Source organism: Lytechinus pictus, chromosome 5, assembly GCF_037042905.1.
Source record: "Lytechinus pictus isolate F3 Inbred chromosome 5, Lp3.0, whole genome shotgun sequence".
In the NCBI taxonomy this organism is placed as follows: Eukaryota; Metazoa; Echinodermata; class Echinoidea; order Temnopleuroida; family Toxopneustidae; genus Lytechinus; species Lytechinus pictus.
The window spans coordinates 54298415-54359362 of NC_087249.1; the positions used below are offsets into that span (position 1 = coordinate 54298415).

Below are 60948 nucleotides of genomic sequence, written 5' to 3' on the forward strand. Positions count from 1 at the left end.
AGAATCATTTCACTTGTTACATTTTAATTTTGAGAGAAAACAAATCCTTTCACTTTTGTTGTATTACACATGTGGCTCCCGTATTAGACCGTGCGTAAAATCCATCTATCTATCTATCTATCTACCTACATGATTATATCTATCTATCTACCTATCTCTCTGCCTATTAGATAGATAGATAGATAGAGAGACATACAGACAGACAGATAGATTCGTAGATAGATAGACATATTTAAACAGATAATTATTAGACAGATAGATAGAAATATAAATAGTTCGAGAGATAGATAGATAAATAGACAGACAGATAGATGGATAGATAGATAGAAAGATCGACATATTTAAACAGATAGATATATTATCTTTTAAATATGTCGATCTTAATCTGCCTAATATATATCTATCTGTTTAAATATGTCTATCTTTCTATCCATCTATCTGTCTGTCTATTTATCTGTTTATCTCTCGAACTATTTATTTTTCTATCTATCTGTCTTATAATTATCTGTCTATCTTTCCATCTATCTAATGATTTATCTGGCTGTTTCAATGTCTGTATATCTATCTTTCTATCTATCTGCCTATTTATCTTTATCTATCTATCTCTCTGTCTAATATATATCTATCTGTTTAAATATGTCTATATTTCTACCTATCTATCTATCCATCTATCTGTCTGTCTCTTTATCTATCTATCTATCTAATATCTATTTATTTCTTTTAATATGTCTGTATATCTGCTTATTCATCAATCAATCTATATATCTATCTATCTAATGATTTATCCGGCTGTTTAAATGTCTGTATATCTGTATTTCTATCTATCTGCCTATTTATCTTTATCTATCTATCTATCTATCTATCTATCTATCTATCTATCTATCTTATATGTCTATCTGTTCAAATATGTAAGTCTATCTGTATGTCTACCTTTTATCTTTCAATCTAATATCTATTGATCTGTTTAAATAATCATTTCTGTTTATCTATTTAATATGTATCTATTAAATCTGTTTAATATGTTATGTTATCTATCAATAAATATATCGATCTATTTTCTCTCTATCTATATATCTATCCATCTATTTATCTATCTGCGTATGTACCTATGTATCTATCTGTCTCTGAATCTATGTGTATATCATATCATAATCACCGTTATCATCATCATATTTGCCATCAATCATTATCAGCATCATCCTTCTCATCATCGTATTTTTTGTCGTCAATCAATATGTGGTGACCCGACAATTGCTCCGCCGACATCTGCTCCGCCGACAATTGCTACGCAAAATAAGACAGTTGCTCCGCCGACAATTGCTCCGGACAATTGCTCCGCCGACAGTTGCTCCGTCGACACTTGCTCCGCCGATATGTGCTCCGTCGACACTTGCTCCGCCGATATTTGCTCCGCCGATATGTGCTCCGCCGACATGTGCTCCGCCGACATCTGCTCCGCCGAAAATTGCTCCGCCGACAATTGCTCCGCCGATAATTGCTCCACCGACATCTGCTCCGATTATACGACAATTGCTCCGCGACAATTGCTCCGCCGATATTTGCTCCGCCGAAAATTGCCCCGATTATACGACAATTGCTCCGCGACAATTGCTCCGCCGATATTTGCTCCGCCGACATCTGCTCCGATTATACGACAATTGCATGAACATCTTATTTCTCCAAGTTGGTCTATGTTAAATGATAAGAAATTCATCCTGATACAAATTGTTTTGTCGTTGTTTTGTTCTTGTTATTCGTTAATGTTTTATTTATTTTATTCTCCCCCTATCATCACAGCTTTCTGCTTAAAAAACAAAACAAATTGTTCTCCCTGCCGCTGCCACTTGACAAATTGTAACGGAGAAGGGGAATGACACACTCCCCATTGAAATTGTGAATCTGGATTTTTGTTCATATATTATTATCATTAGTTTCACTCCGGTCTTGAGCGGGGAGAGAATTTGGGGGGGGGGGTGCTGGACACAATATCTCTTCTGCATGCTTTCCAGCAACTTATACAACATACATTCGCGCGGGCTCTCTCTCTCTCTCTTTCTCGTTTTGTTCTTTCACGTTGTTTATTTTTATTGGTGACCGCTTGATTTATTGTATATTTATCAGTATTATAATTATTAATATTTGTATCAATAATTTTTATTTACGTCTTCGGCCTTATCTACCCTTGCACTTTTTTCCCTTCAATTTGTTTCTAACGAAAGTATGATCATCACTGGCGTACAGATGGGGGAGGGGCGTGCTAGGGGTCACAGATCCCCCATTCTCCCTACCAATGAAAAAAAAAAAGAATAAAGGAAAGGAAAATAAATGTCATCCTTGTCTCGCCCCCTCCATTTTTTGTTGTTGGCTCATTACGCTACTGGTGAGTTACTATAAAACTAGACTTCGGTTGTATTTTTGTTCTATTCTGTGCAAAGCGACAATATAAATATATTATAATAAATGAATATATGTATGTATCTCTCTCATTACGTCTAAACAAATAATGTTATTTTTAAAAGACAATAATATATATACCAGCAATAATATAGTTACAAATTCATGAAACCCAATACGCATCTCACTGAATTTATAATGCGAGCACAAAGCACGAGCTGTTATTGACATGGAAAGGGGACATTTATACGCCTTTTTTAAATTGTAAACATGAAGCATATCTCGGGGGGGGGGGGGTATCTCGTAAAAGAAATGAGAGCACGATGCGTTAATTTAATATTTTGGATATATTTACCAGAGTTACAATTCTATATATTTCTTTTTCTTTGTGTTATTTCTTTCGACAAACTGTAATTGAAGTATTGAAGAGTATATAGGCTGTTATGCCTGCTGATCATGATAGAATGTGGATTATTTTGCTGATTCATTAGATCTTAACATGTGTTCTTTAAATTGGGTAATTTGGGTACATGTTAGAAACACAGGCATTGTGCATTCAGATGCACATTGTGGAAATGAGATTCAGTATTTCTTGCAGCTAAGAAAGGGTTTGAAAATGACACTACTCTCAATTACATGTATACTGTGTCCATAGTTGGGAGTGTGTGAAAATGAAGGTGTTTGCAGTCATTAAAGTGTAGTTTTGGTTGGAAAACGTTAATAAAACTGTCGAGAACGTACAGTCTTCATGTTTTCATTTATCTCATGTTCTGATCAGTAAATCAAATAAAAAATTATAATGACAAGAACTTGTTAAGTTTATCCTTCTATTTCAATCCCATGAATAAACAGAAATCGCGATATTCAGAAATAATAAGTCATACACCTCCTTTTTTCCTCAAGCTCTCATTCACTCCCCCTCTTTCTCCGTCTCTCTCTCTCTTTCCCTCCATAACCCTTTTCACAATCATTTTTGTTTGATTTCCGCATAAGCAAAACGACGACGACAATGATAATGATGGTGATGATGAAGATGCTGATAATGATGCTGATGATGATAATGGTGGTACAATAATAATGATAATAAGTACATGAACACACGTTTTCTTCTCATATAGTTCATTCTTGGAAAATACATAGGCGGTCATATACACATGAAGGTATATCATTTATAGAAGAAAATCTTGTTTGATTGATTTATTTTTATTTTTTGAAACTACGTGTAAAATTATATCCCCCATCAACAACAAATTGTTAGTTACATTATAACATCATAATGAATATAATTCGACTATTGGCGGACCATATTTAGATTTAGATTAAGATTTATTCATTTTCCGTTCACAAAGCACAACAAAATCAAAGTAACAATATATAGTCAAATTTAAAGTACAATATCACTCGGTATAATGCATAAGAATTAGAACGTATAAACTATGAGAACTAATGCGAACTAAAGTAACCTTGACTAATAACTAAACATGTATAAAACAGAACATATGGATTTTATTTTTGGATTATTAAAAAAAATTTAATTATCCTTTTTCTATCAGTGAAGAAAACAATCATGATCAACATAAAACAAAAAAGCAACTCACTATTATATACAGTATTATCATAATCTAAAAACCTACGGTGTGTATGACATGATGTGGATGTGGAGACCAAACTGAGAGCACTGTGTGTACGAGAGGATATGGAAACCAGAGTGGAGGGGTGTGCCGAGAAGGTGACACGACATGTAGCCTTTCACAAGTTGGTATTTTCTTGAATATTAATTTTTACTTACTGAATGTCTTGGTCATGTTTGTATGGCACAAAATTTGCCGACAGTAAACATTTTGCGTGACTACAGTACAGGTTTTCGACAAAATAAGGTGGGGTATACCGTTGAATTTCACCTGGAGCAAATGTCTCCACTTCGGAGCATATTTCGCCAGTCTGAGCGATTTTGAGTCTAAGAATGGGGTATGTCTAATTTGTTTCTACTGTTATAACATGGAGCTATATGGTTATAATAATTAATTTCATTTTAATCGCCAGGCACGTAATAAAACTTACACAAATGCTCCCCTCCCCACCTATCCCTCCTTTGTGCTTACCCCTTTTTTTCTATTTCTTTCTATATGCATGTATCAGGGCCCACGGAGCCGGGGGGCTTTAGCCCCCCAATTTTCCAAAGCCGTGTACAAAAAACGTAAGAATGACCATATGTTTGTGATTTTTAGCATGGACAGCCCCCACTTTTGACTCAGCCCTCACTTTGAAAACCGTTCCGCGGCCCCTGTGTATGACATTTAATATATCATGCAAGCATAGTTTAAGTTAACTTTGTAAAATCATGGAGCTATGCTCCATGGTAAATTGACGCCTTCAGCCTGTGCTAAAATTGTTATGCGTATGAAAGTACGAATAAAAAAATAAATAAATAATTGTCGCATTATCGGAGCAATTTACGGCGGAGCAGATGTCGGCGGAGCAATTATCGGCGGAGCAATTGTCGTATAATCGGAGCAGATGTCGGCGGAGCAAATATCGGCGGAGCAATTGTCGCGGAGCAATTGTCGTATAATCGGAGCAATTTTCGGCGGAGCAATTGTCGTATAATCGGAGCAGATGTCGGCGGAGCAATTATCGGCGGAGCAATTGTCCGCGGAGCAATTTTCGGCGGAGCAGATGTCGGCGGAGCAAATATCGGCGGAGCAAATATCGGCGGAGCAAGTGTCGACGGAGCACATATCGGCGGAGCAAGTGTCGACGGAGCAACTGTCGGCGGAGCAACTGTCCGGAGCAATTGTCGGCGGAGCAGTTGTCGTATTTTGCGTAGCAATTGTCGGCGGAGCAATTGTCATGGAACCCAATATCTATCTAATGTATATCTATCTAATATCTATTTATCTGTATCTATCTATCTTTTAATATATATCTATCTATCTTCTATTAATCTATCCACCTATCATTTATCTCTCCTTCCATCTATCAATATATTTATCTATCTTTCTAATATTTATCTGTTTAAATATGTATGTCTATCTGTCTGTCTATTTATCTTTCATACTTATTAATCCACTCATTTGTTTAAATAATTATGTCTGTTTATCTATTTATTTACGACAGACCACCTAATTCGTCCGCACGACGAATTAAAATCTAGTTTCACTTGTTACATTTTAAATCTGAGAGAAAACAAATCCTTTCACTTTTGTTGGATAACATATACGACGGCTGCCGTATTAGACCGTACGTAAAGTTCATTCCTCACGTAAAATCCATTCCTCTCGCTACGAAAAACATTTCACTCTTGTTGCAAAATTCATTTCACTCAATTGCAAAAAAATACGTTCCTCTTTTTTCTCGGCCTGTAGGCGGCGCACATCATTGTTGGCAGGACGAGGTAACAGAGATGGTTGCAAAATACGATGATGAGGAGGAGGATGCTGATAATGATTGATGGCAAATATGATGATTATGAAAACGGTGATTATGATATATTTGATATAAACACAGATTCAGAGACAGATAGATACATAGGTACATACACAGATAGATAAATAGATGGATAGATGTATAGATAGAGAGAAAATAGATCGATATATTTATTGATAGATAGACAGATAGAATAACATTAAACATATTTAATAGATATATATTAAATAGATAAACAGTCAAATAAACAGACATGATTATTTGAACAGATCAATAGATATTGGATTGAAAGATGAAAGGTAGACATACAGATAGACATACATATTTTGAACAGATAGACATAAGATAGAAAAATAAAGATAAATAGGCAGATAGATAAAAAGACAGATAAATCATAAGATAGATAGATAGATAGATTGACTGATTGATAAATAAACAGATGCAGACATATTAAAAAATATTAGATAGATATATAGATAAAGAGACAGACAGACAGATAGATAGATTCGTAGATAGATAGACAGACATATTTAATCAGATAATTATTAGACAGATAGATAGAAAAATAAATAGTTTGAGAGATAGATAGATAAACAGACAGGCAGATAGATGGATAGATAGACATATTTAAACAGATAGATATATATTAGGCATAGTGATAGATAGATAGATAGATATATCATGTAGGTAGATAGATGAATTCTACGTACGGTCGAATACGGCAGCCGCATGTGTTATCCAACAAAAGTGAAAGGATTTGTTTTCTCTCAAAATTAAAAAAAAAATTGTTGAAAAGTGAAATATATTTTTTTCAAAAGTGAAATATATTTTTTTTTGAAAAGTGAAATATATTTTTTTTGAAAAGTGAAATATATTTTTAGGAAAATTGAAATATATTTTTTTTGAAAAGTGAAATATATTTTTTTGGAAAGTGAAATATATTTTTTTGAAAGAGTGAAATATATATATTTTTTTAAGTGAAATATCTTTTTTTTGAAAAGTGAAATATATATTTTTTAAAAGTGAAACATATTTTTTTTTTAAATGAAATATATTTTTTTTTTAAGTGAAATATATTTTTTTGAAAGAGTGAAATATATATATTTTTTAAAGTGAAATATCTTTTTTTTGAAAAGTGAAATATATATTTTTTAAAAGTGAAACATATTTTTTTTTTAAATGAAATATATTTTTTTTTTAAGTGAAATATATTTTTTTTGAAAAGTGAAATATATTTTTTTTGAAAAGTGAAATATATTTTTTTTGAAAAGTGAAATATAAATTTCTTTGAGTGAAATGGTTTAGTGGAAGAGAAACATATTTTTTTCAAGTGAAATAAATATATAATTGTTTCCCTATGGGCGTGCCATACTTGATTGCTAAACCAAAATAAATAACCGCTGTGAAGTTACATGTTTCAAAGTGAAAACACTCAGTTTACTTCTGGTTGGTTAGTCTACTAACTATTGCTCTCCTATAGACCTCCCAGACATGCCGGCGTCTATTACATAACACACCCAGGCATGCAGCGGAGTGAAAGACTTGAATCCCTTCTCTGTTGAGATAAGCCTTGATTTCCCCATGATTTGTCAATGAAAGGTCGCTTTAAAGGGGAATCCAGCCTTGGCCATAAAAAGTTGTGTTGGGAAGGAGAAAAATAAATTGAAGAGAATGGTTAAGTTTGAAAGAAATCGGACAAGCAATAAGAAAGTTATAGCTGCTTTAAAATTGAGATCACTAATACTATGTAGATTTCAAATTGGCAACTGTGTAAGTAAATTATGACAAGGGGCAAGGACAACTTTCCCATAGGCCATGTACTTATCAGGGATTTGTGGTTTTCCAATTCCCCCGGGGTAGTAATCTAAATATCACCCAGGTAGTATATTTTTTTTATGTCCTCATGAAAGAAAAATATAATTTGCAATAAAACTTTTGGGAAAAATGACATTTTAGCCATAATATGTATTGGAGTACATGGAAGAGTAGTCCTTGCCTTACATCACTATCCCATATGCGGCCAATTTGAAGTCTCCATGGGTAAAGTGATTACCAATATTTACAACTTTTAAAAATTCATATCTCTCTTGTTGTTTGTCCAATATTTTCAAACTTTCTCTTATCAACTTGTCTGATTTTTCTTTTCCTTATAAAAACAAGTTTTTATTTGGGTTGGATTCCCCTTTAAGAGATGAGCAGTTCTATTGTAAACAATGATGCAGTGAGAGCGAGGGGATCGGTGTCTACTGGTGTGCATCCTGTTCTGGGGGACTGCACCTGCTGCTTCAAGCATGAAGCTCTTCCATTTGAATCTGAAAGAACGTTTTTCTATATTTGGCACGATACTTGACTGTCCGTTCATTCATCGATTGTCCTTCAAAACTATCGTGCTACTGTTTGAGGTGGTTTAAAACTGGGTGTGTGCATTTTGTGGGCTGCATCTGTATTGAATTGAACATCTGTGGGCTTGCTTTGTCATAGTCCTTTTAAATAAGAGTTGTTAATAAACCACTTTTCTCGATTCACTCTGCTGCTGAATATAAGTGCTTGATTTTTTCAAAGGTAAGTATGTTCATTTTATGCATAATTGTGTTCTAGGTCCTTCTACGTTTAAGACGGACAAATTGATTGTTTTTATGCATATCGAAAACTTGCATCCCTTGCATACAGTGTACCGGACATGTAAAAACATAGCAGACGACGTTTGCAGACCTCGCGATCATCGTATGACTAGTGGTGCAGAATGTTCCATTGCGGCTTTTTGGGGGAAATGGCATTACAGAGGGATAAAATGTATACACAAATAATGTTTCAGCGTAATTTTTTGTGTCAATTTCATATATTATCGTTGTTTGAGCATTTAAAACGTCATTATAAAGTGAAAGGAATAAGCTAAACTTAATTTTCAGACTTACCAATGCAGTGGTAAGCTAGGATGCACCCCTCGTATACATAATGGACCCGTCACAATATCCAGAGACATATCCAACTTTCACAGAATAAAATTTATTTTTGTTGGCAAAAATAATGGTATCTGATATATTTATATCCATAGTTCGGACTGACAAGGTATATTTATTTATATATTCCTAATAAAATGTTCAGCACTGCAATGGAAAGAGCTAGAAAACCGCTGTGACTCGAACAACACACCGACGTACACAAAAGCTCTGTCCAGCCCTATATGTTGAATGCACGTCGAGTGTAGGCTTAGGACATCACTATCACAAAGAAAATCTCCTCTGATTTGATGATAAAAGTGCCCTATTTCCTTATTAACCAATCTCCATGGTTCTTTCATGAGTATTTGTCTTACAATGTGCCCTTTATTATAATCTGGGCGGAAATTCTTGATATCATCACTCAACGATGTGACGACGGATGTAATCCACCCGGGTACTATAAAAATGTCCCCCTAACCCATTATCCCAATACATATTCCTGACTATGGATGGTTTTGAGTGATTTTAATGTAATAAAGTGCCATATTTCCCACCAACTGAATGTAAAAAAAAATTATGGTCATCTGATAGAAGAACTTGTTAACATTCATTTCAGGGGGGCGGAAAATTCTATCTGAATCAAAGCTTGATACACATTTGTTTGTGAAAAAGGGGTAAGATGCAAGGAAATTCTGCGTGTTATAAGGGTGCGCGCGTGCAGCGAGGACCTTCTGTCCGCTAGTTTCCCATATGAGGTCACTACTGACCACAAATGCAATTAAAATCCTTGTTCTTTTGGCATTGATTTAATTAGATTGTACTAGAAATCAAGAATTTCTCCCCCAATCGTTTTTCTACTTGCCATGCATTGTTATACTTGACTGGACCGACTGCAATTTTTGTGCTGTAGAAATTGGAAGTTATTACTGATTATTTGCACCGCTTTTTTTAACCATTTGTTGTGGATTGTTCTCTACTTGCTTCTTCATTCGTTATTGGTATTTTCTTTGGATACAAACATGCCCAAACTTAAAGAAAAAGCAAGTAAAGAAACTCGCCCAAAGCAGAAGCGAAAGAAGGAGATGCCGATCGAAGTTCTCGAGAAGGACATCCCCGGGAGCTCCCTGCACTCTGCTGACGACGAAGAGATCAGTGATCATGCTGGTCATTGGAGTGTATCGAGCCAGAACACTGAATGTGATGAGGATCGAAATACACATACCAAAGCGGATCCGAATTCAAATTCTCCCGCCACGATTAAGGAACAGATAATGCTCGCGCTGCAATCGCCGCCGGTGATTCGGGCCATTGTTGACGCAATTTACTCCGATATTTTAAAGACCCTGACCGGTGTAAAAACAATCATATATTAAAATAAAGGTAATGATTCATACAATACGAATATACCAAAAATATTACATATATCTCCTTCCAATAGTTAAAAATATTAAATAAAAATCAAAGAAACTGCTCCTCCAAAGTACGCTTCGATTGAGCACCCCCACGTCGCCTGGAAATGATGACGTCACGTTGTGTCAGGAGGGTTGTGATTCCATAGGTTTGTGTAAAAAAGCATTGGGTATTTTTTTCCATTTCCATGTTATGAATCCATTTTTTTTTTTCGTTTTCGGATGAAAATGGCACTCAAAATTATTCACTGTTCAAATTGTTGTAAACCTACAACTATTCACTACCTTTTTTGTGATTTCTTTGTTTGGCTCTTATTGGGCCTAAATTGCTATGTCAGGAAAAGTTGTTATACATAATCTAAATGCAGATAGAATTTAAATCTGCGCCAAATAAGCAGGAAATAAAATATGGCAAAAACTAGTTCAAAACTGCAGATTTCATAAATTCAAGCTTGTGGGTAAAAATATATGTGATATCCCTCTGTGATAGAAGTGAAGAGAATGAAATGCGTTATCTGGAAAGCAAAAAAATCACCCAGTTTTTCTGTGTACAAACCTATGGAATCACGACGCTTCTTACACAACGTGACGTCACGGTCTCGAGGCAGGTGAAAGGCACAATAAAGCCTATTTTCTAAGCGGGGTTCGAAACCCGATAATTGGAATATTCTTAAGCAAAATACTCAGCTGGGAAGCGGTGAAAATGCATAAAGCATACCTTGGTGTATTTAGTAGCTTAAAAGCTTTCGATTGGTATATAATTTATCAATTTCATTTTCGGGTCCGGTCTGGATCTTTAAGAAAATTGCTAGTGATTTGCATGATGGTCTCCAATTAGAACTTCAAAACAAAATGCGAGAACTACAGTCACTTGAAGTAAAACTGAATAAAGTGTCGAAAAGTCTGTCAAAGATAGAGTCAAGTTTATCCTTTATCTCGATAACTAAAAAAGCTTGAATTGTCTTATATGGTCAAACTCTTTCCATGTATTAGATGAAAAAAAATAAGTTACTAATAATCAAAATGCTGTGGTATGTGTAAAATGCCTTCGATGGATTCATCTTAAATGTTCATCCCTGAGTTCTGGGTTTTTCATTCGGATACTGACTGGATTTGCGATGTATGCCTGTATAGAGAATTGCCTTTTCATCTTCTTGATCAGTATGGAGAGACGGAGGGACCAAGTGTAATTGATAAAACCTCAAATGACAATCATTATGACTCTATCCCACTTGTCTTTGAAAAACTGAATTGTAACAAGTGATTGAAAATTGGACATCTAAATGTATGTACTTTGTTTTAAAATGTAGATGAAATTAATCATATTTTAGAACAAAGCAATTTGGATATCTTAGCTCTCAGTGAAACAAAATTGGATAGCAATATATTTGACTCTGAAGTTTCCATATGTGGTTATAATATTATCAGACTGGACCGAAATAGACATGGTGGTGGTGTCGTTATATTTTTAAGAGATAACATTGTATTTGAAATGCAAGAACATGATTTTGGTCACTTGGAATTAATATGTATTAAGATCGTTATTGAGAAACAAAAGCCTTTTCACCTTGTGACATGGTACAGACCACCAGATTCAAAGAAAGATGTTTTAGATGATTTTAATTTGTTACTACATTATCTGGATTCTCAGTGTCTTGATTTTATCATACTTAGTGATATGAATTGTGATGTATCAAAGAAACCTCATAACTTTCATACTAAAAAAATATTATCGCTTGCCAATGATTACAATATGAAACAATATATATACAACAAAAAAAGTAAGTCCCCCCTAAATCAAATTGCTGTAACTTTTGAACGGAATTATTTTGAGATATGATATTCCGTAGGTGGTTTTCTACACTCATTAAGCAACTCCTGGGGAAATATAAGATTGATCGGTTGAGTCATGCATGAGTAATTAAAGATTGAATTAAAAATGACAATTTTTGAAAGTCACAAGAGTCATTTTTTCAGATTGTGCAAATACAAAGTTGGGCAAATGTTGTCTTTAGGTGAATTTTATGGTGTTATGCTGTTTTAATATCCATCATTTGGCCACTCCACACACAATTTTGTTCATATGTTCATGGTTGAGTGAGCACAATGTATTGCAGGGGCCGCGGAATCGAGGGGGGCTGGGCGGGGAGCTTCAGTCCCCCCACTTTTTTCCAAAAGCATGTACAAAAACTAAAAAATGACCATACGATTGTGATTTTTTGCATGGTCAGCCCCCCCCCCCCCCCACTTTGAAAACACTTCCCCAGCCCCTGTATTGTGACGTATCATCATAGGGGTTTATGGTAGTATCCTCTACAACTTGTTAGATCATGTTAAAATTTGAAAATGTTGGTGGCTACCCCGATTATAGGCCCCTCCCCCATTTTAAAATTCTGGACCCACCACTCAGTGATTTGTCCATAAGTTCGGAAAGTGTGTGGTGATAGAAATGATGGATGATAAAACAATAGCAATTTAAGTCTTATTTGAAACCGAATTTGCCCCCAATATTCACTTAATTACCCTTTAAAATGAGTCTGTGACATTGAAAATACCAATTTTCCCGCTTTGATGCGTGCTCACTCATCCATAAATAGCCAAATCAATTTCATTTTTGCACAGATTTCTGCCCATAGGTTGATAAACATTACTGCCAAGTGACATTGCTAAAGACAGCCGTGAAAAAAAGTTCCACCATATTGAATAAGGGGTTACTTATTCTTAAACATGTGCACCCATAATGTACACAAGTCTATGAGAGACGAAGTCAATATTTTAACAAATATGAAATGAGGGTTTGTTTCATGGACGGTTTTTGTTACTTCTGCCAATAGTTATATCATGAAACTTCGTACATGGCTTCAGAGTAACACTATCCAAAAGGCGCGCACACCAAAATAACCATTCGATACGACACAGAGTGGGGCCAAGGCCTTGAACTTACTTCTCATTTGCATAATTTTCAAATATTGTGTGCTCACTGATGCATTAAACATCGGGAGTTTCATAAAAATCAAATCAAATGAACTATGCAAGGAGGTTTGTGACAGATATCCATAGTAACAAATTGCATTTTTTCCAAAAATGTAAAAAAGAGCTAATCGCATTCCACATGTTCATTCAAGCGTGGATATTTAATTAAACGCCTTTGAATCATTGAAGCATGTTAATTGGTCATGAACATAACGAAAAGTTGAGAAAAGATCATTTTCAGTTCCCAAAATGAACCAATACTTGCCTATGATATTTGAAAATCGTATTTTTTGTTTTCCATAAATGTTCATTGAACCGTGAAACGATGAATATTGTTGAACAAACTCTTCCAAAAATAACTGTTATCATATTCTATCATTTTTATTGATATAAATGTGTAAAAAATCCAATTATAGCAAATTTGGACTTGTGTTTATTCAACCGTGAAATTTAGCCAAAAAAGTTGTATCGTCTTTTAGAGAGTACCTTTTACAAGCCTTCTGACTATTTTTTATGATGAGAATGTGGAATTAGTTCCAATAAAATGGAATTAAAAGTCATGATATTTGGCTTGTGACTTTTGAAAAGTGACATTTTTGCCATCTGACGGTGCTCACTGAAGCATGAAGTGAAATACGTCCATAACGTTTACCCAGAGGGTAGCTTATAAAATTACCTACACGCTCATGTAAAAATATATTACAAACTCGCATTGGTTCGAAAATTATTGATGTTTGTTTAAGGAGGGACTTACTTTTTTTGTTGTGTATATTTCGAAAGCTACCAGGGTAACTGACACGTCTTCCTCAACTAAACATTTACTATTTTCTTCTAATGATGACATAGTTCAATTATGTGATGTTGTAACAGATTCTTTAAGTGATCATTACATGATTGTTGCACGTTTGGGAAAAACTAAAATGACATTTTCTAAGCACAAATACGTCACCTATCGTGATTTAAAAAAAATGAATTTTTCCTCATTCTGTAAGGAACTGGATAAATGTTCATGGTCTCAGATCCTTCCCGAAGTTGATGTAAACACAGCCTATGATAATTTTCTAAATATGTATAATGATATCCTAAATAGGTTTGCACCTGTGAAACGTAAACAAATTCGTAAAAAAAGTGTTCCATGGATCAATGAACAGATTTTAACTATGATGAAGGTTCGTGATCAGTGTAAAGAAAGCGCTAGCTTTATATAGTCCAGGATAGAAGAGGCATAACCTTGTTTTTTTTATACAGTATATACAATATTTTTTGACGGATTCTTGTCAATTCGAGGGTGCTGATTACGAATCTGGATGATGCCACTCGTGTAACCTTGAGCATTTTCCGCAAATTGGCAAAATCCAATATGACCGCCAAAATATGCAAATTACCCACGAAAATCATAAAATTGTCCGCACATTGGCTATGAAATGCATGAAATTGTATGGCAGGAGTAAAATACTCTCTGAAAAAATAATTTTTGACAAAATATTTATTTTCCTGATATTCAAAATGGCCGCCATAGGCCCTTGTATACTGTATTATGTACAATATGAATAGGGAAAACAAATTTTCACAAAAATGAGCACTAAACTGAAAAAAAATCGCGATGTATGAACGAATCAATATATGCAAATCATCATTACTAACGAGATATATCATTTATTATGTCATATATGGAAACATTGCTATATTTTGATAACTAAAATAGCCGCCACTGGCCCAAACAATATTGCGTACAATGGCAATGGGGGCCAAAAAATTCACAAGAGTGATAACTAAAATGCATATTATTAAGATTAAACGAGTGGAATACCGACTTAAAATATAATGGTTAACAAAATATATTATTAATATGCTATGTATGTGATGAATGTTGTATTTTGATATTCAAAATGGCTGCCAAAGGCCATAAAAGTATTATGCACAATGAGAAAGAGGAGCAAAGAACTCACAAGAGTGAGCACTAAAATGCATATACATGTGATAAATTAATGGGATACTGTCTAAAAACGTATTTTCTAACGAAATATATCATTCAGGTTTCAAGTTTGTGTAAAATAATGTATTTTGACTTTCAAAATGGCCGCCATAGACATTAACTGTATTATGTACAATGCAAAGTGGGAAACCAATATTCACAGGGGTGAGCACCATAAATGCACGTAATAGTGATCTATGAGAAAAATATTGTCTGAGAGCATAATTTCTATTAAGATATATCATTATTCTGCCAGTTAGGTGATAAATACTGTTATTTTAAAGTCAAAATGGCCGCTACAGGCCCTTACGGTATTATGCACAATGTGAATGGGAACAAATCATTTCAACAGAATTTGGCTTGGCTGGACCAAATGGCGATGTATGAGTGACATATTGTCTGAAAACATGATTTATAACAAAATATATCATATCTTATGTAATTAGGTGTTAATTACTGTATTTCAACGTTCAAAATGGCTGCCATTTGCCTTTTTTGTGAACATTATTTGTCTCCACTCAAATTGTACATTATACGATAAGGGCCTATGGTGGCCATTTTCAATTTAAAAATGCAGTATTTATCACCTTAATTACACAACATTATGATATATTTTGTTAGAAACCGTGGTTTTAGACAACAATTCACCCTTACATCACAATTCACAATTATATGCAATACTTAGAGTCAAGCAAAGCCGAATTCTGTCAAAATTATATGTCCCATGTTACAATGTACACAATACTTTTAGGACCTATGGCAGCCATTGTGGATTTCAAAATACAGCATTTATTACCTCCACGACCAATATATGATGTATTTAGTTAGGAATCATGTTTAAGACAATATTTTTACTCGTACATCACAGTTATATGCATTTTATGATTCTCACTCTTGTGAAAATTAGTTTCCCTGTTCGCATGTTACATAATTTAGTTAGGGCTTGTAGTTGTCAATTTGAATGTCAAAATACAGTATTTATCACATATATGGCAGAAGAAATGCTATAATTAATAATAAAAAAAGGTATGTTTTCAAATAACATTTTACTCATACAACAGGATTATATGGATGTCATAGTCAAGCAAATCCAAATTCTTACAAAACTATATGTCCCCATTCACATTGTAGATAATACTGTTAGGGCCTATAGGGGCCATTTTGAATTTCATAATACAGCATTTATCTCATGCATGACAAAAGAAATGATATGTCTTGCTATAAAACATGTTGTCGGACAATATTTTACTCGTAGATCACAATTACATGCATTTTATGTTTCTTACTCGTGTGAAAATTAGTTTCTCCATTCGCATTGGACTTGATAAATATAGGGCCTATGGCGGCCATTTTGAATTTCAAAATACAGCATTTATCACATAAATGGCATATTAACCAATATGTTTTTAGTCAGTTTTCCACTCATTTAATCTTAATAATATGCATTTTAATTAGTGATCACTCTTGTGAATTTTTTGGCCCCCATTGCCATTGTACAAAATACTGTTTGGGCCAGTGGCGGCTATTTTAGTTATCAAAATACAGCAATGTTCCCATATATGACATAATAAATGATATATCTCGTTAGTAATGATGATTTGCATATATTAATTCGTTCATACATCGCGATTTTTTGCAGTTTAGTGCTCATTTTTGTGAAAATTAGTTTTCCCTATTCATATTGTACATAATACAGTATACAAGGGCCTATGGCGGCCATTTTGAATATCAGGAAAATAAATATTTTGTCAAAATTTATTTTTTCAGAGAGTGTTTTACTCCGCCATACAATTTCATGCATTTCATAGCCAATGTGCGGGCAATTTTATGATTTTCATGGGTAATTTGCATATTTTGGCGGCCATATTGGATTTTGCCAATTTGCGGTAAATGCTCAAGGTTACACGAGTGGCATCATCCAGATTCGTAATCAGCACCCTCGAATTGACAAGAAACCATCAAAAAATATTGTATATATAAAAAAACAAGGTTTGGTCAATTTTCTATGGGGCCTATCCTGGACTAATATCTGGTGACCCAGATGTCTTGCGTGAATACAGACTGTTACGCAATCAAGTCACGGCAAAGCGACGTAAATCAAAAAGGGAATATATAACAAAGAACATTCTTGAGAACTCTGGCAATAGTGCTGGAATATGGAAACTGCTGGGTAAAATCCTTCCAAACAAACGCAAAAGTCATACTTTGAAATCACTTGATATTGGAGGAAGTATATTGTCTGATTCTAAAGACATCGCAAATTATATGAATGATTATTTTGCAAATATAACCAAAGAACTTAAAGATGATGCTCAGTTTGCTAAGAAAACGTTTGAACCAACAATCAAACACTCAACTGTGTTTTCTTTTAATGAAGTTACACAGAACGATATAGTAAAGTGTTTTAATGAGATTCCAAAAACTAAGTCTTCAGGATTAGATGGTATACCTACCTGTATCTTAAAAGATTCAGTTTCACATATTATTGTACCATTGTAACACATAATAAATATTTATCTTTAATAAGCAGGGAATAGTTCCATTAGACTGGAAAACGGCTAAGCTCACGCCATTATTTAAAGGTGGTAACTTAAAGGATCCTACTAATTATAGGCCGATTTCCGTATTGTCTATACTATCGAAAATAATGGAAAATGTTGTTTTTAAACAAGTATATAAATATGTTTCTGATAATGATATACTTTCAAATAATCAGTTTGGATTTCGCCCCAATTATTCAACAAAATACAGCCCTCTTTACAATTACAGAAAATATTCGTAAAAAAATTAGATATTGGGCAAGCTGTTGGATTTATATCGCTTGACCTTCGGAAAGCATTTGATATGGTTTCCCACGATATTCTGTTGAGAAAACTTGATCTTCTGGGGTTCGATGAGTTAAGCTTACGATGGTTCCAAAACTATTTAACTTTAAGAAAACATGTAACAGTTATCAACAATACATTTTCTTCTTATAATACAGTTACCTGTGGAATTCCACAAGGGAGTATAATTGGTCCCTTGATGTTTACCATTTTCATAAATGATATTTCTACTGTTGTAAAGTTTAGTAGTATTTCAATGTACGCTGATGATACCTGTATATACTATTCCTCAGATAATGTTTCTGATTTATGTTCCTGTCTAAATGAAGATTTGACAGGATTTCAGACTGGTTGAAATGTAATTAATTATTACTGAACCCTAAGAAATGTGAATTTATCATATTTGGATCAAGGCGTAAATTATTAGCATTTGCAAATGCACAAGTTCAAATTGACGGTGAAAAAATCAAAAGAGTGGAAGAGTGCAAATGCCTTGGCTATATGCTCAGTGCACCGCTCAACTGGAATGCACATGCTAAATTTGTTAAAACGAAAGCGACAAAAACCCTGTATTGTCTGAAACGGCTCAGGCCGTACATCAGTCTCAATACTGCTATAATGCTTTACAAATCACTCTTTCAACCACACTTTGATTACTGCTCTATAGTATGGTTCAATAGCTCTATGGTTCAATGCAGGGAAAGTTTTGAGTGTTCTTCAAAATCGAGCACTGCGTATGGTCTTAAGAGTTGATTATATATATAGTACCAACCTGTTGTATTCTACTCTGAACATTGACAAGTTAGAATTGCGATGGAAAAAACAGGCAGTTTCCTTTATATTTAAATTACTTCATGGACAACTTCCATCTTTCTTGTGCTCCAAAATAAGTATCAAGAAAAGTAATTATTCTCTTCGAAATTACCAGTGTAGGATTAATCTCGAAAAACCAAAAACAAATTTTATAAGGGACGGCGGTCTCTATATAGGTATTCAATTATTTAATTCCTTACCAAGTAATACCCGTCAATTGGATCAGTTCTCTTTATTTATGAAATCAGTTAATTCCATCGACTTCTAACTCATCTGCCGGGGGGGGGGGCTAGAGAATTTCTATAATTTCTCTTCGCACTGCGGTTTTATGTAGTTTTAATTATCATTGTTTTTCATTTTAATTATGTATGTTTTATTTTATGTGTTACTGTAATATTTTTAAATATGTTCGTATTGTCTCACTTTTACATGTTTTTAATGTTCACGGACTTGCTGAAAAGCAGTCTGTTATTACTGAATGTAAGTTTTACCGTGATTAAATAAATACAATACAATACCAGACAATCTGTGGCCCCATCTTAAAAAGAGTTGCGATTGATCCGATCAACCACAACTATGGAAAGCCAGCAATATCAACATCTAAAATGCGTGTTCATTCAAATTATTTTCTAGATATGATGTATTTATTCATAAATTCATCATTTTCTTGACATTTAGTGTGCTTCTCGATGTTCACAAAGTAAATTGTGCAAATTTCCTGAAAAAAGTGTTATGACATTGATGGATTTGCAAAAAGTTGACGTTGATTGGATCAATCATAACTCTTTGTAAGACAGGGCCAATATCTATTTAAAATCATAATTACTATAACTGATGATAAGTGCCTCAGGGGGATAAGATTCTTTTCCATTTCTTACATTTTATTATTAATTGAAATATACTGGGGGAGTTGCCCCCCCCCCCTCCATTTTCAGGTACAAATCACATTTGCCATCTTATCTGTAGAAAAAAAATATATACCACATGCTTTGATTCAAAGTACACTTTTATTTTTCTTTAATATTTATCAAGATTGGAAAGTTGACCATTGGTCCATCATGCTACAGAAACTTTAAACTTTATAATATCAGTGATCCTTTCATTGGAAAACTATTTGTCACATTCTTTTTCTTCTAAACATAAATTTTTTTCACTGAAAATGACCATAGCATAATTCATAACTCTGGAAATTTGATGCCACCGATCTCCATAAAGGGACAAAAAATAAATGAAATGAAAAACTTAAGATGAAAATATTACATTCAACTACAAAACCTGGTTGTATAGTATGAAGTCAAAGGAAACATCAAGAATTTTGCCATTGCTTGGTGAATTACTGTAAATCCTTTGTGACTGATCAGCAACACTGTAGTTCATGAAAATGCAATGCATGTTGAATAGTAAAGGGAAAATCCACCCTGACATCATCAAACAAACAATACAAGTGTTCAATCAATTTTTTTACGTGCAAGCGGATCCAACATTTGTTTGACGATAACAATCTGATAAAGTGCCATTTTAATAGAGTATTTAAGATGAATTATTAATCTGAACATCACTTCAACAAGAAGTATCATAAACCATTCAAAAACGTGAATTTATGGAACTCACACGACATGGCAGGGGGGCAGCTGTTTGCAAGTAATGTCACAATGAAAAGTTTAAAAATTCACTTTTTTATTTCTTGATGGATTTTCATTTAACCTTCATGAGTACGTGTTCTTAATTTTTCTGCTTTTAAAGTTAACTTGGAGTCAGTGTGAACTTCTTTAAAGGGCAAATCTACCCAAAAAACATTTTATTTAAATAAAAAGAAAAAAATCAAACAAGCTTAATGCTGAAAATTTCATCAAAATCCAATGTTGAGAAAAATATACATTTTTAAATTCACAAAACAGTTATATGCAAATTCTGGTTGGTATGCAAATGAGGAAACCAATGATGTCACCCACTCACTATTTCTTTTGTATTTGATTTACCGGTATATGAAACATTTCAATTTTGTCCTCATTGATATTCTAATGTGAACTAAGTTAAATTCCTTGTTAAACATGTGGAATTGTCATTGTTTCAATGAAGAGTCTCCTTAAAAAAATTGAAATATGGTATAATTCATACAAAAATTACAAAAGAAATAGTGAGTGACAACGACTCTCATTTGAATCTCACTGTGTTGCATATATAACTTCTTTGTAAAAAGACACATTTTCAAATACAATAAATTTTGTATTTTTCATCCGACTTCGATGAAATTGCCAACATTTTAGGTTCTTAAATTTTTCTCTTTTTATTCAAATCAACTATTTGTTGGGGTGGACTTGCCCTTTAAAGAGGACTTGCCCTTCAATCCTTATACAATTTAGTATGCACCAATTGTAACAATAAAACAAAAGCATAATGCCCATATCTTAGACTGCTGTAAAGTTAACAATCTTATGGATTCACGTATATGAATGTCAGCAGGCGCGGATCCAGGATTTCGTAGGGAGGAGGGCCCAAATTCAACCTGATTTTGGCGCCCCTGTGTACTTTTCGGAAAAATGGCGGCCCCTCCCTCCCCCTCCCTCCACCCAGGCAATCATAAGTGCCTTAAATGCATGTTAAATTATCTTATTTCATAGGCACATGAAGAAGAGGCAATTGAATAATGGTTTTATAATGATGTGTTCAAGAATAAATGTAATATCACTTTAAAAAAAGAATCAATGCGAGCAGAGAATAATGACGGCGATATGGCCATTCTAAAGGTTCACTCAAGCGTGACGCGCGCACAAAAGAATATGACGTTATATCATTAGCATAACAATAAAGAGTTGAATAGGGGTAATTAGCATAACAATGGAAGAGTAGTCGGGAAAGATAGCCATTGAATAGGGGGTTGATTAGCATCACAATGGAAGAGTAGTCTGGAAAGATAGCAATTGAATAGGGATGATTACCATAACAATGGTGAATACGAATAGATAGGATGGCCATTGAATAGGGATAATTAGCATAGCAATAGCGAGTGCGGAAAGATCGGATGGCCCTTGAATAGGGGATCATTTAAATAACAATAATCGCAGTGACGTAGTAATGTTACGTATAACAAAGAAAAAGTAGTCTGGAAAGATGGGAATTCAATGGAGGATAATTTAAATAAAAAAGAGGTAGGACGACGAGGAAGATGAGTTTTCAATGGGGGATCATTTAAATAACAATGAGCGCAGTGACGTAGTAATGTTACGTATCGGTTGGAAGCGACGGAAGAGTCTCCCTGGGAACGAATCAACAAACAAAAAATTGAATGGAAGGATTGAAAATGCTATTGTTACATAATATATTTATGTTACGTATAACAAAGAATACGTAATATTTATGTTACGTATAACAACGACGAAGATTCTGCTAGGATCGAAAGCTTAGGCCCCTTTTTGACTTTATAATTTACTCCATTGGCTCTCTTTTATTAGATAAGCAGTTTTCAGCAGCTTCTTTTGCCATTGATCTCCTATTCTGCTGTTGTATCACTCCCATGTGATCCTCCTTATCTAATTTGTCTTGTTTTATCCATATATGTTTGATTTTCTGTATTTGTATTTTAGTGTTTTCTTGTTTACTTTCCTTCCATACTTAAACTTGCATAACTTTGTTTTTTGTTTTTTTCTGGTATCTTTGTCTGGTCGATTTTACTTTTCAGCTTGATTTAATTAACTTTGTGTATTCTCATCATCATTCTGTTTTAGGTCCAGTTCAAATCTACTCGACTTTTCTCATTCTTTATATTTGATTTGTTTTGAATTTCCATTTTCTTTGTTTTACACCTTTTTAATTTTTTTATTCTAGGTCTCTTTCAGCTTGATTCAATTAACTTTGTGTATTCTTATTATCATTCTGTTTTAGGTCTAGTTCAAATCTACTCGACTTTTCTCCTTCTTTATATTTTGATTTGTTATGAATATCCATTTTCTTTGTTTTACACTTTTTTTTATTCTAGGTCTCTTTTCTACCATGACTAACCATCTATCTTTATTTCACTAGCTCAGGAAGATCAAGCTGAAGGCCCTCAAGACCTCTTTTCACCAGGACAATTACAGATTTTATTCCCTTAATCGCATTATACCCACAGGCCTCCAACTTCATTGCACTCCCGGTCTCGGTACGCTCACACCTGAACTTCGCAAACGATGGAACCAGACATTACATGGAGCTTCAGTTCGATTAATTAACATCCTCTCTGAACAGTGTATTGCTTCTCTTGATTCTTTTTCAGCTGACATCAGTAGCCTGGAAGACGAACTACGTTCTTGCTGTACCCAAACCCAATGGCTTCAGTATAATGATGAAATTGAATCTGATCTCTCTAAACACAGGTCTCTCCTCACTGAACGCAGGAACAAGAAAATAGGCAACCTCACAAAGAAGCGACAACGGTCAAACAGATTTAGACGACATACCAACAACAATGATGTATCCCCCCATTTGGTTGTTAATCTCTCATCCTCCCCTCTCTCCCAAGCAGAAACCTCTCTCCTCTCTAAAGGTCTCAAGTTTTGCCCCACGCCACCAGAAGTTGAACAGATAGCTCTCAGCCAAGACCTCTCTACATTCTATCGCAGGATACGTCTCAAAGAGTTCTTTTTAGATGCACCCCCTTCTGATCCCGAGCCCTTCTACAAGAAAAGCACATGGATTCCACCTAAGAATAGAGTTCCTTCCCTTGAAACTTACATCCAAGCTGTCTCATCCCAAGTTCGCTCCACAGATACCCTCGACACCAGAGCACATGACAACCTTCCTCGAGAAGAACGCCAGGCTCTCTCATCACTCAAAAACAGGTCCGACATCATCATCAAGCCTGCAGACAAAGGATCAGCCGTCGTTGTTATGGACCGCCAGCAGTACATCGATGAAGCCATGAAACATCTCAATAATCGATCTCACTATGCACTCCTCGATTCTGACCCTACTTGTAATTTCTCCCTACAGATCCAATCGACACTGAATGACATGAAAGAACGCGAGTATCTCTCTGAGAAGGCCCACAAATTTCTCTCCCCTACTAATGCTAAACCTGCCCGCTTCTATCTCCTCCCGAAGATCCACAAACCTGGCAACCCCGGTCGACCCATCCTCTCAGGAAATGGTTCCTCAACAGAGAACATCTCCCTTTTTGTTGATTACCACATTAAGCCCCTTGTCTCACGTGCACCCTCTTACATCCACGACACTCCAGACTTTCTCAGGAAACTAAATGACATCAAGGACCAGATACCCGAGACTGCGATCATCGGCACTTTCGATGTTTCTTCACTGTACACCAGCATTCCCCACGACGAAGGTATCCAAGCATCATGTGAAGCCTTGGCCGCCAGTGGCCATTCCAGTCCCCCCATATCCGATATCAAATCTCTGATGTCTCATGTACTAACAAAAAACAACTTCACATTCATGGGCAAGCACTACCTACAGATATTCGGTACAGCAATGGGCACCCGGATGGCTCCTTCATTCGCCTGTCTCTTCATGACGAAGCTGGAACAGCAGATGTTAGATTCAGCCCCCTGTCGCCCATGGATTTGGTGGCGTTACATAGACGACATTTTCTTCATCTGGACCAGGGATGAAGACAGCCTCCATACATTCATTGACCACATCAATTCCTTCCACAGGACCATCCAATTCACTTCTGATTTCTCCCAACAGGAAACCCACTTCCTTGATGTTACAGTCCAGAAAAAGTCTAATGGTATCACCACTACCCTATACTCTAAACCCACAGATACCCACCAGTACCTCCACTCATCCAGCTGCCACCCCCGTCACTGCAAAACCGGCATCGCTTACAGTCAAGCCCTCAGACTTCGCCGTATCTGCTCCGAGGACCCTGATTTTTCCTTCCATGCCAGGAATCTGCAGAAACATCTCTGTGCTAGGGGCCACGGGGCCAGGGCAGTCCAACTGGCAATTAACAAAGTTCGTTCTCTCCCCAGATCTGAAGTTCTCAAACCAAAAAGTGACAAGGAGACCACCGACAGAATACCGCTTGTGACCACCTTCCATCCCAATCTACCCCCTCTCCGCAAAATCCTGTTTGATAACCACCACATTTTACACACTTCTGATCGTCTCCAACAGGCCGTTCCCGATACTCCCCTTCTAGCATACCGACGCCCACCGAATCTCAGGGACCTCATTGTTCGTGCTGAAGTGCCCTCCCTCACTAACCATTCTTCTCCCATACAGCATGGCACCTTCAAATGCACCAGCAACAGGTGCATCATATGTGAAATACACCTTCACGAGGGCGATACTTTCACCAGCAACTCTACCAGCCTGTCTCACCAAATCAAGGGCAACATCACATGCACTACCACTAATGTTGTATATCTCATCACTTGCAGAGTTTGTAGGGTACAATACATAGGGGAAACCAAGACCACACTCAAGAAACGATTCTACGGGCACAGATCCACCGTCAACACAGCAAAGCTGGACACTCCAGTTGGCCGCCATTTTAACCTCCCCAACCACTCCATCACTGACATGATGCTACAGGGCATCGAATCTTTAGGTACCCGTCCTGACTCAGTCCGTACTAGCAGGGAGAAGCTCTGGATGAGACGACTTCGCACCACCCAACCTCATGGCCTGAACATCCAAGAGGGGAACGACTGATTTTTCTTTCCTATCCACTTTCAATTTATATATACATATAATTTTTCCCCTCAGCTCTTTTGAATAGTTACATTATAGTTTCTTACTCTACTTTCCTCCCATATCTCATACAAGCTCAGCTCCAATTTTTCCTTCCTTATTCAGGCGATATAATAATTATTATATATATATATATATATATATTTGTTTTTTTTCCACTCACCTCTTTTAGATTTACCACATTTGCTTATTTACATGTATACTATGGTTTCTTCATAATACACCCCCTCTCTTCTATATTTGCTTTTACCTTTTTAGGCAATTTGCTCCCTCTTTTTCACATATACAGAATTTTTTTTTTCTTTCCTACTATATAGTCTTATGTTTTTTCCCGTCACACCTAGCGGATTACCATATCAGTTACACCATATGTGTACATATTTATATATTTTTTCATATACATTTCTTTTTTGGATATATTTATATACATATCACTTATAGATACATATTTACACTTACCTTCTTCTCTTAGTTTGTTTAATGCTTTATCATATATACTTATATGTCTTTTGCACATTATCAGTTGTTCCCCATTCTTTTTCTTCTTTTTTCCCCCCACTCTTATGCACCAGTTTATTAAGCCTTTCTTTGTAACCTGTTTGACCCACCTCTCACTAATTCTCTAGTTATTCATCCCTCTATCACTGTTTTGTTCCAGATCCTGTTTGATGTTGCCTGCCTCATTATCTTAATCCCTCTTGGCCTTACTTACACTAACTTCCCTTTGTGTCTGCCTACTCCTTTTCTTTCATCCCCTTCACTAACCTGATTGGTCTTCTCTACTCACTAATGCCCCTTTTGTCTCCTTGTTTCTAGTGTTGCTGTAGCTTGTTTGTGGTCTATATTATGGTTGTTCCACTTTATATGTTTGTCATTTTGCCTCCGACGAAGATTCTGCTAGGATCGAAAGCTTAGGCCCCTTTTTGACTTTATAATATATTTTAGGCAGAATACTAACAATGTAGAAATAACAAAGATTAGTTATTGCATTCCTCGCTTTGTTAGAAAATCAAAGGTTGTTTTCGACCATGACATCTTGAATAGCTCGCTTTCTTTCATCTATTATAATATAGATAGAAAAGAAGATGCAGTGAATAGTTCTTGCAGTCTTTGCTTTCATTTTTTTCGAATTTCTCTTGGTCTGACATAGTTTCGTAGTGATTGGAGATGATACACCCTGGTATCGCTACGCAACGATTTTCCATCGACGCCATCCCTGGAACACAATCCTTCTCAAACCTGTCCAGCATGTCTTTGTGATCTCCCCAAATTACTTCCTTTGCAACTCCTTGATTTTCCATCGCTTCCATCGATTTTCCTCTTATTTTTGGATCTTCCCCCATATAGTGAAACCCTTCTCCCTCTATCATCATGTTCTCTAACATACTCGCGATAAAGAAATGATAATAAATCCAGCTATTGTAAAATGCTTTATGTAACGAATATCCTCGTAGATCAAGGATATCTTCGTTAAGAGGCGAGGTTGCCTCGAATTTACGGAAACTAAATGATACCTCTGAAGATCGAGCCATTTTATCTCTATTAAATTTATCGAAAATGAATGTAAAAAAACTAACAAAGACTGATATGTTTCCCTCTTCGCTTCAATCGGTTATTTTGCTAAATGGTAGAAAGTGAACTATACATATATACCTTGTTGGTCGAATACAACTTTTGATTTTTCAATCTATTTCAATCGGTATTTTGTTAAATGAAAGCAAAGAATGCAACAACTATTCGCTGCATCTTCTTTTCTATCTATATTATAATAGATGAAAGAAAGCGAACTATTCAAGATGTCATGGTCGAAAACAACCTTTGATTTTCTAACAAAGCGAGGAATGCAATAACTAATCTTTGTATCTTCGCTCCAATCGGTTTTTTTGCTAAATGGTAGAAAGCAAACTACTTAACGATGTCTTGGTCGAAAAAACTTTTGATTTTTCGAACAAAGCGAGGAATGAAAGAAACTAATCTTTGCATCTTCGCTCCAATCGGTTACTTCATACTTCCATAGTTTTCATTTTGACCCACATACACGACTCTCTTTATTGGCTTTCTGACCAAGGAGGTTTCAAATGAGATGGAGTAACAGCATATAAAATCTCTTTGAACAAGGTTAAAAGCCGCCAGCAGAAAGTATGTCAGGCATGCACTTTGCTCAACATCTCTTGCAATTGTGTAGACAAATGATTCCCGCATGACTCGCAGCTATAGGTCATACATAAAGGGAAATATGCTTTTGTGATGATAATTACTTTTTCGCGGCATCTTCATGATCTTGGTCTGGTTATATGTGTAGTACATAATTCGGAGGCATGCGAAAATAAACTATGCAATGTGTCCTGAAATATGACTCAAATTTGCTCGACTGGGCATGTGCGGGCACTCATCTGGCATATACAGTTATGAACAACAATATTCCACCGACCACATTTGAAATTTTTATTCGCCGCAAACGATCGGAAAAGTGTTAAAATCTGGTTTCAGTAAAGGTCAAATTCTTTCTTTTTTCACCAATTAAAGGTTAATTGATATAGTCTGGGCAAATATCTCGTCGTTATAGTGCTTGGTTATTGATGTTTTGTCATGCATTCAAATTTCAGTTTGATTATTAATATGAAAGATGGAAAATTGATTCAAATGAATATTCGTAAAATTTCACCCCTCGGATTTCTTCAATGAAACTGGCGGCTTCGAAGCTGGACATCAAAAGGGTCCTTATTGCCGTTCTTTCTTTTGTGCTTCTTTAGAAATGAACAGCTGCTTGAATAAATTTGTTGACTGTTGGAACTCCAGTCATAGAATCTTCTTGTTCTGACTCACACAAATTGTATTACATAGAATCCAGTAGATGGCACTAGCTTCAGGTCAACTCCATTCACCCACATGGTGATAACATAGAACACTGTACAATAATATGTTATCATTATTCATTTTTATTCCATTTTAAGTCCAGACATATACACAAAGCAGATTTTGATACAAAGGTAAAAGTAATCGAAGTTATGTAGTAAACGTATGTTGTAGACAAAATAATTGCTGTTATATCTTCGCTGTAACACAATCCATGTATAGACCTATGGCTGGTATGAATATTGACGATGGAAATAATATAGAGTTCAATCTGTCATTTATGTTGACGGAGTTTTCAAGTTCTTGGATTATTTTGTTGACAAGGTGGCGCTGTGCCTTTAGTTGTAGACTCCATCCTCACTCTCTGTTTCTTCATCATCGTCGTCATCGTCACCTCCATCTGGGAACTGGAATAAACCTTCAAATTGTGGACCATGCCTGGCTAAGACTCTTTGTACGGCTTTCTGGAATTCCATGCCATTTTCTAATCTTTCCTTGAGATCAGAAACGATCTCGTGATTGATGCCTGCTTCTCCTAGGCTAACGTTCTGCTGCAAGAACTTGGAGTAAAGATCGAAAAAGATGCGTTTGACGGCCCACAGTAGTTTCACGTGAGCCTTTTCTTTAGCGTCTTCTTCCATTCCCTCTGAGATATATTTCTGATATTTTTCGTCTCTCAAGTCCTTGGTGGCTGTCATGGCCTGCTTTAACCATACTCGGTAAGCAATGTTGTCTTCAATTTCATCTACGTTATCTGTCTCTGACATTGACGATTCATCCTCTACTTCGTTTTCTGAATCACTAGATTCTTCAACTCCCTGCGTTTGAGAGGATGGTTCGGAGTAATCATCCTCACTTGTACCTTCTTCAGCGTAGGAAGATTCAATTTTGCCTTCATCTTCTGTATCAGTGTGAGCTTTTTGTTCAAGGCTCTGCATATCAAACTTCCGACTACAGGTCCTCTGGCATTGGGAACATGCGTAACGCCGGTTGGACATATCAAGAGCGTTCATGTTGACTCGATGCTGTTTAGGTCAGAATTGAAGCAAAGTGATATCAATCGTATCTTTATACATGATGTCAACATCCACAAACGAATCTGTAGATCCGTAATGGAATCCGTAGATCCGTTAAACGAATCCGTAATTCCGTTAAACGATTCCGTAAATCCGCTAAACGAATCCGTAGATCCGTAAACGGATTCGAAATTCTTTGAATCATATTGATAGAATTGACAAAGTTTAATCCGTTTTAAATCAAGGAACGACCAATGACATTGCTATTGACTACTCTTCCTTTGTTATACGTAACATTACTACGTCACTGCGATTATTGTTATTTAAATGATCCCCTATTCAAGGGCTATCCGATCTTTCCGCACTCGCTATTGATATGCTAATTATCCCTATTCAATGGCCATCCTATCTCTTCGTATTCACCATTGTTATGGTAATCATCCCTATTCAATGGCTATCTTTCCAGTCTACTCTTCCATTGTTATGCTAATCAACCCCCTATTCAATGGCTATCTTTCCCGACTACTCTTCCATTGTTATGCTAATCAACCCCCTATTCAATGGCTATCTCTCCCGACTACTCTTCCATTGTTATGCTAATTACCCCCATTCAACTCTTCATTGTTATGCTAATGATATTACGTCATATTCTTTTGTGCGCGCGTCACGCTTGAGTGAACCTTTAGAATGGCCATATCGCCGTCATTATTCTCTGCGAGCGCGAAGCGCGAGCGATTTCATTTTAACCATAAGATGCTTTCAATCTCGTTTAACTTCTCATCAGAGTAGGCCCTGCTAGAATTATGTGAGCGGGAGCCAGGCGCGGATCCAGAATTTCTTAGGGGGCCCTAATTTCAAGTCAAGTAATAATCGTGCCAAAATATTGACTCCCATTGCCGAATGGGTAATGTCTATTTACTTCACACAGAAACCTCTCTTGCATTTAGTCCGGCAGCCCAGGAGATTTATTCAACCGAAAGCCGGACAAGCAAATGACCCCATAGCTGGATGGCATGGACCCTGAAGTTTACAAAAATGCATTGCTGCCGGGTTCTATCCGTGGTCTTCCCTCCGAAATGACGTAATATATGACGTCACTACAAAATGGCCCTATTTCACCATTTTTTGACATTCTACACATAGCATGAAGTCAAGGGGAAATATCTCAGCCAAACCATGCTTGTTCTGTATGAAAATTTCTGAGATATTCCCCCTTGACTTCATGCTAAGTGTAGAATGTTAAAAAAATGGTGAAATAGGGCCATTTTGTTGTGACGTCATATAATACGTCATTTCGGAGGGAAGACCACGGATAGAACCCGGCAGCAATGCATTTTTGTAAACTTCAGGGTTGTGCAATAACAAAATTGCATATTCTGCATGAAAAAAAAATTAATGTTTTATTTTGGGTAATATATTCTTGAAAAGATATACATGCTTTTTATTATAGAGTTGAGGTAGACTCAGTAGTCAGCACTCAGCATTTACTAATTGGTTTATTTCGTATAAAAACAATACATGTTACAAAGCCAGAAGGCTAAAATTAACATGTTTACAATAAAACGTTCACAAAGCATGGATAAAAGCAAACAATTACAATTTACAATGTACATAGATAATAAATAAATTTTAAAGAGCAAGCGTACATAAAAAATCATTGAAAATTATAAAATAGAACGAAAAAAAAAGAAATACAATATTCAAAAGTGATGAATATTCGACAATTAAAAATTCAAATATCAATTGGATTGAAATGGAGACTAAAACAATGGCAAAAATTTGAGTTGATTTCAAGGGTATGAAAGTAAAAATTTATTTAGAATTTAGTAAATCAATGAAATATGGTATTGCACTTTTTCTAAAGCGAGCTGTTTTGCATTTTAACTGAGCAAAGTTTGGAACACTCCTTAATGAGATTGAGACATTTTTCCTTTTTGGTAGCCAGTTATTACAGTAAGGGTTTTTTAAAAGAGATTTAGCAAACTCCAAACACAGTCTTTTTCGTCTTCTTTCAAGACATTCTAATCCACATTTTGTTAATGCATTTTCATAATCTATAAAATCTGAGCCAAGAATTATTTTGCAAACTCTTTTTTGTATTTTTTCTAAGTCCTTAACCTGTTTAGCAGTTAGTGCTCCATTGAAAACCGGTACACAATACTCCAAAATTGGACGAATATATCCAATGTAAATTTGAACAAGGTCTGACATAGGGAGTTTATATTGTTTGACAAGTCTAAACATATACAATTTTCTGTTACACCTTTTTATAATATCTGAAATTTGTTTATCCCATTTTAAGTTTGACTGAATATAAACACCAAGTATTTTAACAGTTTCTGAATATTGCAGAGAAGTGTCACCAATATGCAATAGATTAGGTAATGGCGGATTTTTAGAGAAAGTAACTCTGATTACATTGCATTTATTCGGATTTAGTTTCATATGATTATTAGATGACCAGGTAACGAGTGCATTTAGATGACATTGTAATACAGAAGGAGTTTCTACTGAACGATTCTCAACTATAGTAAGATCATCAACATATTTAAAGTGCGGTAAAGAATCATTCTGACACGCATCATTAAACATGATCAAAAATAATATCGGGCCTAATTTTGTTCCTTGCGGCACTCCAGCATGATTTGTAATATACGGAGACAACACGCCCTGATATTTAACAGATTGTGAACGATTTTCTAAAAAACTAACAATCCACTGAATTATGCAAGGTCTTACGTTAAATTCAATTAATTTTCGAATCAGAATATTATGGTCAAGTCTATCGAAGACTTTGGAAAAGTCTGTGCAAACTATGGTGGATATTGATTTAGATTTTTCACAGTTGTCCAATACACAATGCAATAATTTTATCAAATAATGGGTAGTTGACAGACCTTGTCTGTTTCCGTATTGATGAATGTCAATATATTTAGAAATATCTTCCAATAACCATTTTGTAATGAATGATTCTGCAATTTTAGCGAATTGACATGTAAGAGATATAGGTCGGAGTTCTTTAATATTCGGTGGTTGTGACTTGGGAATGGGAACAACCTGACTTCTCTTCCACTGCCAAGGTACTAACCCTTGTTGAAATGATGTATTAAGGATATTGGCAAGAGGATGGCTTAGTTCACATGCAAATTCACGAATTACACGAGGGGGTAAGTCATCTGTTACAATTCGGAGTGCACTGCCTACTTAGATCTGTAAGTGTTTGAATATATTATATAATCTTTTGTTATTCGCTTGAAATCCATTCAAAACAGTGAGTTGTCTTGTCAATCCTATTCAACAAACATTGGCTCTTCCGCTCTTGCAACAATCATATCAAGTATCAAAAGGTTATGTATCTTATAATCTTGCTCAAATTGTATATACTCCAAATAGATTTTCAAAAGAAACAGAATGCGTGTAAACGGTGTGAATAAAACAAATATAAGATACTAAAGATAAATATGCTGTAAAAATATACTTTATTGGCAATATCTATATAAATATGACAACAATGCTCTTAAGTTCGCATCATTTTGGACGATAAGTTCTTATCTCTCTCTTTCATACAATACAAGTGAAACATGAATTCCAAGGTCCCATGTATCTTGTATACATCAACTATTTCAAGATGAAACAATTAATGTAAATGATAGCAATGCAGTTTAGGCCTGAGTAAATCCACGTTATAGCTCCAGTGGAATTCGTTTAACAAATTACAAAGCGATTTCCCACTGTAGGTTGGAAACGAAAAGGTGTCGTATCATCAACTGTATCTAGCTGTCTTTTACGCATTACTACATGAAAAAAAAATATTGGAACGATATAAGCCATAGAGTTATTTCAGTTATTTGAGTATTTGACGATTCGTCAAAAAATAAAAAACGCATCCGAAACTTTCACCATTACAATGAAAGTTTCATTTATTCCTTTACATATTGCAAGTAAACTTCAACATTTCTGTAAATAACATATATTGATATATCCATACACAATTAAGTTCACATGGTGGTATACTACACATCCTATTTCAGATTGTGATATGCGTTGTGGTATGAATGTCTACCCACCTAGAACATGCAAAACGTTTACTAGTATACATGTAGTAACTAGTGACTATACTACTAGATCGATTTTTACTCAAACGGCTTTCCAATAGAGAAATAACAAGAGAACATTCACCTAAGAATAGAAATCCTTATTTGTTCTGATAAATATCAAGAGTAAACAGTGTCAGCATAAAATGTAATTCGAAATTAATAGAAATGTCAAAGAAAATCGGTTATTCAATCTGCTCAGATTAAAGAATAATACTCTCACTACTGCTAAAGTTATATAATTGTTGGCCGTGTACTCCATTCACCGTCCAATTGAAATATAGGACCTATATATAATATTATATTCCACTTGTTAACATTATATTTTCCAATCCGTTTGGGATTAGTGGCTTAAGTGTTGCAAGCAATATAAAAACAACAGTTAAAGTCAGACGCTTCTCATACATTTGTCAAAGTGCAGAGTGCTTCCCTTCATGCAAGAAGAATTCACAACTCTTATTCATATTTTGTTTCTAGCCTTTAATAAATAAGAGCGACTTTTGTTAGGAATAGAGTTATGGAGTGCTCAGCTCGTGAAGCTCACGAATTACTCATTAAAATATTGACGAATTGCCTACGTGCCCCCTACTAAAACATGTTACAAAAGTCGCTAGGACAGAACATAATTTTTGTCTCGCCTACATAGCAGAGCGAGACAATAATTGGCGCCTCTTTTTGACGATGAGGACGGCGTCAACACTGAAATCTTAACCAAAGTTAAGTTTTTGAAATGTCATAGTTCATAAAACTTGGAAACAACGGTAATAAAGTATAGCAAAATATCCTGACTACGTTTGTTTAAGGTAACATTACCAAGGTCAAAGGTAATTTAGGGTCAATGCAGGCCTGGCCGCCTGGGTCAATGAACTTAGAAAATGTTGGGAGAATCAACATCGAAATCTTACCAAAATTAATTTTTTGAAATGTCGACATAAATTAAATAGTTTATGGATCTATATATGTTTCATCTTTATTAATCAAAAGAAGTTATACATTCAACCCAGGTCCATGGCACAGAACTATAACAATATAATCATTGTGCCATTGGCAGGGTGTAATACATAGACAGTACATACATGGCATCATGACATACAATAATAATACCATACGAAATAGAAAATGAAACTTTTAAAAAACTTGAACAAGAGAGTACGTATTAATTCTATAACAATAAAAAGGAAGTATATTAATTTAATGATATTTCAACATATTAAGAATCGTGTATAAGTTATTCATTAAACAATAATATTACTTAATTTATAATAGGTTAAGATGTTGTAATAAGTTATATGGATTGGAGCAGGCCTATTAAATTTACAATTGTATAAAATAGTTGATATGTACAGGGATAATTTGTTTTGGAAATAATTATATCGGTATTATTAACGTATCGTAAATTAGACAAGAAAATTAATGGTATATTTCATTATTGCACATTCAAAATTTGATAAGCAGCTAGATATTAATACAGTATATAAACAAGGTTATGTTCTACGGCAAATGTATAACTACATTTATACAGTTTATTTTTTTTAATAATGATATTTCAACGTGGTAAGAATTATGTATGAGCTCTTCATTAAACAATAGTAATACTTAATGTATAATACATCAATTTTGTTTTCCTCATCAGCAATAAGACATGATACGACAGTTCCGTTCGAGACTAGCATATTGGACAGTCACCATTAGGTGATAGTACATTTTATATAAATTCAGGGGTGTCGCTTATTTCAAAATTAGTTGGTCCGGGATTGACATATACCCTATGTCGTTCCAGTGTGGTTCATTTCGTGCGTTGTAGATACCATAAGACGTTACGAGAGCTAGTCTACTTAATGTCTGGCATATGTGTTTGATTTGACCTTTCAGGTTCTGTACATTGACCAATTGGAACATGGCTTTAAGCGTTGCTCTATTCTCTTCGGAAATGTGTCCTCGTGATCCTACTTCGAAACACCATAAAGTACATTTGTAACCAGAGTGCCTTAAGTCATTTACCAGGGGTGTGTACTTGTTCACCTTGTACCGGTGACTATTGGTCATGTTCATCTCGAACGGAACTGTCAATTCGAATATAAATATTTCTTTTACTCTTGGCCGATATATTACTAAGTCTGGACGGTCTGTTGTTGGTAGTATGCTAACTGGTATAGTTGAGGCACTGGACAAATTACCTGTCAGGTCTACGTTTACGCACAATTCCCCCTGTGACACTAGTTCAGATAACGTTATTACTTGAAATATGTAGTTCAATATACTATCATGCCTCCATGTATATCGACCTTGAGTCAGCATTGTTTGACAGTGGTTCAGTACATGGTGGAGGGTTTGTGTGTTGGAACACAGATCACATTTACCTGATACCCTCTTGCCCCATCTTTGAAGGTTTCGGAAAGTGGGTAGAGCATCAATAGAGGCCCTGACGGCGAAACTTAGTACCCTTCTTGGAAGATTGTAAATGATACTTTTCCAGGATATATCAGTATCTTGTTCATTTAGTAAATTCAAGTATTGACCTTGTACTACTAGTGTTTTAATTTTACTAGCCCATTTTCTATCTCTCTCCTCTTTAACGTTGGATTTGACACCCTTTCTCAGCGTTTTCCAATTACTATCTTGCATTGAACTCATGACATTCTCGACAGTAACAGCCGCATCTACATTTCCATAGGATTTGTTGGTGTAAGTTAACTCGCGATCGAGTTTTTGTTCTACGGCGGCCTGTACCCTATGGTCTGCTCTTGTAAGACCATGTGCAATGCTCATACAGTGACATTCAAAATATACATCAGATAATTGTGGAATATCCAGTCCAGTTGGGCTATGGATAATTGCAGATGTTGCACCACGTGAGGGAAATTCTAGCCACTTTTTCAAATATCTAGCATTGAGGGAATCTAGTTTGTACAGTTGTGTTTTGGTAAGATCGTGCACTGTTAGGAGAAATTTTACAGAAGACAGAATGTATCTCTCGTAGATTTTGAGCTTTAATTCTGGTCTCACAAGAGTAGACTGCACATTATCTAGCATTTTTTCCAACTTGTTGTGAATGAGCTCATACGCCTCTTGGGATGTACCCTTAAAAGTAATATACGAGCCTAGAAACTTTTCTGGTGAATCTTTGACATTTCTCAGAACCTCTCCATTGATTGTGAAATTCACTTCCTTTGGTTTTCCACCCGAGATAGACATAGATTTACATTTGCTGATTTTAAGCTGAAAATTCATACTTTCCGTAATGTCGACAATTTCGTTAAGAAGTTTTTGATGTCTTCTTTTGTCTATTGTTATTAAAATAAAATCGTCTGCATATGGCAAGGTGATGTATTTTTGTCCATTGAGTGAATAACCATGCGTATTTTCATATTGCTTAAGACGATCTATTATCGGGTTAAAAACCAAGATGAATATTATTGGAGAGAAAGGGTCACCCTGGAAAGTTCCTCTTGCAAAGCGGAACTTATCCGATCTCCAACCGGGCCCTTGTACATAACCCGAGAGACGACTATAAAGATTATTCACGTAGTCGACTATAGAGGGCGGTATTCCGTTTCTCTCGAGTGTATGTCGGATCATTTCGTGGCTAACGGACCCAAATGCATCTGTGAGATCAAAGAAAGTTATATGAGCCGTCCGCTTGACATGGCGGGCATGCGCAATAATTTCTCTGAGACACAAAGTATGATCGACACACCCACTTATTCCGGGCAAAAAAGCCTTCTGTGTTTCATTGTCAATAAGTTTGTTTTCGAGAAGATACTCGATTGTCCTATTTGCCAGAATTTGGTGGAATAGTTTAGAAACACATGATGTTAAGCTGATCATCCTAAAGTTCGAAGGGTCATTGGTAATTCATGAAATTTAGACAAAAAAACAATATAATATCCACTTGTTATACGTTACGCGTTTCACTTGTTATACATCGTTAGGATCATCAATGACACAGGAAAGCCTCATCTTTCGAGGATGTTCTGAAGTTGTATCTATTATCTTTGATTTTTTTTGTTAGTTGATGGTGGACTGCATGAAAGAAGCAGCCACCATCCCCTTTCACATCTAATATAATTCGAAGACCGAAAGTAGCGAGATTTTCCGTCAGACGTCTTCTGAAAAGTTCTGTTCCAGTACTCCTTTGAGTCCTCTCTGTTAATAAAAAGATTTTAAAATGTTTAATTGATAATTGCATGTCTTACATTATCAGAGGGACGATTGATTCAACGATGAGAAAGAGCTGAATCTCCCCTTTATCGTTTACTTTTATGTCATCAATGATTTCTAAGAGGTAAGGGACACGTCCGCTATGTTTTAATTTCTGATATTGTTAACGTTTGCTTGATATCTCAGTTTAAAATTATTTATTATCACATTTTCGTCGGCCTGATTCATACCAATAAACAACGCAAACAACCCTTTGTTGTTAGTAAAATTAAAAACTAGAATCAGATATTCCAAAGCGTGTGTAAGATTAAAGCTAATCTCCCACATTAGATGTATTCAATTTAAAAAATACAATATAAAAAATGTACGTCGTATTATATAAACTAGCAGATAGTCAGATACACCCGTGTATCTGACAAGTTCGATGGTATAAGTAACATTGAGATGTTTTCTATCATGTAGTGTATATAATTATAAAGTGTTTTGAATTGGAAACATGCGCTAAATGTAAATATTTATTTTGATATCAATATATGAATTGAGTAATTTGAATTTATTTGGCGTTATTGTGTTTATGTTAATCATCAACCATAATCTTGAAATACAATGGATCTTTAGCTTGTATGTAGATTTAGTTGTATGTGAAATAATATGTAGAGTTTATGGAGTTTTGAAACTTTTGGAAACCTACTTGAAGTAGATCTTATTTAGTTGATTGGGGATTGTGGGGTCCTAACCTAAAAAATACGGCGTGCTAAAAAAATTTCTTTAGTGTTTGAGATCTACTTGACGCCCCCCCCCCCCCGTAGGGATAGTCATTTTTAGTTTGCTTGTAAAAGAAATATGCACCAGTCGGTGACTGGCCGTTTTCTTTGGGGACTTATCATTTAAAAGTATTTTACCTAGACCAATTGAGAAGTCCCTCATTAACTGGTTCACATGCTTTGCAAAGTACAAAATTAATGAAGTTAACTTTCTGCCGGTTCATCAGTTTCTACAGGGGCCGCGGAACGGTTTTCAAAGTGGAGGGGGGGCTGCTGACCATGCAAAAAATCACATTCATAAAATTATGGTAATTTTTACGTTTTTGCACACGGTTTTGACAAAAGTGGGGAGGGCCTGAAGCCCCCAAACCCCCGCTTCCTCGGCCCCTGTTCCATCCATGGAATTACCCGACTAGCTGACTGCAAACTGCATGATTTTGCAGTGTACAAAGAAAACGTCGAATCTAGTATCGTTTGGAAAATGAACCCAAAAGCCGTTATAGAAATAGATTACTTGAATCTGTGAAATCATTAAGTCCAAAATGTTTTTATGCATGTTTTTATTTTGTATGTAATGGTAATGGTAATTATACATCAATAGAAATGTTTTGACCTTGTGGGCAAATAACGGCTCTTTTTTTTTGGGGGGGGGTTGATATTCGGTTGGCAAGCAAAATCCACAGAGTGACACGCGAAATGTTGACGTGCGCACAAAATGTGCCAGTCTTTCTTTTTGGTAAATGTCAAATATCATAGAGTCTATGTCAACTATTGTATGAGAAGGCCCCAAGGCAGGGTAGGAAATACACTGGAACTCAGCTCTAAGGCCGATTTTTTTAGCTCCCCATATGAACTAAATAAATAGATCTAGCCTCCAAATAACAAAATAGCCGTCAGTCAATTATCCTCATAGCCTAGGGTTCAATGTATAACATACTGACATCACTAAGGTCGAAATACATTCATAGACGGGTCAATATATAACTAAAAATACCCTTACCCGGAACAAATTGCAACAAATGATTTTTCAACGGCTTTTTGTACTATTTGACCTCCGGAATAGCATATTAAAAATCTACCAAAATCCGCATACGGGAAAGTAGTTACTTTCAAGATGGCGTCCAAGATGGCCGCAATTCACTGAAAATTGATACAACTCAGTGGCGGATCCAGGGGGTGGCGCAGGGGGCGCGCGCCCCCCCTAATATTTGAGCGGCGCCAAAGGCGCCGCACAAAAAAAATAAAAGAAAAGTAAAAGAAAGAAAAGGCGCTGCTTGAAAAAATAAAAATAAAGGAAAGAAAAGAAAAGGCGCCCCATAAAAAAATTTATACACTGATATAATATTAGCAACAGTAAGGAAAGACTATCCCCCAGCAAAGCACAATTATATCATCTTCCTTATCTTTTCTTTTAACTACCCTTTTCCCAACAACTTCGCCGGTTAAAAATAATCAGCAGTGCACTGCCTGCATATAACTGGCGCCAATCAAGAATAATCAGCGCCACCTTAATCTAAATCGGCGCCGGACAAGAATAATCAGCGCCATTTGGTTATAAATCGGCGCCAGTCGAGAAAAATCGGCACTGCCACTAGTCTTAACCGGCGCTGATCAAGGATAATCTGCGCCACCTAAATCTAAATCGGCACCAGATAAAAATAATTGGCGCCATCTGGTTATAAATCGGCGCCGGTACAGAAAAATCGACTCTGCCTGAGTTCTTAACTGGCGCCGATCAAGGATAATCAGCGCCACCTAAATCTAAATCGGGGCCGGACAAGAATAATCAGCGCCATCTGGTTATAAATCGGCGCTGCCAGAGTCTTAACCGGCGCCGATCAAGAATAATCAGCTCCACCTAAATCTAAATCGGCGCCGGGCAAGAATAAACGGCGCAATCTGGTTATAAATCGGCGCCGGTAAAGAAAAATCGGCGCTGCCTGAGTTCGTAACCGGCGCCGATCAAGGATAATCAGCGCCACCTATATCTAAATTGGGGCTGGTCAAGAATAATCAGCGCCATCTGGTTATAAATCGGCGCTGCGTGAGTCTTAACCGGCGCCGATCAAGAATAATCAGCTCCACCTAAATCTATATCGGCGCCGGACAAGAATAATCAGCACCACCTGTTTAAAAATCGGCGCCAGTCAGGAATAATCGGCGCCTCCTGGTTCTAAATCGGCGCCAGTCAATTATGAATTGCCGCTGCCTGAATCTTACGTGACGTCGGTAAAAATAATCAGCACTACTTGTTCTAAATCGGCGCCGGTCAAGAATAATCAGCGTCCCCTGGTTCCAATAAATAGGCGCCGGTAGAATAATGAAGAAGGGCCTATTGCCAACCAAATCTAGATCGGCGCCGGTCAAGAATGATCAGCGGCACCTGGTTATACATTTTATTGTTGAATGGTCATAACAAAGCTTATCGCATGCCCTTACAGAGTGGACTGGGGCGGGGCAGTTGCCCACAGAATGACAGAGGTCATGAAATCTTTGATTTATTAAAAAAATCCCAGAATCATACAAAAGCGTAGAGCAAATCCTTTAATTTTGATCTTATTTTCCAATGCTTTAATAAAAAGAAGGTCAGTCACTTTTCTTCTTTACACATTCCACATTGTGCCACCTCTATGGCCTTTAGTTTAAGACAGCTACTATAGTGATTTATGAAGACGATTCGATATTTTAGCCCAAAACTTTGCTAAAACCCGTTGCTAGTACCGGGTGTGTATAATTACGCAACCAGTCGTATATTGAGATTGAGCTACACAACTCGTTCTTTATTTAAAATCGTGCTTAAATTATCGCTTCTCAGATTGGAATATAAAATTTTTTAGCTCGCGCTTCGCGCTCGCATCATTTCTGTAGCAAAACCCCATACTTTTCATGATTAAATAGGTGAATAGAATGTCCCTTTTTCAGGACTAAACGTCAAAAGAACTCCCGCTTCGATTTGCAATAATCCTTTGCTGGATATAATCTTGTTCTTTATTACAAACGTCCATTAAACTGTCATTTTTTTTTCAGATCGAAATATCAAAATTTTAAACTCGCGCTTCGCGCTCGCATCTATTGTTTTTTTAGATACCCATCTTAATAATTGGTACCAAAAATGCATAGAATATCAAGCTTTCTGGTCAGAATATAAAGAAATTTCAGCTCGCCCTCGGCACTCGCATTATCTGTGTAGTGAGATATGTATCCTCCTCATGAGTTACTACAAACAGTCCTAAACAGGCACCTTTTTCCTGTTTTCAGGTCAGCATACTAAAAAATTTCGGCTCGCGCTTCGCGCTCGCATTAATTTGTTGGTGAGATATGTGTTCCTATCTCATGAGTCATATAAATATATATATATATATATATGCAAATGTGTGTGTGTTTGTGTGAGTTTGTTTGTTTTGTGTGATATCGAGCGCCTTTGGAAAGTTGATTCATGATTTTGCACCCAAAATCTTTAAAAAAGGATCGACGCCCCTGTGTATATATATATATATACATATAGTATTAAAAAAATTGTATTTCTATTAATATACAAAAGTATTGGCCTCATCGCAATAAAAGGGTTAATACACGAGATTTTGAAATCGCACATAACATGCATAATTTGTGTAAATGTTTGCTTGTTTCTTTCTTTAATAAGTTTTTCAATCTCTCTCTGTATATGTTTTAGAAAGATTATATGTTTAAATTGATGTATATTTTCTGTTATAATTAGATATGTTTAAGTGGACTTCAGGGAATGGTCGTACGCAGCAAGGGGGAAGGGGGGGGCACATTCGCGATCTGCTGTTGTGAAAAATAATTTTTTCCCTTAACATTTCATGAAAACTATGAAAAATGTGCAAATGTGAGATGTGCACAAAATTTTCGAGTCTTGCCCCCACCCCGGAAATATTATTTGCGTGTGGTCATGCAAAATGGCATGACTGGAAATCCTACATTTTGAAAAGAGCATTTGACAGGGTCAGACTTTACCCCTTTTTCAACATTTTCTTTTATGGCGCCGGTGAAGTGCAAAAATATGTGCGCCGCTCGGCAGTGCGCCCCCCCCTTTCGCCAAAAGCTGGATCCGCCTATGCAACTGACTCATTATCCACCCTAGAATCCTATTTCGACATATTCCATGGTCTAGGGGGTAAAAAATTGTTGATATAGGCTAGAGAGAATTATAAGCCCTCCACTGTACCTGGCAAATCAAAAATGGCGCCCAAAATGGCTGCCGTAGGATGAAAATCCACAATTCATCTAAGTGGCTTTAATTTGGTTTTTATTCAATGGTTTTAAGGGTGAAGTAGTACATTGAAACAAGTAACAAGGACAGCCAGTGGTCTCGTGTGTCCAAGAATCCAAGATGGTGTCCAAAAATCTGAGATGGCTTCCAAAAATGGAGTTTCAAATGGCTGTTGATAATTAAAATGGACATACTTAATTTCATATCCACCTGGGACATGATTTTGGTGTCTAGACCAAGTTTTCAATGGTCAAATAAGAATGACAAGGACAGTCAGTGGTCCAGTGGGTTCAAAAATCCAAGATGGCTTCCAAAAATGGAGTCTAAAATGGTTTGCTTAATATCCAGAAATATGATTTTTGTGTCTATACCATGGTTAAATGGGTCGAATAATACATTTGGGCATGTTACAAGGAAAGTCAGTGGTCTGGTATGTGCAAATGTCCGCGATGGATTCCAAAAAAATATTTCTGAAATGGCTGCTAATTCTTAAAGCGGACATAGTTCATTTCATTTTGGCACGGGAGATAGGATTTTGATGTCCAAAACCACTGGTTTCAAGGGTCAAATAATATATTAGGATAAGTTACTACATGGTCTGGTATGTCCAAAAATCGAAGATGGCTTCCAAAAATTGATCTTTAAAATAGGCTGCTGATACTCAAAGCGGACATAGCTCATTTCATATCGGCCTGGAAGATTATTGTGGCGTCTAAGCCACTGGTTTCAAGTGTCAATTAATACATTAGGGCAAGTTACAAGGACAGTCAGTGGCCTGGTATTTCAGAAAATCTATGTTGGCTTCCAAAAATTGATTCTAAATTGACTTCTGTTACTTAAAGCGGACATAGTTTATTTCATATCGGCCTGGGAGATGCGATTTTGGTGTCTATACCACTGGTTTCAAAGGTCAAAATAATACATTAGGACAAGCTTTAAGGACATTCAGTGGTCTGGTATGACCAAAAATCCAATATGGCTTTAAATAATGATTCTAAAATGGCTGCTTATAAATAAAAGTGGCATAGCTCATTTTATATCCGCCTGTGAGATATGATTTTGGTGTCCAGAATATGATTTCAAAGGTCAAATGATATATTAGGAAAAGTTACAATGACAGTCAGTGGTCTAGTATGTCAAAAATTCCAAGATGGCTTCCAAAAAGGAGTAAAACATGTATGATGTTACTTATAAAAGGACATAAAAGGTTTGTTCAATATCTGTCTGGGGAATATGAGTTTGGTGTCTAAACCATGGTTTAAAGGGTCAAGTAATATACTAGGGTAAGTTTCAAGACCAGACAGTTGTCTGTATGTTAAAATATCCAAGGTGACTTCAAAATAATGGGGTGTAAATTGATTGTTTTGACTAAAGGTATACATCGTTTATTAGAAATATACCTTGGATGTATGATGTTGGTGTATACAATTAGAGTTTAAAGGGTCAAGTAATATATTGGGCCAAGTTGAAAGGACAGTCAGGTGCCAGGTATGTCCAAAAATTGAAGATGGCTAAAAAAATTGGGGTTTTAAATGACTGTTGTGACTTAGGGATATTATTTTGGTGTCTACACTAGGGTTATATATTTTGTGACTGGTTACCATGATATGCAGTTATCCATCTTGCCTTAAAATCTAAGTTGACTTCTAAAAATGTGACTGCTGTTACTTAAAAATGGACATAGTTCAAACAATATCCACCTTTGAGAAATAATATTGGTGCCTACACTTAAATGCATGGGTATAAGTTATCAAATTGTTTTATGAGCTGGTATAGCACCCATTTTGATGAAATTTTAGAATCCACCAAGGATTTTTTTAACAAAATGTAAGACTTACTATCCGTGTTACTTGTCCGAATGTATTATTTGACCCTTCTTACCGCAATGTAGACACCAACCTTATTTCTTACAGATAGATATCGTAGAACTCTGACCATTATGAGTGATACGAGTCGTTGTAGATGCTTTTTTCGAAAACCCTCTTGGATATTTATGCAAACTGGACGACAGCATATCAATGTAACCAGTCCAAACGTATCATTTTAACCATGTGAACACAGAAATCACATCTCCTTGGTGGAATTTAAATGAACTATGTCAATTTTTAAAGTAACAGCAGTCATTTTAGACTACAATTTTCGGAAGCCATCTTGGATTTTCGACATAATGGACCACTGACTGTCCTTGTTACTAATTTTCTGACTTTTAATACCGTGGTATAGACATTAAAATCATAATTCCCTTGACGGATATTACATGAACTATGTCCATTTGTAAATATCAGCGGCTAATTTATATTATTTTGTTAATTTTGTTAATTTTGTTAAGCCAGCGTGGACTTTTGGACATACTTGACCATCCATCGTCCTTGTTACTTATCCCAATGTATTATTTGACACATTTAACCATGGTATAGGCACAAAAGCATATTCCCGGATATTGAACAAACTATGTTTTTTTTAAGTAGCAATAGTATTTTTACCCCATTTTTGGAAGCCATCTTGGATTGTTAAACATACCGGACCACTGACTGTCCTTGTAACTTGTCCCAATGTATTATTTGACCATTGAAACCATGGTCTAGACACCAAAATCATATCCCCTAGGTGGATATGATGTGAGCCATGTCCATTTTAAGTATTAACAGCCATTTTAAACTTAATTTTTGGAAGCCATCTTGAATTTTTAGACACACCAGACCACTGGCTGTCCTTGTAACTTGTCCCGATGAACATCTTCAACATTAGGGCCATAGCATAGAAACCAATTTAAAGCCACTTAAGTAAGAAATAGATGAATTGTGGATTTTCAGCCTAAGGCAGCCAGTTTGGGCGCCATTTTTGATTTGTCAGATACACTGGAGTGCTAATATTCACTCTAACTTGTATCAATAAATTCGTTTACTCACTGGACCATGGCATATGAGCTGAAGTAGGATTCTAGGGTAGATAATGACTGATTTATATCCATTTTAGTGAATGGCGGCCATCTTGGACGCCATCTTGAAAATAACTACTTTCCCGTATGCGGATTTTGGTAGATTTTTAGTATATTATTCCTGAGGTCAAATACTGCCAGAAACAGTTGAAAAATCATTTGTTGCAATTTTTTCCGGGTCAAACCATATATTGACCCGTCTATCATGACTATGGTGGTCAACTGGTCATGATATTTGAGCCATGATTCAAAGCAAACAAATATTCAATTTGGCATAACTGAACATTTTTTGCCGTGAAATGTTTCTTTTCCAACGATTCATCCACTAGGTAGGGAATCAAGTATGTTTCATGCAACTTTTTCTCGACCGTGCGTCATTCATATTTTACGAAGAGGGTCTCATAATTATGAAAAAAGAAGAAATGGATGTTTCAGTTATGAACTTTGATTTCCGAATAGATAGCAGTAAAAGCTAGAAAAATCGTAAAATTGCTCGTGCAAGCGAAAATTTGGTAACACCATTTCCATTGTTCTAACTCAGTCATGCATGTTTTATGACCATTGATATGGTCTTTAAATGACAGAAAGAAATCATATATTTCGATTTATACATCACATGAAGAAAAATTATGATTATGGCAGCAAAAACTTTCACCGAATTACGGTTTCGTTTTTTCTGGGGATTCACTATATTCTAACTTCTCAATGAGACATCAAATTATCAATCAATGAATGTTCATGTTTCACCATGTGTTCCTACCTCTCAAATTTGGGCGGAGGTACTTGCCTAGGGAGCCAGCTTGCTTTAGCCTCTCCGCTTTTCTTTTTCGATTTTCGCAACCTGAAGATTTTTTGCCATGATACTTGAGAACTTTGTAGTTGGGCGTGGTCGCCTGGGCGCCATGAGTTGCAGACTGGCGAGTTTGAAGTCGCTCCTTGCCCGCTTTCCAGACCATAATGCGCATGCTCGTAACTTCGAGAACTTCGAGAATTTCTCGGAAGTCTCTTCGGGACGGAATGTATGAATGCGGAAATAATAACACGAATTCTTGTAATGTGATCGAGGCGGTCTGATACGGTTATTATCAATTTCCACTTTCCAAATAAATATGGAGCGCAAGTTATCCCGACCTACAACTAGCTACACGGCGGGTCATTGCTTGCTTGTTATTGGTGTTGAACGTGACGATGTTAACATGTGCTTTGTAACCTATGTAATTATAGGTATATGGCTTAAACAGAATGCAACTTGTATAACTTATACTAGTTGCATTCTTTTTAAGCCATACCCATACACAATTTCAGCGCCCCCTAGTTCTAACATCAATTTGGCGCTCCCCTCGTTCAAACATCAATTTGGCACCCCAAGTTCGAGTATCAATTTGGCGCCCCCCTAGTTCGAACATCGATTCGGCCCCCTTCCCCCCTAGTTCGAGAATCAATCTGGCGCCCCCAGTTCGAACATCATTTTAACATCCCTTCGAACATCATTTCGACGCCCTCCTAGTTCGAATATCAATTCGGCGTCCCTACATGTAGGTCAAACATCAATTTGGCGCCCCTAGTTCAAATATCATTTCGCCCCCCCCCCTAGCTCGAGTATTAATTTGGCGGCCCCCCCCCCCCCCTAGTTCGAACATCAATTTGGTGCCCCTACGTCGAACATCAATTCGCCCTCCCTCCCCCGTTCGAACATCAATTCGGCCCCCAATTCGAACATCATTTTGACATTCCTTCGAACATCATTTTCTTTTTTATCCTTTTCCTTTCCCTCTCTTTTTCCTTCTCTTTCTTTCCCCTTTTCCTCTCCCTTTTCCTTCCCTTCCTTCCCCCTCTTCCCTTTTTCTTCTTTTCTCTCCCCCTTTCCTCTCTCTTTTTTCTCCTCTTCTTTTTTCCCCCTCTTCCTCCCCTTTCCCCCTTTCTCTCTCTTCTCTTCATTCCTCCTTCCTCTCTCTTTTTTTCTCCTTTTCCTTTCCCCCTCTCCCCTTTCCTCTTTTCTTTCCCCCCTTTTCCTCTCTTTTTTTTCTTCCCTTCTTCCCCCTCTTCCTTTCTTCTTTTTCTTCTTTTCTTTCCCCTCTTCCCCTCTTTTTTCTCTTTCTTTCCCTCTTCTTTTTTTTGCCAAAGGGGGGAGCCAAGGCCCCCCCCCCCCCCCATGGATCCGCGCCTGAATGTCAGTATACATAAACCTAAATATATATATATTTTTAGAATGATTTGAATGGTACTTCAAAATTTATCAATTCTCAAATTTCTCAATCTCAACTTGTTAAAAAACGCAATTAAAAAATCTAACTTCATTTAATAAAGTAAGGCTACATAACATGAAATTTACCAAGTATTCCCATTTCATACCAAGAAGTTCCAAGCCAATTCCTCAACATTGAATTGTTTATGACTGCAAAATTAAGCGAATTTTTGTGAATTGTTAATCTTGTCTCTGTCGTCACTAGGTTTCAAAGGAGGAAACCTTCCAAGTCTTTCTTATAATTTGTGAGATGTTTTTTTTTTCTTTTTCAAACTGCTTCCACATCATTAAACAAATTTCAAAGAAATTGATGATTTCACCAGACTGACCTTAACCCTCATGACCACAATGCTTTTGTTCTCAGAACAAGAGAGGAAAATATACACCCAATTTACCCACTGTCTACTGTTACCAGGTAGTCCCTGTACAAAGCCTATGGGAAGGGCAGGAATCGGTAATCAACTGGTTAAATAAATTTGGGTGAAAAGACACACATTGTACCATTTTACACCTCACTTTGAGGTTAGAAGCAATTTAATCAATATCAGATCGCTAGATATTTTCCTGAACAGGTGGAACCGTACTTTGTATTACAAAAGGTATGCTCGTTTCTACATCAAATGTATACCACTATGTGCTTACAAGTATATATCCTGTGCTTGCTACATCTGTGAGGAGGAATAATTTTAGTAATGCTCTCCATATTGTTTCTTTATGGGGTCTTGAACTTATTTTCAAATTATATTGTTTATTCTTACATCTCCTGACTCAACGTTCCTCAATTTAATTTAAATACAGATTTGAAGACACCATATATTGACATCGGACAGATATCGAATTCAACCATGGGAAGCCAAGACCGATCTTCAATCACAACATACCTTCAATTATTGTTCATCAGTGTGGTTTGTTACAGTGTAGTATCCGCTCAGACTCCCCCTCCGACAGAGCCCCCATCATGTCCAAGTGGCTGCCAATGTAATTTTCAGACCAGGGTAGTTGACTGTCAGCGAGGAGGCTTCACCAGCATACCAACAACCTTTCCATCATACACCAGAACTCTTCTCCTCAGTAGTAATATTCTGAGAAATATTTTTGAGGACTCTTTTGTTGGTCTCTCGAACCTGGTATCTTTGGACTTGAGCTCTTGTGAGATAAGAACAATCAGTCCGAGAGCATTCAGTGGTTTGGACAACCTTCACACCCTAAACCTTCAGCTGAATCACATGGATACATTACCTTCTGGAGCATTTGCAGGGCTCACCAACCTCAGAGAGCTATATCTGCAGAGGAACCAGCTGCAGATATTACCTGGTGACGTGTTCAATGATACAATTTTTCTCTCGGAATTGGACATCGGTAATAATATAATTACTCAGATACATGCCAATGCCTTCAGTGATCTCTCGGTGCTGTGGGTTCTCAACCTGGCATACAACCAACTTGACAGCATCCCTGAAATGGTATTGAAGAATCTTACGACTTTAAAGCACTTAGCCCTATCTGGAAATCCTATTTCTACCATCCCGCCAATGACCTTTAGCTCCCTCACTTATTTAAATATACTGTACCTTGATAGCTTACAGCTGGAATCGCTGGAGGTTGATTCATTTTTTGGTCTGCAATCGGTCACTAACATTGACCTATCATACAACCAATTCCATACTCTGGATCCATCAACATTTCAACTCCTGACCGAATTGAGTACTCTACTCCTTGCAGGGAACTCATGGAACTGTGAATGTTCCCTCTTACCCTTTGTTCAGTGGCTTAAGCAGAGTAAAATCAACTACTACAGTCCTCTTTGGTATTGTACAAATCCAAATGAACTCAGAGGCACGGTTGTCTATGGGCTAGAGCAACACGACTTTGCATGTGAGCCAAGCATTACTAATCCTCCTATTGACACGACTGTTGGTTACAGGAACAGGGTATTCTTTCAATGTGTAGCAAGGGGAGATCCAACTCCAGAAATCCAGTGGTATCAACCTGATGGCACAAGAATTACAGCTACATCCTATGAGGAATATATGTACACGGCTGTGAATGGCATTGTGCTTGTAATTCAATTTGCTGACAAAGAACACGTGGGTTCCTTTAACTGCACAGCTACTAATGTGCATGGCAGTGATTCTGTAAAATTTCAGGTTGACGTCACTGGTCTTCCTGAACCGGAAGTAACCACAATCCCTGGAAGTACAGCGAGTGATGGTTCTTCAACCACTGTGGAAGCATCCACAAGCACTTGCCTTAGTTATACTTTGTCAATCATGGTGGAATCTGTTGACGAAACATCTATTGCAGTTTCTTGGGTCCCTTTTACTGGGGAAAGAGAAATCACAAGATATGTAGTACAGTCACACCTCTTTGGCGATGAGCAAACAAATTCATATTTTGTCAACAAAACAGAAGACAACTACGAACTAACGAACCTTATTTCAAACACAGGTTACACCGTCTGTGCTTCTTTTCTCATTGACCACTGTCCCCTTGTGGTACCAAGAAGGCAATGTAGAGAAGTGACAACCGCAGGTGTAAATCCTACTATAGCTGCAATGCAAAGGAGACATCGCCAAGAGATTATTGGTACAGTCCTGGCATGCATCCTAGGAACACTCCTCCTTATGGCAACAATTTTCTTCGTTCTCTGGAGATACAGGAAACCCAAGACATACAATCAATATGATTTCAAAGGCAACACGGACACAGTTGCTTTTGAAGGAATCCCTGAAGATGCTGAAGGGTTCGCCTCTGGTTCTGTTACACCTAACAAATACGAAGTGCAAAATGGAGCTTACATCAATGGAGGAATGGACATGTCAATGGGCACAAGCAATGATTACAGCAAAGACCCTATTGGAGCAAGTATGAGTAATGACAACACTGTGATCCAACACTCGGTTGACGTGCACTCGGATGTGGAACATACAGCAGGCTACCACAGTGACAACCTAGCGTCCCATGGGGATGTAACAACGGACTCTACTACTGTCTCCTTGAAGTCTACAAATTCAGTAGTGTCAGGTGATAGCTCGAGAGACACGCGAGAGCAAAAGGACAAAGCCTCCAAGGTAAAATAAGAGTCAAGTATCTCTAAGCTCTGATGAAGGTGTGGAGAAGGATGGGGAGATAGAAATGACAGATTTAAGAGATGCACCACATAGCAATTATGGCAAATGAAGTGAGTGTTATCTTAATTCTGAAATTGGAAGAATATCCTCATATTATGTTGGACTTTGTTTTTGTTGGGTCCTGTGTTTTACCAAATTTGCTTTCAAAACCGAATGGAAAATTTCCACAGGAAAATTTGCTGTCAGCTATTAAATGAAATGTCATATTTTCAGTGCTTACATACAGTACTACTCTTAGTACTTTTTGTAATTCTGTAAAAGGACAAGTCCATCCCAACAAAAAGTTGTTTTGAATAAAAAGAGAAAAATCCAACAATAACAGAACTGAAAATTTCATCAAAATGGGACGTAAAATAAGAAAGTTATGACATTCAAACAATAAAAAACAAAATAAATAGTGAGTGAGGGACATCATCGACTCTCATTTGATTATCACTGATTTTTGCATGTAACTGTTTTGTGAAAAATAAGTGAAACTTTAAAAAATCTTAACTTTTTTCAGCATTATACTTGTTTGATTTTCCTATATTGATTTAAATCAACATTTTTCTGGGGTGGACATGACCTTCAAAGTTTACGAAATCAAGACCCCAAAGCAGAAAATGTACGTGGAATTCTTACTACTGCCCTTGCTGATGTACATGTATTAAATGTATGTACACATGTATATTATTACTATGGCTAATGACGATGCCAATTCTCTCAATGTTTTATTTTTTAGGACACAGAATTGGTTTGGAAAGAAATTGTAGTTCTTCCTACCGACCTTAGTATCACAACAACCTATGTGGACTGATGGTAAAAGTTCATCTGAAATAAACAGATATATTCATTTTTGTTTGCTCCATGATAAGCCCATTGCTTTATAGCATCTGGCTAGTTATTTGACAAATGTATGCTATTCCATTGGTGGCAGAGTCACGGTCACCATCAAAAAGCTTTGTCCATCTTAGCACAGTTCCATTTCATGACTTTATACAATATATCATATTAATTGTTGTCACTTTTACTATCAAAACCACAATATATATATATATATATATATATATATATATATATGGATGCACTTTATACCTTATAATTGCACTATCTGGGGCTCATACAAGACAGAGTTGCATTTAAACAAAACTAAAAAAAATCAAGCGCAAGTCCCTAATACGCATGTTTCATTGGTCGGAAATCATGTTGCCTCTGATTTTTAGAGATGCTTTTGATCGCAACTCTTCTTGAAATGGACCCCCACATGTAGGAATTTTCCTATAAGTATTATAGTTAAATCAATATTTTTTTGAGTCGACATCTACATTAAGACATTATAAAAATGCTTGAATAGATGTCATCACCAATTATGAAATTGAAACTTGCACAAAATAATCAAGCAACATAATAAACACATTCTGAATTAACTTATTGACACTCTCAAACTCTGTTACGTGCACAATGATCTTGAAAAGGCTTAGCTCGGCCCGGTAGCATAAATAGATGCAATTAATTGTACTATTCATTGTAACTGTACGTCTGTGGGAATAAACCATGTGTGGAAAGTTACAATCAATATCTAATATTAATTTCATCTCTTTATGTAACAAGGACCTGGGGTGTTTCACAAAAATTATTTAAGTATAAAGTCGCACTTAAATGCCAAGGTATATGGTATGCACAATCTTAATTGATTAATAATTAACATGCATTAGTGCATGTCCTCTAAGTATGATCTGACAATGAAAGTCTCTGAACATACACACACAAAATTGTTCAAAGGCTGAACACAACATGATACATGTACAGTGTAAGATATTGACAGCCAAATAAAGGCCTACATGTACGTGTACATAGGTGTCTACAAAAGTCTATTTTCATAATTGCCTTCTTGTGCAATCAAGACCAATTACACAGGTAATAGAATACTTGTGTTTACAAAGTACACAGTACTTCTTCGGGAAGAAAGAAATGTTTTTAGTTGGTCAAAATCTGTTTTTGAAATGAGAAAAAATATTTTGACTTTAATATTTCACAATAACTAATACTCTTTCAGGAAAAAAAAAAGATCTTTAGAATGTATCATTTAGATACCACTTTTTCCTTAAATTACAAATAACAAATTTTGAAAAAGAAATCAATTTTGTGATACTGTTTTAAGGTTAGCATCTCTTTTTATCACCATTTATTAATCATTTTCTACGTATGTTATTGCAAAAGGGGTAATCATACTTTATTTTAAGGTAAAGCTGGCTTCTATCATTATTATAGGAAAGGCATACGAACTCACTACACATTCGCATTTCATTCATGGTGACGTGTACATGTGTATCCTATGGAGCGCATATATTTCATTAACATTACCATCACATTTCAGATACTAGTACATGTATATGGGATTTATGTGGTGTTAAATGGCATTTTAAGTCCAATTGTTGAAAAGTATAAAAATCCATTGTGAGTTTTCAAGTTCTTTTCATGTTATTTCGGAAGGGCATCATCATAAAGAGGTTAACCCCGCAGGACCAAAAAAATATCTTTCAAAATAGCTGAAATGTTCGGGCCTTATGATTTTAGCTCCATACATGTGTTTTACATGACATGCATGTACAGTAACATAGAGCAAAATAGAGATTAAGCTATTCATCTTGGTGTTCCAAACTCTTTCATCCAATTAATTTTTAAAGCCTGGCTAAAGCTTTGGTCAAGCATTAATAATGTGAATATATTCCAAAATCATCTACCCCGACAATCTTACAGAAAAGTATTAGCCAATGAATCTTTTTCTTTTTCCAATGGCCCTTCTCTGTAAAAATTCAAACATTCAATTCTATACCTCGTGCCCACTCTCAATGTTCTTTGGGGGCACAATTTATCTTTTTTTTTGTCATCATGAAACAAAATGCACATAGATTTTATATTTAATTTTGATCAGGCACTTTAACAAAATATATTTCCGTAATTTACACATTTCATTCTATATCCTCCAGGGGAGCGTTTCATGAAAGGACTTCCGACAAGTCCTGTTTTTTTCAGAGTTACCATAGTAACTGTGCTTCTCAGCCAATCAAAATGTTGGAAAATTGTCAGATCTGACAACTTGTCCGACGAAAATGTTGATGAAATGCTCCCCAGATCATAATTTTTTAGGGCATAAACTTTCATATAACTGTGTAATTAATTGGAATAGTGAAAGGTGCATATTGGGGGCCGTTTCATAAAGCTGTTCTTAAGTTAAAAGCGACTTTAAGAACGACTGGTGAACCCTTATACACGCTAAACAATCGCCAATTCAATACCATTTACCACAAGAAAGGATCACCAGTCGTTCTTAAAGTCGCTCTTAACTTACGAACAGCTTTATGAAACACCCACCAGGTCACATTTACACACAGATGGCTTTTATTTCATATCTTTGCATCTCTGGGTTCTGTACAAGTCTCTCATCTCCAAAGTAAAATTTGTCAAAAGTTTATCAAAATGCTAATAATCAAAGATTTACTGCTGGAAATTAAAGTAACAGAGGGTTGAGAAAGGTCCAATGGACCAAAGTCCCATGGTACCAAAAACCTATGATGTGTATATGTACTTTTCACCCCAATACCCCCATTTTCACCAACTATTACTGCCAAAATGTGTGTTTAATACGATGTGGGATATCATGGTTTACTGACGGATGGTCTATTATCACTTGGTCTAATCATCAGATGGGCTAACAACATTCGGGCTAAACCCACTTAGTCCAATTCTCTTTTGGTCTAATGACCACTTGGTCTAATAGCCAATTAGTCTAATGAACACTTGGTCTAATAGCCACTTGGTCTAATGACCACTTGGTCTAATAGCCAATTGGTCTAATGACCACTTGGTCTAATAACCACTTGGTCTAATGCCCAGTTGGGCTAATCGTCACTTGGTCTAATTTTCATATGGTCTAATTGCCATTTCGTCTAATGTATTTTATTGTCACTTGGTCTAATTGCATTTGGTCTAATACCAGTTCGTCTAATAGTCGGATGGTCTCATACTAGTTGGTCTAATACCAGTTGGTCTAATCCTCACTTGGTCCATTATTAATTTGGTCTATATTGCAGTTGGTCTAATGTACAGCTGGTCTAATCCTCACTTGGTCCATTATTCAGTTGGTCTAATGTGCAGTTGGTCTAATTTCCATTTCGGCCAATTTCCACTTGGTCTAATTTCAGATAGTCTAACATTCATTTCGTGATGCCATTTGGTCTAATTTGTAAAGTCTGCATGGTGACTTGTTTTCAATTTTCTGGTGAAATTTTTTAAGTTATTTTCCGCGCGCCGGCTTCGAATCTTCACACGTGCGCCCCTCGATATTAGAGTACAGTTAGAGTGACGTTTGTTTGTGTGTTTGTTTTATTTTTATTTCTGCGTTCACAATACATTATTACAAATATTTACATTGTTTGTAATATACAAAATAATTCATAATGCATGCAATATAAACATAATACATAATTTGAAGGAAAAAAAATGGTGTGGGCATATACTTCACATTTTGATAATAAAAAAGGAGCATTAACAAAATTTAATGAACGCAGGAGACCGCCATCGTGAGCGGTTAAGCTTGTAATTGATGGCGGCCTCATAAAAAGGGTTCGTGACTATGATTGGTAATTACTGAACAAGTGGGTGCAATGCAGGTGCGGGTGCAGAAGATAGCTGTAGAATTTATATTTTTTATTTAATTAATAGTGGTAAATGAGGATTAATTTGAAGGTTGGGATGAATCAGATCGAATGATATTTCTTTTAAAAGTTGATTTTAAAGAGTATAAAGTGGAACAAGATTTAATATTTTCTGCAAGATTATTCCAAATGTGTAGACCATGATGTCGAATTGATTTAGAGGTAATTAACAGTCTGGGGTTTGTGAGATGAAAGTTTCAAGATGTACGAGTTGGGTAGGTATGGACAGAACTATTGAACTTAAACATATCATCAAAAGACGAAGGGAGTGGGTTATTAATATACTTAAACATAATGATAGCCACTTGAAGAGTATATAAGTCGGCATCTTTTAGTGTTTTCTGTTTAAAAAATAATGGATTAGTGTGAGTCAAGTAATGAGTTCCTGTACAGATGCGAATAACTCTCTTTTGTCATTTGAAAATAGAAGTCAGCTTTGTTGAGCCACAATTAGCCCAAACAACGTTGCAATAAGTAATATACGGGAGTACTAAGGAATTGTACAATAGGAATAAAGTTTTAAGAGGCAAAATAAATTTTAACTTAGAAATAATTCCAATGCTTCTCGAAATACACATTGTAATATGGTGCAGATGCTCATTCCAAGATAAAGCTTCATCTATGATAACCCCTAAAAATTTAGAGTGAGTTTTCCGTTCTAATGACTTGCATTCAATCTGTAGGTGAAATTGAGTGTTAGAAATATGAGAGTGATGTTTAAAATATATGTAGTGAGTTTTTGTGTGTTCAAAGATAATTTGTTAGCTTTGAACCACTGTGATACTTTGTTTATTTTATGATTTATAATATTGTATAAGGAAGTGGGATTTGTATGAGAAAAAAAAATATTTGTGTCGTCAGCGAATAATACAAAAGATAAAATGGATGATGTATTAATAATGTCATTGATATATAGTAAAAAAAATAATAGTGGGCCTAATATGGAGCCTTGAGGGACACCACAACGAACTAAAAGTGAGTCAGAGTCATAACCATTAAATGCGACGTATTGTTTTCGATTTCTTAAGTAATCTTTAAACCAAAGGAGGGATTGACCTCGTACGCCATAATAATTAAGTTTTGAGAGTAGAATGTCGTGATTAAGTGTATCAAATGCCTTACTAAGGTCACAAAATATGCCAATGACATGTTCTTTGTTGGCAATGGCGTTTGTAATTTTATCATAGATTTGGATTAAAGCCAAGTTTGTTGAGTAATTTTTCCTAAAGCCATATTTCTTAGAATTTAGCAGATTGTGTTTGCTGATGAATTTATGAAGTCTGTTATATACTATTTTTTCTAAGATTTTTGATATAGATGGGAGAAGAGAAATGGGGCGATAATCATTAATTTCATAAGGATTGTCTTTTTTGAAAATTGGATTGACTTTGGCGATTTTGAATAAGTCAGGAAAAATCCTTGTGATAATGATTTATTAAAAATGTTACTAAGAGGATTAGCAAGTGGTTGAATTATTTCTTTTAAAAGAGACATACTAATTCTATCATGTCCATGCGATTTTGAACTGTTAAGAGACCGTGTAATATTGATAATTTCAGTTGGGTCTGAAGGGTTAAAAAATATAGAGTGTGGATTAGGTTCGGGGAGATAGTCGGTAAAACGCGCATTAGGGCTATTAATTTTGCTTGAAAGTTCGGGTCCGATATTTGTGAAAAATGAATTAAATGAATTTGCATGAAGGGAAGAGTCAATTTTAAAACCGTTTAGAGTCATATCATCAGTAGGAGGGGAATCTGTCTTTGTTCCCATTACCTCTTTAATGATTTTCCAAGTTGCATTAGTGTTTGAACTGGCATTCTTTATTCTATTAGCGTAATACATTTTACGTGATATACGAATTAATTTTGTCAATTTGTTTCGATATACTTTATATGTTTTTAAGTTAGCTTCGGACGGTTTGTGTAAATGTGACTTGTAAAGGCGATTACGTGTATGTATTGATTTCAATATACCTTTTGTTATCCAGGGATGTTTGGGGTCTTTTTTCGATTATTTTTCATTCTACCTATGGGGATATTCTTATCGTAATAATGTTGTAATTTATCATTAAAGCGATTATAAGATGTGTTTGCTCCAACTTCGTTATAGACATCCTCCCATTCTTCAATTGCTAAGTCTTGTTTCAATAATTCAATATTACGTTTAGATTCTCTTCTATATGTATGTTGGTTAAATGTTTTGAGGTATGCGCCAATGTTTGTTGTTTGTGCTATAGCGCCACCTTGTGGTGAATTGGTTTTAGTGCCATTACAACGATGGTAATTCGCCCCTTGATGGCGCCGCGGTTGAAGTCATGAGCTGCCTAATAAATTAAGGTACAATTATTCAACTATTGTGAGTGAAGTGTCATTTCTTTATTGTCGTGGTGGTAGCAGGTTCGATCCCTGTCTATCCACACAATAGGATGGCCACTGCTACCCTAGCATTCATTCGGTCGAAAAGCATCATTTTTCGTGATAGGTAGTTGTAGTTCATTGTCAATCATGTCTTCTCACGCCACGGCTATCCCCACACATAGCCTTTCATGATGGCTTATCCCCGGTACATGTACCGATACCTTCCCCAGGCCCGAGAGAGCGGCCGCCAGTATCATGCCCGAGAGAGAGGCTACTACTCTAAACATACGCAACATGAACATATTATTAATGATAATTCAACATTGATCCAAATCGGAAGAGAGAAAGAAAATGATATGATTGTGACACTCTTGATTTGTGTGATTTAAACCATGATGATTATGAATGTGATGATGAGTATTGTTCTGATCATGATGAGTCTGTCATTGAAGACCCTTCTCATTCCTTTCCTAGAGCAAGCAGGGTTTTACATTGTACAGTACATAATCGAGACAATCATAAAGCTAGTACACATGACACAAATAGTGTCGGATACAGATCTAGTTCTTACTCAAACGTTGGACTTACTTGTGACAATCCCTACTATTCAGTATCTAAATCTAATTGTAGTCATAAATGCTTATACAACAGTGAGTGTTCATTCTTGAAAGAGTCTGAAAGCAGTATTAGTAAAAGTGCTAGCTTAACTGCTTCCAAATCAGTTTGGTCAGAGTATTTGGATGTAAGTGATGATTATCAAGATGATTGTCAACTTCTATATGCTGACTCTGTCTCTGATTTATCTGAGAGTGATGAATGCCGCTATGATGATTATGATTGTTCTATTTCGGATAGTGAGGATGCTTTGCCTGTTAGAACAGGCTTAACAGATAGTTATTTCGGTCGTGCCGAGGTCTTGCCAGAGTCAGGCAGACCGCATGAAATCCATGGAGATTCTCTCGGCGATGATATGAGTGACTCATCGGAGTTAGGTGAGTACCACTCCAAGGTTACACATTCGCCACAGTTTTCAGTGGCCAGCCTTTCCTCTCCGTCTCCAAGTGTCAATCTTTTTCATGGTCAAAAGCTCGTCCAGGTCAAACTTGTCAGTGGTTCACCACATAACCTCATTGGTCTTTCCAGCGTTCAAAGTCTTGGTGCTTTCATCAGGCCTACAGACACCCTTCGGTCGGTGTGTTATGCTAACCGTTCCTCGCGCCTTCCAGTTATTGGTACGACAAGTCTTACCTTAAGTAGGAATGGGGAACACTTGCTTTTCGAAGCGTATGTCGTAGACTCACTGCTTATTCAAGTTCATGCAGGAATTCCATTCATAGAGTTACATGACATTACCATCCGTCCTGCTAAGCACCGCATCACCATAGGTGATGGACCGTCGTACACTTATGGTCCTGACGCTTCGCTATCGATACGCGATATCAATTCAAATGACCATATTTCTGATATGCCCAGTGGCACTGAGAAATTGCAACATGCGCCTAGCGTTCCACTCATATCCGGTTGCGACGAGAAATTGCCACTTACGCCCTCTATCGTTCCACGTATGTCCGGTGGCACCGACGAATTGCCACACGTACCTCCGGTCGTTCCGCATATGCCCGGTGGCATGGAGACACTGCAATACATGCCTTCCGTCATAACGCCCTTGTGTGACCCTTCACCATCAGGCACTGCTTTTATCAAAGTCATTAACAGCTCGTCGGTTGACCTAGTCACTGCTACCCAGAACGATGTCGCTGCATGCCAGCAACTTCAGTCCGAGCTAGTTTCAGTTCCTGACTATGACGTGAAGCTCACAACGTCTGGTCCCCCTGTGGATATTGGTATAGACACCCAACCCAACCTTACACACGCCAACCTGTTAAGTAAAGCAGAATGTCTACAGACTACTGGTTTTGACAAGTTTTCACTGGCTACTATTTCTAATTCTAATCCTGTAGTGATGGATTCTCCTCTCATTGGTGAGTGCTTGATCCCTTGCTACCAACACTGTGACCCAACTTATGATGGCCTCACCACAGAGGTTATGGACCCGCCAGGTCGCCCCCCCCCCCCCGGATGTTCGCAAAGGATGCAGTATCCCTAAACGTGATGGCCTCACCACAGAGGTTACAGACCCACCAGGTCGCCCCCCGGATGTTCGCAAAGGATGCAGTATCCCTACTAGTGAAGGCCTTACCACAGAGGTTATGGACCCACCAGGTTGCCCCCCGGATGTTCGCAAAGGACGCAGTATCCCTACTCAGGATGACCTCACCAAGGTGGTTATTGACCCACCAGGTCCCCCGCCGGATGTTGGCAATAGACTGTATGCCCCCTTTGTTTCTGTGACTGGTCTTTACAACCCATCCCATGGAACTGTTCTTTTAGCTTTTCGTCACCGTGTTCATAGGACGTCGCCTGCGAGCATCGCTCCACCTTCTGAACAACGGCCAGGCCTCTCAACATTTTGGTTGTCCATAGGACCCCCTCCTGGTCGTCCACCAGACATTGATTCAAGGTACCAATGAACTGTTGTATCCTCCCTTTGATTTTGAGAGATGGACATTTGCACTTTTTATAGTGACATCTGGGATAAACATCCTATATTGACTGCTATTCAGTAGCGTACCGTGAACCGCAGGAGACAAAGCATTGGGGGGGCAGTGCATTGTCTGTGAACAATGCTTTGCCCCCCCAATGCTTTGTCTCCTCCGAGTCACGGTACGCTACTGCTGCTATTGTTTTACCTTTTTGTTCATGGACAATTGATGATGCAGCATACTATGGACACTGTTAATTGCATGTATGATATATTGTCTTTATTATGTATGGTAACGATTAATTTCTTTCCTTTACATTTTTATTGCATAATTGATTTGTTTTTATTACATACATAATGTATCGTTTTAGAATATACAGTACGATTTTTTTTCCCACATTTTCTGCCAGATATATTCCCTTTTCTATTATTCACTGTATACTGCTACTTTTGTTGTGAT

General features: G+C 36.5%; 2 protein-coding genes across 2 annotated transcripts; both read left to right on the top strand.

Moving 5' to 3' along the window:
• The first annotated feature begins 48520 nt into the window (after positions 1-48520).
• Positions 48521-57939, top strand: LOC129261077 (leucine-rich repeat-containing protein 4C-like). The gene is made up of 2 exons (XM_064099259.1): positions 48521-50832; positions 51614-57939. Exons 1-2 carry the CDS (start codon positions 48607-48609, stop codon positions 51686-51688), a joined length of 2301 nt encoding a protein of 766 aa, XP_063955329.1. The 5' UTR covers positions 48521-48606; the 3' UTR covers positions 51689-57939.
• Positions 57940-58039: 100 nt separating this feature from the next.
• LOC135153076 (uncharacterized) lies at positions 58040-60584 on the top strand. The gene has a single exon (XM_064099260.1). The coding sequence runs from the start codon at positions 58917-58919 to the stop codon at positions 60051-60053; it is 1137 nt and encodes a 378-aa protein (XP_063955330.1). The 5' UTR covers positions 58040-58916; the 3' UTR covers positions 60054-60584.
• The last annotated feature ends 364 nt before the right edge of the window (positions 60585-60948 follow it).

Coding starts and splice junctions, on each gene's coding strand:
- LOC135153076 (XM_064099260.1), top strand. CDS start 58,917: ATGAGTGACTCATCGGAGTTAGGTGAGTACCACTCCAAGGTTACACAT.
- LOC129261077 (XM_064099259.1), top strand. CDS start 48,607: ATGGGAAGCCAAGACCGATCTTCAATCACAACATACCTTCAATTATTG. Junction 50,833..51,613: donor AAAAGGACAAAGCCTCCAAG/GTAAAATAAGAG, acceptor TTTATTTTTTAG/GACACAGAATTGGTTTGGAA.